This window comes from Scomber scombrus, chromosome 8 (genome assembly GCF_963691925.1).
Source record: "Scomber scombrus chromosome 8, fScoSco1.1, whole genome shotgun sequence".
Classification (NCBI taxonomy): domain Eukaryota; kingdom Metazoa; phylum Chordata; class Actinopteri; order Scombriformes; family Scombridae; genus Scomber; species Scomber scombrus.
In genome coordinates, this window is record NC_084977.1 from 15,804,334 (window position 1) to 15,876,162 (window position 71,829).

The following is a 71,829-nucleotide window of genomic DNA, read 5'->3' on the forward strand; positions in this document are numbered from 1 at the left end:
AATCTGCACAGAAGAGAAGATTAGGGGAATTCCACAAGGAGATGGGATTGGGTTTGGGGACATAAAACCTTTGCACCATCTTGTTATGTGATTTATCTCTCAATCTCAGCCCACACAGTTCACATTTAATGCAACAGGCTCTACATGGCAACAGCATGTAACATATTGATTTTAAATCTGCCTGTGAGTGTTTTCAGATGGATGTGAACTGCACAGAACTGCATTTAAACCCCCAAACAACATAGAACATAATTTAAATAGGTCAGGTTTCTAATTAGCAGTTGCCTCTTTCTATCAAATTGCATTTCATTATGCTGTGGTAAAAACACAGAAGAATAGGACTGATTTATCAACACTTTATCTGTCCATTGAGTGTGGAATAATTAACATGATATTTTGTACTGAAATTATGCCCTATTGTTTGGTTAATAACATTCGTTCACAGCTATCACAGTTTTTAAATCTTTCTGGCAGCAAAATCAACATCAGACCATGCAAATAATTAATATTATATCTAAAATGTTTTGTAAATGTTTTTGTTGTGATCGTTTAGCAATTCCACATCAAAAACTGCTCTTGTTTAAGCCATACATTTTAATGCAGTCTTTTTTCATTGCATACTGTGTTACTCATGCTGTTTGATATATACCCTTATCTTTTTTGTGAAGAACTTCAAAGCCTAAAAATAAGAATTTATACTGTTAATTTTGACCAGTTCTTTCTGGTTCTTGAGTAAGTTTGTTTGGCCCATGAAATACTGAATATGTGTTTTTGGCCAGAGAACTTTATGCTCAGCGATCAAAAAGTTTTTAAGATTTATTATGTTTGCTCAGGGGCATCAATATCCTAACATCAGCACAGCAGAATCAATTTCATCTTATCTAATTCAAATCTATGAAACATTAAACCCAGAGCTCATCCAGCAATCCAAGAGCAGAGGTGCCTCTGTATAATCAATATCCATGTCCAACTTATATGCTTTGAGGCAAAAACTCTCAATTACAGACTGAAACTCTAAAGCATTTGATCTGTACTGACCAAGGAACGAACATAAAATGAATACCTGGTGGTGTGAAACTAGTGTTACATACAACTACAGAGCACCACTGCTCTGCACAACCAGCATCCCCAGCATCAGCAGCTTGACTCACCATGGTACTGCTGCTCTGTGCTGCCGTTTCTAAGCGAGGAAAGGTGCCCGCTGTAGGATGGGTGTGACGAAGGCTCCTGCTGCTTCCCTGGCTCTGCTAGGCCATCTATGTCCACTTTATGGGGTCCTGGGGCCCCAGCAGGGCTGAGCATGGAGTCCTGGTCTTTACTGAAGCCTAGAATGACATCAATGCTGTGGACGCGGCCCCCCGCAGTGACGCCCCCACCTTTCCCCATTTCGTGGAAGTTGCTGGGTGAGAGGCAGCTGTCGTCCACCATGCTCATGGTATCAAGTGATAAATGCATTCGAGCGTCTGGGCACACACCCGGTCCTGTGATCAGGGGAAAGATGTTTAAGTGAAGGACTTAAAGTAAAATAGGAGGTCAGAGATCACCTGGTTAGCTTAGACACCTCTCCAACCATCCTCAGTCCATCTAAACCTGCTTATACTGTGCAGAGTTGAATGGATTTCTAGAGTCTATCCCATAGAGATTCCCTTACATTGATAGACTTTAATGTAGTTCCTCATAATTTAAAGAATCCCACACTGGCGCACCCTTATCTATATGTTTAACTTTAACTTTTTGTGAATGGACATTGCATATAGCCATAAAAGCATTGTTTAGGAATATGAATGAATTGTTATTTGATTCAGAAGTTGAAACCCAGAATGATAACTGTGTGTACATCTGTCTTTACAGAATAAAAAAGTATACACGTTATAAAAACTGTATGAGGTCTATATTGTGATTCTAATGATAACATTGCTCTTTTTTTTGTTTCCTACAAAGCAAACCATACACAGGTTGTATAATCTTGATAAAACTTAAAGTTAAACATGTTGATAAAAAGCAAATAAAGTTCCTCTGTTGGAAAATATACTCAAAAAACAGGGAAAGAGATTCCAGATGAAAACATACCTTTCGACATAATCTGGCACATTTACATGCTGTTCCCAAATGAATAAAATCTAAATTAAGTAAGTAAAGTACATTTTTTGGACCCAAAATCCAAATGAAAGAATTCTGTGCAATATTGATTTTGCATACATTCACTTATTGGTCATATTTTGCTATGTTAAGAAAAACAAATATACATATCTACAATTTTAATTTTAATGACAGATATGACAAAAGTAAAATGAGATAGCAGCAGATCCTACCTCTTGGAAGTAAATCTGTTGAACTGTTGAAGTTGCTGATGCCAGTGTTCCACCTGTTCCTCTCAGCAGCTCACTCTCCAACTTCGCTCTTCCCAGATTCGCTATGTGCACTGTTTGCAGCCACTCAGCCGGCTTTGCCTACCTTGCATTTCTCTAAAAAAAAAAAGTCTCTATTTGTTTACAGTCCTGACAGAAACATTCCCAATAAAGTGTGCATAAATAAAACCATCCAAAGCAAACACGCTCAATGACGGAGTTCAGACGCCATGCACTCTAGCACAGAGAGCAGAGTGGAAGAGGAGAGAAGCAGAGAGGGAGAGGTGGGGGGTGTTTGAGGTGAAACGAGGGGATTAGGAGAGGGTTATTAATTGGAATCCTTCCCCTTTAAGAGTGATTGGCAATTGTTTTCTAGTCAAGTAATTGTATTAAATGTCAATTCCATTCGCTGCCACAGGAGGAGGCCCAGGCTAATGAAGCCTGGACAAGACTTTCTTTCATAAATTCATTGTTTTAAAGACAAAAGACCCGCTGAAAGTTTTCACTAAGCACATCCAGCCCCCATTATGTGGAACTTCATGAAAGAAGGAAACTTTGAACATACAATATGAGGTCAAATTTAATGCAGCAACAGACTATCTTCTAAAAACAAGTTGATGGTGATATAAGAACTGATTCATAAGGACACTAATATAACACCAAAACAATTGGGTATTATTTCATTTAAAATAATTAAAAGCTTTGTTATGCAAGATCCTCTCTTTTCTCGTATTTTTTGTAAATTGTAAGCATTCTGTGACTGTTTTGGTTTAACTCTTACCTAAATCTGACATGCTGCCACATAAATAATTGTTTTTACATCAACCTAATCACTGTTATTCAATATGTTAGCAAATTAATTTAAAATGCATCCTTTAAAACATCTGACTTGATCATTTGAAAAATATAACATTTATCTTGAATTGTATGTCATTTTAATTCTGTTTCAGATACATTTCAGGTAAACTATAATGACTCCTGGACAAATAAATAATGAATTGTTTAAGGAACTGGAGAATGTCAATAAAACCTATTTTCTTATTCTCTGTTTACTTCCTCTGTTTCTCTTTTCATGTTATATGAATGTGAATGATTTTTTTATAACAGTTAAATCTAAGTGATGTTTTTTTAACCTCTTGATATAATTAAACATCTTATGTTGTGCGTACAGTGGGTGAAAGTCTGTTCTGTGAGATATATTATGCATTTGGTTCCTTTTGAATAGTTTAAATCGATGTTATGTGTTAGTTCAATCAATCACGCTCTAGTCAAGAAACATTTTCTTGGGTTTCAAAACATTTTGGAAGCCTTCTGTTTTTGTCAGATGAGACTTTTCAGTCAGTACTGACTTCATTGCTTAAATTAGTTAATAGGATGAAGCATTATTTTCAGTGAAGAATACTCACTGACAAAACCATATTTCCATGAGAAGCCTAACATACTAATGTCAGGTTAGTGAAACTAGTGCAATAAAACTCACATAGTAAAGTTTTTTTTTCAAGGCTTTTAATTGGAGAAATCTTACTTTGCATTTAAAGCTACTGATTTTGACAGTGAGGTGACACAGTGCTGTGATGACAGAAGTAAATAGACTGCTGCAGGTTATGATGCTTGAAGAAAAGTTAACTTAAGGTTAATTCATGAATAAAACAGTCATAAATTGTAATCACAGTGTCAGTTTTTTACATAGTTGTTTTGATTTTGTGTGTGTGTGTGTGTGTGTGTGTGTGTGTGTGTGTGTGTGTGTGTGTGTGTGTGTGTGTGTGTGCGTGTGCGTGTGCGTGTGCGTGTGCGTGTGTGCTGGAGCACAAAGTGTCCCCTGGCAGCTTTGAAGTAGTGGAGACCTTAGGGTTCAAAGTTGACCCCAGCTTAGTGTAAGAGAAATCAGCCACGACTCTAAAGACGCTAAAGAGATTTCCTGTGACCTCAAATATATCTAAAGATAAAGTTAGAGAAAGAATTATTTAAAAACAGACAACTAATATACAACCGGGAAAATGTACATGTGAGAAAAAAACAAAACAGACCCTGCTGAAAGGAGTACAAAAATGTATAATAATATAATAATATATAATAATATAAATGTAAAAAGATAAATGTCTAAATAAATAAATTCTATTTTTGTTTTGCAGGTCAAGCAGTTCTTTCTTTGTTTGTATATCTCATCCATCATTTTTATGGTCTGTACCTGTCTGCCAGTTTCAATTAACTTCATCACTGCTTGGAGGTCTGAGCTTAACACACCAAGACCTAAGCACACTGTTGCAAGAATACCAACAAATTAAACTCAATCACTCCATTTGTACTAATTCAATACCAAAACACCAAATAACATAGATATTGTTAGAAAAACAATCATTTTGAATTGTGAAGTACAATCACACCAGGTGCCAGTGCCACACGGATTCGAAATGTCAATGTTAGGACACTAAGAGTAAGTCTATGATAGTATTTAAGGCAGTGGGATGTATTTATTGGGCATCTGGAACTATCCGAACAATATCTGGGGAGCAGTAGTCAGAAAGTCAGAGTCTCCTCTGGCATATAAAAATTCTGTGATAAAAATCACTAAATATAAGATAAGATTTTTTTACATTAAATAACCATAAACAACTTTAATTAATATTTAACCTGATGAAAGGCCAGTAAAAAAACGAAATAAAAAAGAAACATCCTAAAAACAACAGTGTCTGTTTAGGCAGAAAATAAATGGTTTTTCATTGATCTCCTGAGACATATTTACTTTCACCCAGGTACTGAAGCTGTGGCTGAATGCATTAACAGACTGACTGTAAAGTATAAAGGTTTGTCCAGTTGACAACTCACTCGTGTTAATCAAACAGTGGAAGACTGATAGGCCCATAATTTAAAGCTTGATAAAATTACTGAAATAGTGATGATTAATATTAGTAATAATGTGTTAACTAAATATGCGTTAATTAATAAAAGTAGATCTATTATTATCTACTTTTCAGAGCAGAAAACCAGTTTGACTAAGGCACAATAACATAATTTTGCCTCATCAGCCTTTCATTTCCATTAGAGTCACCAAACTGCTGGCAAAATAATTCTCTCTGCAAACAAGCTTATGAGGTAATGATTAGGTGCTCATTTATCCCATCATGATTTTACTAATGTATTTTTGTCCTTCACTGTTTCTCTGTTACCATAATTGAGCATAAATTGGTTAAGAGGGAGCAGTGTAGTTTTCAAGCTGCTTAGTTTTATCAGATGACAATGTAAGTCCCCCTGATCCTATTAGGTAAAAGCAGCTAACCTGTAAATGCGCAGTGTCAGCTTACTGAAGGAGGTGGTGTGATGGGAGGGGGTTTGACAGGGAAGGCAAATGCATGTGATTTCCTAGATCTCTTTCATGCAAATGTGTGTGTGTGTGTGCGCACACACACACACACACACACACACACACACACACACACACACACACACACACACACACACACACACACACACACACACACACACACACACACACACACACACACACAGAGTTGTGTTTCCATCACTTCAGAGGATATTACATTGACTCACATTCATTAGGAGACCATAACCACCACATGCCTATCCCAAACCCCAAATACGTATGTTTTAATGTAGTAAGCCAATATCGTAACTTACGTTATTGGCCTAGTACAAATGTAATAACTGGAGCCAATAACGTAATACTATACTAATATCACCAAGATTGTATCAACTGTAGCGAGCTAGCTATTAAAGCCAGTGTTTTCTGTCTCTAACTGATTTGTAATCATTTTAAAATGAGATCCCCTGTTGTTGTCTTCAATCAGTATGTTTTCAATTTAAACATCACAATAGAAAAGGCTGTTAGATGAGCACTTCCAGAGGAGTTTAGCACACATGATGCTAGCTGAACATCCCCAAATTCAACAGAGTAGGACAGTCGCTAACATTAGCCTTTAACCTAATAGCATCCAGGGGTCAGCTCCCTCATAGTTGGGGTTTATTACTTTTTGTCAGTGGGGCTTTTTTTAAATGTCAAATGTAACTCCACAAATTATATTTGTCAATGATGTGCTCCTTTGATTTAGGAGTAATGTTGGGTACTAATGGCTCGCTAATTAGCTGGACTGGCAAACAACTGCAATTGTGGGTTGTGTTACAGCAGACAAAACATTGTTTAATCTAATCGTTACATTTTTGTTTTATGTTTTGTGTTTTGGCCTTAAAAAAGACTCCACCCTCCAAACTCTTTAGATGAAGAGTATTATTTGTACTTCATGTGGCCAAATCCAGACCTACACAGGTGTTTTATTGAGCCTGATTGGACTTAAGACAGTGCCTGACTGATATTCTCCTCACACTGTAATTTGGTGATCTCACATAATTCCCAACATATCTCCACCCAACTTCAACCTAATTTTACACAAAATAAGTGAAAACAAAGGATAGAAAAATCAAGTATGATTACATACATAAATATGACACAACTTCAACAAAAAAAGCATTATCCTCCTCAGGAATGGGGTAACTTAAAGAGGTACTCAAGTGATTCAGTATTGTACTTCTGTAAAGTTAGAAGACTTGTCACAGAAAAATTCATCAAAATTGGTCAAATTTATCTTGACTTTTAGTATGAGTTAGCCCCTAAAACACTGGATCCTACACTTCCCCAACTTGCAACTTGACAAAATGGCAAACATTCACGTCTCTCAGATCCCATGTCCCAAGATTGTAACTGGATGAAGCAGCAGAATTGGCTGCAAAGTACACTAGACACACAAGGTTAATTTGATTCACCATCATGGTTCAGAAGTCATGCTTAAAGATGCACTTTGAAATTACAGTTAATTTAATGATACCTTTTAAAAGACCAGTGTGTAGGATTTAGTGAACGCTAGAGGTGAGGTTTCAGAGTACAACCAACTGAATGCCCTTTAGCCTCCCCTTCTAAGCATGTAGGAAAATGTATGCTAGTTGCAAAAAACTCAAAAGGCCCTCTCTAAAGCCAGTATTTGGCTTGTCCATTTTGGGCTTCTGTAGAAACATGGTGGTGCAATGCAGAGGGCTCAGTGGAAGAGAACCTGCTCCTTATTTCTTGTTTTAGAGTGATTATATGCTAACTAAAGCATACTATATTATATTCAATTTCTACCGAGTCAGTTCTGCTTAGAGCCACTAAATTCTACACACTGCACCTTTAAGATCGAAACCAAAGTGTCTTCCTTGCTTGTCTGTTCAGGTGAATGTCAGGACTTTGATATTAAGGAGTGTCAAGATGCTTTACTGAATTTTAAGCCAAAGAGACACAACAATCATAAGACCAGGCCAGGCATGTTACACTCAAAGTCACAGTCTGAATTCTTAAGGGGGTTTTGCAGACAGGAAATATATATCTATTAGTTATGAAAATACTTTTCATGTAGTTCTATGTATGTCCATTTGTACTGTAAAGTATGTTCTGTAGGTGAAACGATTTGGATTTAGCTGTTTTTCTCACTTCAGTTTCTATGTATTATCATTTATTTTATTACTATGCATTGGCATTTACAGTAAAAATGTATGCAATCATTTTAAAAACGTGACAAACTAAAACAATCCTTTAATTTAGTATGCATAATTCTTTTCCCTTTTTGATAAGCAAGTCAGTCAGTAAGTCAGTCAGTCATTGCCACGCAAGCATGTGAAATGTCAGGCAGCAGTTAGGTCCGTAAATATCTGGACACTGACACAAGTTTTGTTATTATACCTGTTTACTAAAACATATTCAACTTACAGCTATATGTTGAATATATGTTTAAAGTGCTGACTCTCAGCTTCAATTTGAGGGTATTCACATCCAAATTGGAGAAAGGGTTTAGGAATTACAGCTCTTTAATATGTACCACCCTTTTTTTAAGGGGCCCATAAATAATTGGACAACTGATTTATAAGCTATTTCATGGACAGGTGTGGACAATTCCTTTGTCATTTCATCATCAATTAAACAGGTAACAATGTCTGGAGTTGATTCCAGGTGTGGTCTTTGCATTTGGAAGCTGTTCTCTGAACCTACAACATGCAATTAAGAAAACTCTCAATGCACGTGAAACAGGCCATCCTTAGGCAGCAAAAACAACAAAAATTATGTCAGAGAGATCTCAAGAACATTAGGAGTGTCCAAATCAACAGTCTGGTACATTCTGAGGGGGAAAAAATGCACTGGTGAACTCAGTAACACAAAAAGGTTTGGATGTCCACAGAAGACAGCAGTGCTGGATGATTGCAGGATCCTTTCCATGGTTAAGAAAAACCCCTTCACAACATCCAGCCAAGTGAAGAACACTTTCCGGAAGGTAGGCATTATCCAAGTCTACCATAAAGAGAAGACCTCACGAGAGCAAATACAGAGGGTTCACCTTAAGGCGCAAACCATTCATAAACCTCAAGAATAGAAAGGCCAGATTAGACTGAAAAACAGAAAAAAACCTATAAAAGCAGCACAGTTCAGGAACAGCATTATTTGGACAGATGTAACTCTGATCAACCTGTACCAGAATGATGGGAGGAATCATCTGTAAAACAAGGTGAAGGCATTGTGATGGCTGGGCATGCATGGCTTCTAATGGCAATAGGTCACTGGTGTTTATTGATGATGTGACAGCGGACAGAAGGACCCAGATGAATTCTGAGGTGTATAGGGGTATATTGTCTGTTCAGATTCACCCAAATTCAACAGGTCATTGGACCATGCTTCACAGTACAGATGGACAATGACCAAAAACATACTGTAGGTATGGCAACCCAGGAGTTTCTTAAAGCAAAGAAGTGGAATATTCTGCAATGGATGAGTGAATCACCTGATCTCAACTCCATCAAGCATGCATTTCACTTGCAGAATGCATTTCACTTATAAAAATAAGGAAGAGATCTACAAACAAACAACAACTGAAGACAGCTATCAGGTTATTTAGTATAGCACCTTTCACGGAAATAAATTCACAAATTGCTTCACAAGAATAAAAGTTAAAAAATAAGACCATAAAACATACAAACAATAAAAACATAAGTCACAAGATAAACTTAGCACACAAACAAAGACACAAAAGTGTGAAAGAAACACACAAAAGAAGAATCACTCATTTTAAAAGATGCTTTTTAGGAGCTTCATTAGACAACGCAGACCACATGTCTAAAGAGTTCCAAAGTGTTAGAGCCAATGCTGCAAAGATCACCTTTTGTTTCAGTCAAGAGTGAGAGACAGCCAGGAGGCCCTGGTCAGAAGGCCTGCTGGCGATATGGGGATGGATAAGGTCATAGTTGTACTCAAGTGCCCGTCCATGCAGGGCTCCATACGTTAAAACAAGAACATTAAAATTAATCCTACAACTAATGGAAATCCAATTTAAAGAACCATCTGACATGGATGTTTACATGCAGATAGATAGATAGATAGAAACTTGATTGATCCCCTTGGGGAAATTTAGGGTCCAGCAGCTTAATACACAAAGACATCAAAGAACAATATACAAAAAAATTAAATACAAAATACAATATACTAAAAACTAAATAAGAAAAACAGCAGGTCTGAGGTTGAGGCATTGAACTCTTTAAAGTTTTCATGGTCAAGATGAGGGGAAAGACTGACATTGGAGGGGGGTGTTGAGGTGTCACCAAAATCTTTAAAACTGTAGCAAATTCCATGTCTATGTGGTCTTGAAAAGTCTTTAAAGCACTGAATTCAGTTTTCTCAAAAAAGACCTTGAATAAATCTGTAAATTTCAGTCGAATGCAGTGATATTAGTTAATGTTAACTATAAAATGTTTTTAACAGACTGTGGGCTGCTGGGAGACATACACCTATAGACTAAAAGTGGAATGTTTTAAACAGTGAATTTTGCACATAAGAGGTTGTTTAATTACTTCACTCAGCACGATCACACCTCTAGATAGCACTGTCACTACTGCTAGCTACAGTAGCTGGGAAGATCATTATCTCATAATGGGCATTTTTAGCAAAAACCTCTATTAACTACAGCTGCATTGATTGGCCGATGAATTGATTAGTCAATTAGCATATGATCAATTGCCCATTATTTTGATTAATTTTACTCATTTTTAAGAAAACATACTTAAATTCTATTTATTAAAAAAAAAAAAAAAGTTATCTATGATAGAAAACGGAATATTTTGAGTTATGGACCGATCAGGACAAAACAAGACATTTAAATACAGCAATAAACATTATTCACCATCTTCTGATATTTTATAGACCAACTGAATAATTGATTTGAATGAGAAAGTGTGTCCAAACCGTGGTGGTAATGTAAGATGGTAAAGTGGTAGGTAACATCTAGGATGTGCTGACTTTCACCTTTAATTTGATGGTCCATATCAGATGAATAGTGTGGGACTTTCATCCTTTTCTATACATGGCTTCCAGTTTTTTTAATGACCAAACATAATTGGCTGATTGGCTGCTGAACTGTTTCTTCAGCAGGTATGTCTAATTTCCTTGTTACTTCATGCAGAAAAGGTCTGGAGTTGATTCTTGTGATATTTGAGGGTCTGTTGTTCTTGCTCAACCTATAAAGTCATTATGAGGCCAGACAATCTGTATAAATGTATGAAATGCACACACTGAATTTAAGCTGTGTCAACAGAGGCAGGAGGTGAGAACATATTGTGTGACAGAGCACCACTGCAGTGGAGGGTGACAGAAAAGTAACTGGTATACAAGTATTGACAGCTATTAATACTTTCCAGAATATAATTCTGCATGCTTGCAAGATCCCTCAAGTGAAGACGACACCAGTATTACTATAGACAAATCATAAGTGGATTCAAACCCTTAAAGGTCAACACTTATCCTTACGTCTGCCAAAACCTGCCTTTATCACAGCAGACATTTTGACACACCCTGGTATGAAGTTTAACTAATGACATTATTATATTAATAATGATAATAATTACACTTGTCATTCTCCTACTATGAAAAGTAAAAATGCTGTTGAAAAAGGTCTATCGTCTTTCCTCTCTTAAGGAATAGCCAGCTTGTTGTCTGCCAAACCACGCCAAAGCTTTAGCGGATAAGTATTAGTCGAAAGCATACTTTAGAAGGCAGTAAACCTTCTGGGAAAAACGTCTTGAGAGCTCAACTGTTAACATATGGGTACAAGGATAAAGGCTTTGTCTTTATATCCTTGCATCTGTGCAACATAAACATCTCCTGATATATTCAGGGGGGGAAAAAATCCTTCACTCAATAAAGACAGCAAATCTTTTATTATAATTTTTTACATTTCTGTAAATCCTTGTGCATAAAATTGCTGCTCATCCCATTAGAGAGCTTATGGAAAACACAGAGCAGATTGAACAAATCGTGGAGGACCCTCGATCACACTGTAAAATAAGACGAGAGAATCAGGCCTCAATTTGGGGTCCGTCTCTGGGGAGAGAGACAAATACGGGGCTTACTGCGACTTAAATCTAATGACATCTTCAATTTGGTCCTCTATCGTGACAACAATCCAAAAAAAGAGGCTTCATTTTAATATGAGTTTTGAAGTGAAAATATTTTAATATTATCAAACAGATTACTATTTTATTACATTTCTATTAAAAAAAGCACCTGATAATCACACAATACAAACATGTGATCTATGTACTGTAATAAATAACATACATGTCTGTGTGTCTAAAATAAACATCTGCAGCCTGAAATCTTTTATATCCCAAGATTAATAAAGTCATTCTGTACCTGCAAAAAGCAAAAGATCCCATGAGGACAGTGGATAACACAAAGTCGCTCATTTAATCTCAAAATCCTAACATAGACGGTAGTAGTAAGTAGTAGTAGTAAATAATTTCACATAGATTTAATCTCATGAAATTAAAATTTGAATGAATTGAATCAAAGTCCACTTCAAGCATGATGACCAGAAAAGTGTTGCGGGCAAAGGCCAAGTTTTCTTTTTTAGATGAAGAACTGTTATAGATTCCTCATCTAATGTGTGACAAACTAGCAACCGGTCCACGGTGCACCCCACCTCTCACAGACCTCAGCCCCCTGCAACTCTGCATGGCTCTCCAAGCATAGTGACAACAAGCTTCACAAGTAGGGGCTTTACATTCTCATGTGGGTTTGTTTGAAATGTGTTTTAAAACATTTTTCAATACAACCATAAATCACTCACTGGCTTTAAATGATGAGGAGAGTCACCATCGGCTGGTTTAGAGGACTCCTGCTGGAAGTGTTAAGTTTATCCCTCTTGTGTGGTGCTGAGTGCTTTAATGCCAACACAGAAGGGGCAACAATATGTAGATAAACTGTCTAAGCGCACACACTCTTTCAGTTTCAGCTTCTACTATCTATCGGCTGTGTTTACTCATCTCTTGCATCTCTTGTTCAAGTTTCTCCCTCAGTTTGTGGAAAGTGGGCCTTTTGCGTGGCTCCTGTTCCCAGCAAATCCTCATCAGAGAGTAAACGCCTGCTGGACAGTCCTCTGGAGCCTCCATGCGATACCCTCCCTCCACTCTCTCCTTCACCTCCTGAAGAGACTACAACAAAGCAGGGATGAGGAGGGAGGCACAATCAACAAGAATGAAGAGGGAGAAGTGGAAAGGGTAGAGACATGAGTTTGTAGTACAAGTTGATAAATTGAGCAAATTGATAGGAGTAAAAAAAGGTAGATCCAAAAAGCATCAAAAAGATGCAAAGACATAACTAATACAGCTTGCTTATGAATATTCTGTACAATAGGTGGGGCTGTCACTCTTTTCCTTTATATATAATGTATTGTTTTTTGCTCACATGAATGTTTGCCTGATTTTGGTACACTGACAAATTAATCAAATGAATTTTTAGCTGAACTGAAATGTAGGACTATGCAAAATTAGTGAGTAAATATTTGAAATGATGTAGAAGAAAACTTCCTTTTTAAATGTTTTAATTGAAATTTAGAGTCTGACTTCAAACTATAGTAAATCCTACTTAAGGGTCAGTTTCAGTGTAATGTTTCACAGACACTGAGGAAACACGGCCCATATGGGATTTACATGAGCCTTCCTGCTGTCCTCACTGGCCATGAGATTACCTGAGAGAGACTAGTGTGACAAACAGGGCTGCGTTTAAGTAGCCTAGTCTCCTCCATTAACGTGTTTACATACGCCGGTCTTCATCTGACGTCAGGCCCTGCTACTTTGGCCTATTACCCCACCTACCCTACTGCATCTACCTGCTACGTAACTGATAAAATCCTCTGTCTACCCACACAGTCTGTTTATAAAACAGATTAGTTAACTGATCGAAAACAAAACGATTATTTCAACAACTCTGTTGTCCTGTAACAATGTGTAACTAGAGTAGAGCGGTCATTAGATCACGGCTAAATCTCTGTCTTCAGTGACGCATGATATCAATGACCCCAAGTAGTTTCCTGCTTAGATGCAGTAAGTCAATTCAGAGATGACGGAGTGGTGACGAAGGTGTGACGAAAGTGAGCACTTGGCCTGACGCACCTGCTATGTGACATAGATGGGAATCCTGACATGACATAGTAACAATTACATAAGTCAAATACTGTTTCCTGTCTGTTTGGGCCGGGTGAATGAACTCAAAAGGAAGGTAATGATGATTAATCTGTGGTCATATCCTGCAGATTTGATAATAAGGTGTCTTACCTGAACAACGGGTTGCTTTTGTAATAGAGGGAAATATGGATGAGGTGGAGATAATCTAGCAGAGGGCTAATTTATCTGATTCATTTAAAACAGCTCTTTCCTATAACTGGAGTGTCAGTAATGCTTGGTTCATCTCTGAACCAGGCATTACTGACACTGAAACAGGTAATTCCTGGTTCATCTGGTTAATCTCTGAACCAGGCATTACCATACATGCTGACCCATATACACACACTGACAGACACAAATACACACATAAACACAATAGTGACATAAAAATAGATTAATGTAATAAATGGACTGGTGCTACATACCATTTTAGGGTAGGGTTGACGGCCATAAGAGAAAATCTCCCATAGAAGAACACCGTAACTCCAAACATCTGACTTTGTGGAGAATTTCTGCATGTGAACAAATGTTTGTACATGTATTAAAAAAATGCACAATAAGAGCAAAATAAAGAGCAAAATGGAAAGACAAAGACATTTATGTTGGCATTAGATACCGCCTAACTAGAAAAACAAAAGCTCTTCTAATTAATGGATTATTACAGATCTAAAAGGCATTAATAAATGATTAAATTAACCATGAACAGATCCATTATTAAAACTTAAACCTTTTTTTTTACCAAAAGAGACAGACTGATGAGTCGTTGCTTCCTCTCTTCTTTTGGGTAATTGTCAGTGTTAAATGAAAATCTGAGTAAAACCCTGAGAATTGTGCAGCATTTCTTTTGTTGTGCTACTTTACACTGCAAATGTTTGTATGGTTGTGTTTTGTAAATGCATGCAACATGATTAGATAATTAGGATTCAGTAATTACTAAATAAGATAACTGGTTTTAACAAAGAAGGGGAAGCAATCAATAAAATAAGCTACAGGTGAGCAGCAAATGTTATTATCTTGAAACACTTATTATTAAGCTTTATTAGCCAATCAAAACGCAGTGTAGTGAGTTATAACCATACAGAAAGTGACGTGGAAAACCAACCTCTTTCTTCAGAGCTTCGGGAGCAGTCCATTTGATTGGCAGTTTTACGCTATCTGACACCTTCAGATCCTTGGTCAGGCCAAAGTCACTGACCTTGGCTACGCTGTCGTCAGAGACAAGGACGTTACGAGCTGCCAAGTCTCTATGAACCAGCTTCTTAGACTCCAGGTACTCCATCCCCTCACACACATCACTGTGAACACACACAAGTCTTGTTTTTATTTTGTACAGTCCACTGTTGATCACACACAAACTCTTTCTTTCTTGCTCTATTCTGTACACACATCTATTGCACATCTGTCCGTCCTGGCAGAAGGATCCCTTCTCTGTTGCTCTTCCTTTTTCCCCCGTTAAAGGTTTTAAGGGAGTTTTCCTTATTTAAATTGAGTGTCTAACAATAGAGGATGTTGTATTGTTGTACAGACTGTAAAGTCCTCTGAGGCAAATCTGTGATTTGTGGTATTGAACTATACAAATAAAATTGACTTGACTTGATGCGTGCACAGACAGACAGACAGACAGACAGACAGACAGACAGACAGACAGACAGACAGACAGACAGACAGACAGACAGACAGACAGACAGACAGACAGACAGACAGACAGACAGACAGACAGACAGACAGATAGACAGAGACAGTCACTGGTCTCTGATTTTTCAACTTACAGTGCAAAGCGTAGCAGCTGGACAGAGTTTACAACTGAGCGCCCTCTTGTCCTGAGAAAGTTAACAAGGTTACCCTGCAACACACACGAAAGATAAACTATTTAAATGAAGTGCTCAACATAATAATTAGTTAATATGGGCACACATGAGGGCGAGCCACCACAGTTAACAATTATTTAATTAACACAGAAAATCAGGAAACATGTCTGTAGGTGTTTGGATTCTTTGGACTTGATTACTCAGAGTTTAAGTCAAACTAACCTGGTAAACTAATGACTGTAATTGTTTTCTCACTAGCTGCTGGTGATATATCTGCAGAAAAAAACTATTCTGCAGCACATTTAACTACAGATGTTGAGTCTAGTTTTTTAGATACAAAGTGGCTCCCTTGCTGTTGTTAAGGAGAAACTACAAAGAGTTGTTTTCCCACCAAGGACTAATTATTTTCATTAAAACAAGGTGAATATGTGTGGTTTTCTTTTCTGACTCATTGGGCCTGATTTACTAAGATCCCAAATAAAGGGTACTAAATTGCATGTACAATTGCACGTTTAGTTTGCGTGCGTTTTAGCGGGTGTTCTACTAAGAATAACTGTGTAAATGAAAACAGGTGCAACAGGTGCAGACAGCAGTATTTAAATGAGGGTTTTGCGTGTCTTAATAGAGAGTTTGGACGAGCAGAAAGCCCACAAGCACAAAATGAAATTTGATCAGGTTCTAGTGGAAGAGGTTAACAAATATATTGAATTATAACAAAAACAAATATTACCAGAAAAACCGAAATATGGGAGAGTATTTCTGACAAAGTCAATGTTGTTAGTAAAACCTAAAATATTCCACTCCAAAAATATTAACACTGGTGGAAAAAGTCTGCCCTGTAGGTATTCTGTCATTGTGTCTCGTTCTCCTCCTCTCCACAGTAACAGAAGTCATCTGTGCTCAGCCAGTTGACTCGTTTTTACACATGCAAACCTTTAGTAAATCAGGCCCATTGTGTAATGTAACAAGTCTTGTATTTTTTAAAACCAATTTATTTTGCTATTTATTGTACTACCTGTTCTTAGTATAAAATCATGTTTTACATTTGAAATTGTGGACCACAGAAAAATGACTGTATGTAGCTGTACCTTCGTCATGAGCTCTGTAACGATGTGAAGCCCTTTGTGAAGGATGACGCCCAACAATCGCACTAGGTTTTTATGTTGGAGCTTCCTGAACAAAGTGAATCCACATGAAACTAAATCAGGACCACCAGCAGAAAATAAATACTGACAAGTTACAGAGATACACTTGCATTTACACTGATATGATCACATTGACTTGTTTTTTCATTGAGCTTCCTCAAATGGTTAAACGCTTTCAAAGATAAATGGGGAAACATTCAAAACGAAAAACATCTTCAGACTCACGTCATTACAGTGGTTTCCTGCAGGAAAGCCTGGGCTGTGACATCACATTTGATGGTCTTTACTGCCACCCTCTGGCCCATATAGTCCCCTTTATAAACAGCTGAGAATCACACACACAGAAGTCACCCATCAGACTACATTCAATAACTAAGACACCACTTTTTTTGGGGTTCATACTGTAAGTTTGAAATTTTGTGAGGGTACAAAGAGGCTGATAAAAACAAGTAAAGTAGACTAAATAAACGGAAAGCTCACCGCCAAACTCCCCCTCTCCAATATTTTCTCCCAGTGTGAGCTTCGTGATGTCCAGCAGCCATCCCGCTGTAGAGGAGAGAGACATGAACACTGTGCATAACTTTTAACATCTTACATGTTTTTATGATCATTACTGTCAATATTTTATAGAGTAGAAATAACAGTCAAAGATTCATTTAAATTGATTACACAAAGAAGCTCTGATCTTGTAATGTTTTTTTCAGTCCTGCTGAATAAATCTAGACATCAAACTTACATTTAGAGAGCTCCAACTCAGCTGACTTGGCTCCATGTTTTTGTTTGGGCTTCAGAAGAGTTGTAGCAATGGAGCCTTTGTTCTCTGAGTAGAACTGCAAAGATGGAAACAATGACAACTGTTCACCGTGCAAACAAACATATTTATAGTAGATCATATTTCATCTTTGGTATCTATAATTTATTCTGTTTCAATACTTCTTTTGTTTCTGAATGCTTGTTTATTCCACAGATACTGTGTGATCTTACCTGCACTTTTACACAGATACTGCAGCTCGTGCCCTACAAAAACAGCCCCGTGGTCTTGGTAAGCCCTTTGAAGATTGTGGTCTGCACTGTGACTTGTCTACAAAACAGTGAGGGTATAATGCAAACTCCTCCACACGAAATATGGTGGAATTGCGTCATCTAAATTATAAACTCATCTAAATTGACATCAATGCATGGCTGAGGAGACATGATTCAGCCCAAATCTGCATCTGGAGCATCACATCCTCCCACAGTTTCCTCACAGGAGTAAGTCAGCTGGTCTGACTCATGTCTGAAGCCGTCTGCGGTTCTCTGATAAGATGGTGTGGAGCCTTCAGTGCAGTCTCACACAGACACAAGCCGGATACAGATAAACCTTGAAGGGGCTGCTCTTCAACAGTTTTCTTGGGGTGATATTTATATTTTTACACTAATGTCATTTACACTGGTGGGTTTTCAGGCTTACACATACTTGTGCATATGGCAATGGCTCTCAACTCAAACTTTTGACACCTTGTCACAGGTACAGTAGTGGCCTCAGTGTAGACATGAGAGTGATTTCTCTCTACTTCTATTGTTCTATTTTAAGGATTCTTAGAGGCCCAAGAGGTAAAATAATCCAATATTTTGTGACCCCTCTGGCTGATCATGTCCTGGAAACCATTTGTTTTGCAGATTGCATGGAAGAAGCAGCTGAACTGATAACTAATGAATGATTTCTGAACAGCAGCTGAGTGTGCTGAGTTTGTCTTTCACAAAAAAAAGATCCTCAGAGTTTTATGCACATCGGAGCTACATACATTTATATTCACAATTCAAACCGATCAAATAACACAACAGTGCCCAGTCTTTTTTCTCTTACCTCTATCATGTCAATAAGGTTGTAGAAATGCTCTGCGTTATCGATGGTCAACTTATTGTCCTGATAAATCACTCGGTAATGGACGACCTGTCCGGAAACACTGACGCACAGGACGTAGTCGCCAGGGTGGCGGACAGACTCTCGCACCAGGAACAGGCCATCCTCGGGCGGCTGCAGCTTACTCACCGCCTCCGGGCCGGAGATGTTACCATGAAACCAGCTAGTTAAAGATAGCAAGAGGTGATGATCACTCATACTGATACACACTGATCTAGGAATTGACAAGATCGAGGGCTAAGCCAATAACATCCAGAGCAAGGGACTATTTTTATTTATTTATTTATTTTTGTAATGTTGTTTTTTGATGTTTCACATGGTCAGAATTTAATTTTACTGCATTTTATGACTACTGCCAACATTAGAAGTAGTAGTAATTTATGTTGGTCCTCATTATTTCTAAATAGAGGGCACATCAATACATTAATTATGTATAAAAAAATACATAATTAATATAATATATAAACTCCGAAATACCTCCCCTATTCTAATTTTGTAACAGTTAGGAAGTTTATGTTTAACCATTGACACAACAATAAAGGAAGTGAGGCAATCTCTGTTTGCACGTCCGTCATGAGTCCACACAGTGTGATCACAAGATGTGTTTTTATTGAACCTCAGCTTAAATTAGAAACAAGCTTTTCTCTATTTCACAGCCACGCCCCATATGTCTACCCTATATAAGCCCACATCGTCACCCAGTCGAGGTTTCCTGTCAACAGCTATATGAAGTGTAAAGTTCAACAGAAGAGAAGACATACGGCATAAGGCTGAGGCCTGGATCCACACGCAGAGCCTCTCTTTCACGCACATTAGTGGAGTTGACAAGTCCCTCCTCTCCTGTGGTGTTGTGCCTTGCCTTGAAGTATCCTTTCCTCTAAAAAAAAAAAAAGAAGAAAAAAAAAAAGAGAGAATTCAAAGTCTGATTGTATCAAATGGTATCAAATAGTGTTGCTCCAGGTGACATTCCCAGTTCGTATAAATCTCGACAATACCGTGCTCGTATCAACAACAGTGAGGATGTCTCCTTTGTGGTAAACCAGTTCTCCAGGTTTGGCTTTCCTGTGGTCCCCCTTGGCCACACACTGTGTCCCAGCAGCCCAGCTCATCTGTAGAAGCAGAGAAATAATAAATAAGAGGGACGTCAACCCCTTAAAAGGATAAGTTCACAGTTTTGAAACAACAGCCAAGTGCTCATATGAACACTGAAACAGGTTTTGCTTGCTGTAATCATTCCTCCTGTGAATACTGAGCATTAAAAGATCTCTTTCAAATTATAAGTGATGGGAGACAAAATCCAGTCCTCATTTTGAGTAAAAATACATTTAAAATTGTATAAGCCTCATATAGGCTTCAGATCAACTGAGTTAGTCATGTCAAGTTAATATTTACCACATTTAGTATTTTTAGCATCAGATTTCCTCTTTGCGTGTCCCTGTTGAGCTGCAGTGGAAGTATAGTGACAAAAAGAGGAACTGCGGCTCTAAAACGACAGCCACGTTGAAAGGTGTTGACTTGATTTGACTAATTTGGACGGCTGAAGTTTCACATTAGCTTTAGATTAACTTTTAAATTAATTTTTACACCCCCAACCCTCCTGACAGTTGTTTTAAGAGACTTTAAAAATAGGGAACCTGTCGTTTAACATCTCGGTGCCTGTCTGAAATGATGAAGTCAGCCTTTTGAATAAGACATGTAGTTACTTGATCATGTGTTGGTCTTTATTTAGAAAGATTCACTGACAAACTTTCACATCTCACTCAGTTTTATCCTTTTTTTTTTTTTTTAAATCTACAACACTGGGCGAAGATTTATTAAATGTACTGTATGATTTCTGCTTAAGCGCCCAAATTTCCATGGCAACATAAGGATGTTAGTATCTAAATATAGGGTTACAGGCACAAAAAAAGGTGAGACATCCTGTAACAAGGGTTATGGTACACATTTAACCCGTGACTTCACTTTTTAAACTGCAAATACATGTAATAAATGTAAAAAATAACTTTTAACAGAGTGAGTTGGTCAAATTGATCCAACTTCAGTTTTTAATCACAGATAATTCTTAAAAATGTGTTATATTATTAAGAGAAGAGTAGCCCATCTATTCGAGATATATTTCTCAGAGAACTAAGGGGGCTTGTTTAAGCTTTGGACATTTACTTATATTAAATAAAAACACATTTATTTGCAGATCAAAGCCACTGTAGTCTGTCCAGTACTCACCGCAGTCAGGGCAGGAAGTCACCTGCCAAGAGAAAAAATGTCTGAGCGACTAGAGAGCATAAAATACCACACTGAATACTGAAGAGAGGACCTGAAGAGTAGCTATTGTCAATTAAACTACTAATGGAGATTTTAAAGTAGTATTATAAAGAACAAATAAGACGTTAGCGAGTAAGAGGATAGGGGCAGCTCCTGTTGCATGAATTAAAAGTAAAAACCAAAGGATGAACAGCATGACCACATGAATGTTTCAGTACCTCTGGCTCTGTTGACCCTTTTTCTTCAGGACTGCTGCTGCTGGCTCAGTAATATGGAGGAAAACACAAACATAACATGAAATCCTCAGAAGAAGTCGCCCACGTTTGTCTCATCCAGTGGTGACATCAATTTTCTGGTAAATTGCGTCTTTTTAACAACTCAGCAGACGCGAAGCTGGAGATTTACACAATGTACTCTTGCAGCGGCTGCGTTGTGACAGCTGATGTGTCTGTCAGAGCACTTCCTCAATATTTATTCAATGCTGTTCACGTCTAACAAGATGACGTAAAAAGTTCTTCCTACGTTTTCTTTACTATGTTTAACTGATTAAATACACAGATATACAAAAAACACACAATCCAGGCAACAAAATGGCTTAAAAGTGTTTTAATATCTCCCCCTTAATTTTAGGCAACACTACAAAGACATTCAAATAATAGGACAGCAACGTTCACACTTTTTCCTTAACAATACAAAATAGATTGCAACATCCTTCAGAAATAAAATAAGCAATACCTATATGATGCTCTTGGTAAATTAAATCTAACTAAAACTGCACAGTAAATCTCTTACATTTCACTTTTAAGCCAAAGAGTTGTGCAATTGTCCCTTCCCTGTCCTACATCTGTGTGAAGTAAGATCATTACCTGACAAAACAACTCATAAATGTTCCCCTTTGTCTTCTGTAATACACAACATGATGCAGGCACAGGAAGAAATTCAAAGGACTAGTAACCACTTGATCATTACAGTAGATATTCAGTCTTACATGGTTTTTTTTCTGACTAAAGCTTCTCTCTTCTGCTAACCATACTCTGGAAGAAAAAAGATTACTAGGCATATTTAAATGATAAAATTATGGCTGCATACAGTAATTGTCATTTCTTAAGTGCTTCATTCCCTCAGCATGCTACAGACTGTGCAATGTATGACGTCTCTCATCAAAGTCCACCTCCCTCTCCACACGAAGCCTCATGCGGGTCTCCCGCCAAGTAGAGCTTCTGTGTCTTTGTGAATTTCTGACAAAAGTTCATGACGTATTCAAGGGGAAGTTATTTTGCGTAGCCTTGTTTTGAGGGTGTGACGCAGGGCCTTTGGTTGAATTTTAAAACTCTTTTGCTATGGCTTCCTCTGATTTTCAAAACAGATTAGAGAGAAATGTCAACACGGCTTTAAGAAAGACTCGAGGGGGAGCAGAAAGGACATGAAGAGATCAGGAGGGACCTGTATGGGTTCACTCAACAGCATCACACTATTTTATAACTAATGTGTCGTTTTAGGCACAATGAACATCACAGTACAGTCAGTCTTCTCTGATCTCTCTCAAATTCTCAACAACTTAAACCTTTACCTTCTTAACAAAGATCAGTCAGTGTACAAATGTCATGCACCTACATTAGCTCCGCGAGTCGAATGGTAGAACTGAACTGGCCTGAAAAGCAGCAGGGTTCAGTCTCTTCTTCAAAAAGAAAATAAAGCGCAAGGTGCTGATGTTTAAGCTGTACTGGAGGCTTTCATATCAGAGTACCTCTAATTCATAAACAATACAACTGTGGGCGACGGTGGCGGTTTAACTATTGTGAATAAACATGGAGGGGTGGTCAGTAGTTAGTGTGCAATTATACTGAAATGGAATGATGTCATCAGTAACTTTGATGATTTTTTTTACTGAGCCAATTTACTTTGCACACTTTAAAAATACACTACATCTGCAGGAAATCACTACATGGGAGAAGGATTTGCAGTACAGATTCAAACGTCAGTCTCCTCCTCAACACGTTATTCCTCTTAATCCAAGGGTAGACATGTAACATGTAAAGTCAGTTATATTCATATGTGTATAGCTGCGTGTTAAGATTGTTTCCGAGATAAGAAAAGTTTAAAGTTGTGACATTCTACCAGTCTCTAAACTAGCAAACGCCACCCTCTGCTCTGAAGGCAGAGGTCAAGCGCTCGCTTCCTCCTCCTTCTTGTCTTTTTTGCCCTCCCCCTCCCCTTCGCCTGTTTCACTGACATCCCGTCGCCGCTTGCGGTTGCGAGAGCTGGCCTTGGATGCAGGCAGAGACTCCATGCCTAGAACCTTGTGGATCTGGCGGAAAGCAAGCAGCCGTAAAGCATGCTGTAAAAAAAGAAAAGAGGAGAAATGCAAGTTTGTAGAGTTTTAAACAACTTCTAAAACTGTTGATGTGCATTGAGATGCTTAATAGACACTTCGTGTGAGGTTTGGCAACGTACCTGCGCACTGGCAGTGATGTCCTCTCTGGCTTGAAGCATCATGCTTTCTAAAGCGTCTGTCGGCTCTTTCTCACAGGGGTCCAGCAAACCTGGTCCATCTGATTCAGGGGAGGGGAAAAGAAGATAAAAAATATTAATGGTACAGAAGAAATCAGAAATAAAGAATAATCAAAGTGTGCCATTCATCAACTGGAGAGATTTTCTGATCTCTTCTTTTTCGTATATGTCGTTAACATACGTATATCTGTCGGACCTGGCAGCAAGATGCCAGTAGATATGCACTCCAGCACCCTGCGCATGGCCTCCCCTGGGCTGAGTGGGCCTGTGGCGCTGCTGATGACCTTCTCCACTAGCAGCTCCATCGCCTGGAGAAAGAAACACAATGAAATGTTTGTTTATTGATACACCTCTTCCTGTCATTGTGCCATCTCTTGTGTGAAACACATTAGTCACTAACCCAGCCAGGCATCTTCCCCCAGGTGGGCACCCGCTGACATAAATCTCTCAGCACCCGAATGATGATCACACAGGACTGCAACCCGTTGGCACGAGCCTTTAGAAAGAAAAAAACAAGACAAAGAAAAATAATTAAATAAATAACTAGATATGCTGATCAATACTGGCTACACTGAACTTCTGACAACACCACTATAAATATAACTGGTGACCATAAAATGTAAGTTTGATTCTCATCTAAATCATAAATTATTATTAGATATTAGAAACAAATAACGAATAATAGTAATGACTAAATTTCATTTAGCTGTACCCACAATATCAGGGCCCTGCCACAGCTAAATGGAAAGCAGTCATTATTAAGGTTATTAGTCACATCAGTGTTTGACAAGTCCAAGTTTTCATCTGAACTTTGATGAAGAATTCTTACAGAGCAGACAGTTTGACATGTCATAGCAGGAAAAAGCATGCGTGTGACTAATAAAAACAACCACTACTAAGAGCCAAAATAAGTCCAAATTGTGAAAAATGTGTATTCTTGTCAACAAAACAATAACAAATTCTGAAACAATAAGCAAAAATGAAGGCATTGTGGTTCACTACTATAAATGGTGATGAAGTGCTTGTGATGCATTTACCTGAAACCATTTGGCGTGACGGAGAGCAGCCAGGTATTCCAAACATTTCTTCTTATTCAGAAGGTCAGGAGGATCCTTCTCAGCCACACCTGATGGAGATAATATGTATGGGCTCAAGGCTTACAGTTAAACTAATGCAAGACCCAGATAATAGTAATTCACAACCTGTTATTGTTCATGTACGGTCGCTGCACCAGGGACGAAATTACAAAAACGCTGAAAACATTTATCTGAGGTGACCAGACATTTCCTTAAATCCTTAAAGACTGTTTTGTTTCAGTTTGTTTGGTACAAAAAAATAATGGGAAGATACAAAGCAAACAATTTGATCATCAAATAGGGAAGACTTGAGGGTTTAGGTGTTTTACAAATATTTTCTGAGTAGAAAAAATAGCAAAAAGTAGTAAAAACCCCCCACTAATGTGTTCTTTTTAGTGGAGGACGACAGGTACATGCAAACAAAGAAGGAAATCCAATGTTTTCAGAGAGAAGACGGATGGATTTTTATTTAATGTTTGACTAACTTTTTTTTAAAAATTTTATAAATCTGTTGCCCACCCTGTTAATCTTCTAATTAATTTGGATCTCATTATCATCAGACAGGACACCTTTATCTAGAAAGACATTTTGACTCATCAAACACAGGCCTAACTAATGACATTAATAATGTCTCCGTTCCATTCAGGAGCGGCAGTGCCAGGGCGATGCTGGCTCATTAAGCCACTTTAAATGGCCTGGAGCAATTGTTAATGTTATTAATTACACCCATGCTCGTCCTGCTTTAACAAGTCCAAATGTCTGCTACAGGAAAGGTGTATTAAAGGCCGATGTCATGGAGTCAATACAGCTTTCAGTTGCTCTGGAAATAGTCATGAATCTGCATCTTTATTCTTAAAAAAAAATCTTGAACCTACACTGAATGTCAAGTTCAGTTTTCTTTACTGCCAATTGCACCATTTGTGTGGAAAAGTTGAGATTATTATTATTATTATAAATAGGTAACATCATTTTTTGAAACGGTTTCAACTTCACTCAACTCAAGCTGAGAGTTTTGGATTTCCTCTTTATTGCATGTGATCCCGATGATCACATGCACGAGTGCCCGACTGTCACAGACACATTAGATCTCCTTGGAAATGGGTTTTTTGAAATTGACAATGTGTTTTGCTTTCTTTTCATACCAATTGTTTTTAGTCTGCACTACTTTGCTTAGATAATAATGGCTTCAATTACTCCTCTACAACAGACCTTTTTCACTGCAGACGTTTTGACTTGTCATAGCAGGAAAAGCCCAGTTGAAAATGATAACATTATCAATGGCTTAGTTCCTCTCAAGGAAGTTATACTGGTGTAACTTCACCAGTCTCGTTACTTTGGAAAAAACTATTCAGACATCATTAATGCATCTGTGCTTCTCTTGCTTTGGGACATCAAAACGTCTGCGGTGAAAAAGGTTAATCAGGAGGTTAAAGGAAACTTCTCTAGCACATAAAGGCACGAGAGCAAAGATACTTCTTTCACTTCATGCCTCCATTTTTAACAGTTACAACAACATCAAAAATCAAACCAATTTAAGATAAGTCAAATCTATTAAACACAATATGACAGAGCCAATGATTAACTTAATTATTAGTGCTAAAATGGGAGAATACAGAGTTATGTCTGTTTAAAAAAAAAAAAAGCATGCTTGTGTCGGAGTTGAATTCATGAAATAGTAAAATGTATGTGGACAGAATTTAAGGACAAATTTAAAGACACATTTACAAGACTGGTCACCTAAAAACGTTTGTCTACAACATTCAATGTGGTTACTGATGATTGCGATGAAGAAATATTTCACAAGGCCAGCCGTGGTGCTTTCCACACTTCCATGTTCACTAGAACTGTAGCAACAACAGATGACATTAGCTTTCTCACAGGGAAATACAAAACAATAAAAAAAAAAACCTTTTGAAGTCTACACCACCATACCACTTAGAATCACGACCCATATTTATCACGCCTCTTAGAGTTTTGATTTAGCAGCAGCTGAGCCCCTCTGATGAAAGCCAAGAGGGTTTTTTCTTACTCTGAAAAGCTTAATAAACATGTGTGACGTGGCATCTTTTCATTTTACCGTTCTTAGTGGTATGTGTACAAGTGTGGCCTTCAGGATTAGCCATTAGCTTGTCTAGGTCTGCTGATACAGAATTAGGGGCACTGATCAACAAACCCAAACAAAAGTTAAAAACAAAACAAAACAACAAAAGACAGCGGCCACAGAAAACATTTCTAACATGTTTTCCAAATGGGATAAAACACATTACAATGCTGACAGTTGTTGGAGCAGGTGGAGGAGTGTTTGCAACACAATGATCTTGAAAATTACTGTTGAATAGGGGGAGGTAATGACAATGGATTTACTAATGCCATCTGATTATTTTTTAAACAGGGATCATTGTGAGGCCATAAAATGACACTCCAACACCTTGTCATCGATAATGCCGCAATATGATGCAGGGATGAGAGAAAAAGGAATGAGAAGTCACTGGACCTCAAAATCCTCTTCACGGTATCATCGCCAAAATGCAACAAGAAGCAAAACTTTTAGATTTATTTTTAAGATTTATTTGTTGGACAGTATCTCCGTTTGATGTATTTTCATCCCTGGGCATTATCTGGACAGTGATCATTGCTTTTCTCTTATAGTTTCCCAAAGGTTTTATATCTGAGCGTGTGTTCACAGGATAAACACACACCCTAGTGGCACAGAAAGGTCGGAGAGCCCGGCTTTAGATTCCCATGTTGTGGAAAAGAAATAAAGAAATTCGGGGAGGGGGGGGCGAGTCTATTGTAACTGCAAAAAATGGGGGAAATGAAAAGAGTGGGACAAATGAATGTGAGAGTTAATTTTATTTTAGGAGTTAAAGAAAATAAAAACACTTGAATGTGGGCTTGGTTAAAGTCCCACCTCTCGTTCAGTAATTTAAGAGCTTTTCAGCCTAAAATTTAGGCTGCTATCAGGTGGAAGGGTGGAGCAGGGGGGTATATAAGTGTATTACACACAGCGCTAACATTTGGTTTGTCTGGTACTGAAAGCTTTTGGCTTCTCTAACCTTTCTCAGCCGCTTTTCCTCCTGCCTGCTTGTCCTTCTCAGCAGCAGGGTCCTCCCTCATCAGCGGCGAGGTGAGAGAAATGGTCACCTGCATTTTGGGCTCCTTGCTTGATAATATCACGATGTTCGCCTCCTCGGGGTGAGCCTGCACCTCATACTGATCTTCAGAAAATGTCTGCCGGTTAAAAGGACACTTGGGATTACTCACTACAGAGGAGGAGGGGTGTCGGGGCAAAGAGTAGCCTCATATGGCAATGTTACAGGGTATTACTGTAATGTTTTTAACCTTAAGTTGTGCAATTTTTTCCTATTGAGATTAAAGTTCCCTTTTTTAAACAGGATTAGAGACAGGAACAAAAATATCTCTCAACAATTAGTCATCAGCAATATCTTTGTAATAATAATAATAATAATAATAATAATGATAATAATAATATTTAGGAAAGGAAATCGGGCAGCTTAAGAAGAAAAGCCCCATCTCACTCTGTAGGATTCAGGTGTCATAACCAGGCAGTGAATCTAAAGATCAGTGAAAAGCACCTTTAAGACACTTGTTACAGCTAGAGCAGGAGGGAGGAAGAGTGAGCAATTACAAAACACTACAGCCTTCAAGTTGTCATAATTGCTGTATTTGGTAGCAATCCTGTCTTTTGGGCCTTAAATGGAAATGCCAGGAAATGTAATAATTCACACAGGATTTTCTCTTTAGCGTGAGGGCATTTCAGTCAATTGTGAATATGGAAAAATCTCTCCCAAAGCCAGAATCCACAAGGTGCTCCTTAAGATGTAATGTCAACAAGATACACAGCCTAGATGTGCTGTAACAACAATGAATGGAAAACAGACTGAATGGAGTAATATGAATTACCTTTACAGAGAGGTAGTGGTATCAATACAAGCAAACACACGAAAGAGCCAACTCTACACCTAGATGTTTCTAATCATTCACAGATGTGTTTCTGGCTGTGGGAGACAGTTGACAATGTTCACTAATGAAAGATGAACTCCTCTGCAATATGAGAAAAACCCATCTGGGATGAAGGGAGTCTTTGCTGTTGAAGTTTTCCAGGTTTTTGTATCTTGTATCTAAAAATGTTGGTGTACTGACATCATTTCATCATGACATTTTCAAAAATGTTGGTTGTTCTCCTGCTCTACAACAAAAAGACAAAGTAAAACCCTTTTGGTTCCCATTCTACTTGCATAACATTTAGATCTTTCAGTCACTCCGGATGCAGCTCTTAAGACAAGTCATAAGGCAGTGCGTTTTACCTGACAATTTCCTCTTTTTCAAAATCTGCTGTCTATTTACTTCACATTTAGAAAAATACTACAAAACCAGCAAGAAAACCTTTTTCCTGCCATTTTTTTGTCAGATTTGTCTCTACAGTTCTTCTATGATCCCATAACCACATATAACATTTAAGGTAAAACCTAAATTATAAGAATATTAATACTGTGATTCCAAATTTAGCACAATCCTTCCCTTCCTCAATCTCCTGCACAGCATGGGGAAGTCTTTCTTTTCAGTTTGCTTTTCAGTAAGGTTTTCTTACCTCCAGTTCCTTGGGCAGCTGCTTAGCGATGTTTTTCAGTAAAGTGATGGTGGGTTTCTTAGCGGTCAGCAGGATGAGTTCAACATTTCTGTCCCCACGAAGCAGCAGACCTTTGGCCAGGATGCCCACCCTCATCACGCCTTTTAGCACCCGTCCTGAGCTCTCAGTACTGTTGAGAGGGAAAAAGGTCAAGATAGACTTTAAGAGCAGGTTGTACACACGTAATATAAATTCTGAATAATCCTAATATTAAGCTTATACAGAATAGGTGTAAATCTCTATTAGATACACATATATATGTATATATAAATATATGTCTGTTGGATCAGACACATGCTTAACTTAAAGTAGCCAACTAAAGTGGTTTGCAGCAACTTCATAGATCTTAAACAGAGTCATAATAAATATTTTTTTAGTCAATGGCTGCTGTATTTGCCAGATCACAGACACTTACTTATACTTATGCAATAAAAGTGCTTTTAGGCTTCAACTTTTTGCCAAATATGTCACCAAAAAAAAAAAAAAAAATCTGCAAAAATCCACGATTTACCCTTTTTCGTCTCCACTTTCAGTAGCAGCAGTAGTGGTAATTTCTGGTGTTTCCTTCTCCAGCAGGGAGTCTGACACCAATTTTAGGGCTCTCTCAGAGTGGGAGACAATCCTCTGAACAGCCTGCAGCTCCTCCTCCACTGGGTAAATGGTGGAGTGTTTAGCCATGATGTGACGGTCGTCTGGGGAGTCGGGCCGACGCACACACGTCTGAAGGAAAAGGGTGAGTAAAATAATTCATCACACTACACAACTGAGGGTAATGGCAATTAAATAAAAGGTTCTACAGTAGATTTGAAGCGTTTTTTATTATTTGAAGTCAAAGCAATTGCAAAGCTCACCAGTAGAGGGGGTACAGGCATACCCGGGCGGCTCATCAGCGGTGGGGGAGCCATCCTGCGCCTCTGTTCTCCCCAGTACATCTGTTCCTCCTCCATCCTTCTCCAGTACATATCCTCCTCATATCGCCTGCAGGAGAGGGGGACGGATGGGTCACTAGAGCAGAAAAAGTAACTTATTCTACAGGGGAATGTCATGGTTGCAAATAAGAGTAAACAGTGCTCCATAAAAACATTTTAAAAAACAAAAACTGTATAGTGATATATCTCCTCTTCTAACAAAAACAATGGTTTTCATGCTCAAAACTTCACTTGTAATTCAATGTTAACAAATTATAGTATTTTATTATGAACACAAGAAAGATCATATGAGTGGCCAGCGTCACAGAGTCAACACAATGGGAAGCATGTATAAAAATAATGCAATGAAATTCCCTTTTCTCCATTTCTACATGCGTCTTACATATCTACGTGCGTCAGCTGACCAACTAGTACTTCCCCTTTACTGGCATTACCTGGATAAATGTATATTCCTCATCTTTTCCTTTTCTGTCTGTTCTGTTATAACAACTTACAAACTTAGTGTCAAGAGTACATAAATTTAGATCTCTGACTAAGAGTTTTTGACTGAATCCAAATGTCTTCCTTCAAGACGTAGTATGAGAGGGCCACAACAGGAATAAAATGCACTATTAGGCGTGACTTAAGACCTCACATCTCAAAAGTATTTTTCTGAACAGTTGTTAACTGTAATGATATTGGCAAATCATGGAAGATAAACTTCCCAATATTAGTAAACTTACAAGAACAAATGTCTTCAAAAGTAGAAATTGTGTGTAGATTGTTAATGATCACTTTCTGTTGCCACTCGCAAACTTTTTAAAAACATAAGTCTGCAAGCAGAGTGAAGTCTGGACATTTGGATTCAGGCTTAATATTTTTGGCCGGAAGTCCTACCTCATTTCCATATGCCAGCGCTGCTCATCATCTCTCTGTCTCTTCAGCACAGCCTTCTGCTTCTGCTTCTTCAGCTTGCTCTCCTGCAGCTTCCTGGCCCGATTACTGGGCTTGATCTCCACAGGAAGCTCAGGGTTCACTTTCTTCTACAAAGCGAGCGAGCGAAAGAAGGATAGAAGAAAACGTAAGGGGAATGCAGCTGGAGAGTGACCAACACTTACACATATAGAATAAAAAATAATTAATAATTGCAAACATTCTGAAGAATACAACCTTTTAAAGACAATAATTATTTTGTTTATTTTGTGCGTCAATACAGGTGATTACACAATACTGTCACTGTCGACATATTTAAAATGCAGCTTCCGGGGGATTAGTTTACGTCTGGGTTAAAGGCTGTAAATCTGTCGGACTAGTCTATCCATCGTACCAAACACCTTGAAAGGTGAAATTACCCTTTTTTTGGAAGGGAGAAGAGTTCGAACAATTTTCCCATTGTGTCAGCGTTACAGTGTGGATAGAGACACTTTGGAAAACACTGCTGAGTATAGATTCATGTTTGAGAAGCCTCATTTATCCAGAATACCAAAAACATTGAAAGCCTTTTTCTCAACTTCACAGATGAAGGTTATTCATTATGCTTCTGTGGCTGTGATAACTGACTATGAATAACCAGTCAGAAAAGAATCAAGCTCAGTGATGCTCAAACTTTCTTACCTTGTACTGCAGTCTGTGCCTTCTTCCCTTCAGGTGCATGTCTTTAGCGTTTGGGTCGTTGAAGCTGCATTCACACAATTTACAGTGGAATCGAATCACTTTTCCGTCATCGTTACGGACCTGAAAGATAGATTGTTTAGGTGAATATACAATTGCGCTAGATAACCAATGATAATTTTATAGTGTAGATATCAAAAGATTTCATGGTACAATATTTAAATAATGAAGTACATTATACTGTTATTAGAATTGTAAATAAATATAATTGTCCACAACTGAAGTTTAACAAAAACATTTGTTTTGTTTCTGAAGCCAAAACTGATATTTGGAAGCACAAATTCTTGATCGAAAATATTAATATTATATTATTTTTTTCTATAGGGAAAGCTGCACAAATTATATATTTAATAAAAAATATAGTTATACAAATGTTTTTAAAATAACCTCAAATACTTTTTACTTTACAATGTACAGCTACTATTTAAAAAATGTAATTACTAATCAACGTAATACTTGAATGTAACTATGACATACCAGTAGTGGCCAGTATTACTCCTCAGATATACTGCACTGGGATACATATATGAATAATATCAGGATCATTTTTATTTCAATTTCCTGCTTACTTCCTCTACGTAGTCATGTCCGACTGGCTGAATGTCTCCCAGGCCCCCAGCTCTGTCGTCCTCATCGTCACTCTGAGAGTCCATCTTTTGAATGGACGATGGCATGGGCTCTTCCACCTTTGCTGCTACCACCACTGGTGCTGCTACTACTGGAGTGCTGGCTGGCTTATTGGCTGTGAGGCAGGCAAGATGTCACAGTTTAAAGCACTAATAATGATATAACAAATAAATTATATAACCCAATACCATATACCCCTATGTTTGGAAAAATATTTGTGTTACATTTAAGTTGATTCGTTTAATCAAAGAGTTCTACTTCAAATGCTGAAAAATTGTTCAATGTATGTTCTCATTTTCAGGTTTAAAAATTGCACAAATTCCAGATTTTGAAGTGTGAGTTTCTTTTAGAAACTTGTGAATTTGATTTAAACCTTTAAATTGTGGGTGTGTGGGAGATGAGAAGTGGGTAGGACAACTAAAACATTGGATCAGGATTAAATATTAAATGGCTTCAAGTCGACACACTTACAAATGACAGTTATTTTGGAAGGGGCTGGTTTCTTGACTGGTGCTGTTGTTTTAGCCGTGGCGTTTACAGCCAACTGTTTGGGTGTAGCAGCTGGAGTTGAAGTGGTTGAGATTGTGGCAGGAGCCGAGGTGGAGGCTGGAGGTTTCCCAGCTGTCAAGGTTGTGATAACCGGAGCAGAATTCACCAACACTGGCTCAGTCGAAGGTATAGGTTTGCCCAGCTTGGTGTGAAGTTTCACCACCTTTCCAAGGTTGACAAAAAGAGACAGAGAGAGACCATTTAAGGCGGCTGATACTTAATCCCATTCCAAATCCCTGGGGAAGGTTTTGTTCTAAGACTTGGCAGCTCGGAGGGAACATCACATGAGTACACCACAGTCGTGTCCAATAATGAAAGCTTGTTGTGTCTCAAAGACAAAAGCATCCCAGCTGTGCTAACCTTCTGGTGTTTGGCCCCACGGATATGGGCGGCGTAGGCGTCCACTCCAGTGCAGGAGACGTCACAAAGCTCACAGCGTAACTGGGTCTGGATCCCTCTGGGCCCGTTGCTGGCCCCAGTCTGTCCCCCAGACTTCAGGGCTGCCTCCTTCTTCTTATGCTTCTGGCCCTCTAGGTGCTCCCGGTATGTCTGATTCAGTAAAACATAACAGATAGTCAAATAGTGGCATGAAAACATATATTACATAAAGAAAAAAGTCACATTTGTATTCACTAAATAAACTCAATATTACAATTAAACTACATGTCTTCATTATATACAGTATGTTCTCTGGTCTCACATCTTAACAATATAATGTCTTTGTTTTTCACAGCGAGCCAGACAGAAACCTTTATATTTAAAGCTTCTTATGAACATAATCTTGTATTTATAGACTCGTACCTGTGGGCCTGCACAGCTGATCTTGCAAATTTCACAGTAATGGAGCTGGGGTTGTTTGGGAGGCCCTTTAGGCTTCTGCAGCTTGTTCTGGTGAAACGTGGGCTTCTTATAGGCATTTCCAGTCGAGGCTGTCACCATGTTGCTGCCCGAGTTGCTCCAGGATGAGCTCGTGAGCTGCTTGGGGGGTGGCTGGATGGGGGGCTGGGGCTGTTGGGGCTGCTGGGGCGGAGGCTGTGGCTGGGAGAGGGTCTGCTGTGCCGGCTGGTAATAGGAGGGGGTGGATGTGGAAGTGTAGCCGGTTGAATCATAACTAGAGTAGCTAAGGCCTGAATATGATAGAGCAGGAGGAGAGAGTCAGAGCAAAGAAAAGCACGATGTGGGTCAAACATTAACAGCTACCAGTCACACTGGCAGTAAGCGAGATGCATTTTAATTTCACCAGGGGCTGCATCCGGGCCAAAAAAAGACCACAAAGACCAAGATGATTGCAGCCACCTTTGACAAGTGTCAAAAATGTTAGAAACAATCCTAACTTCAAAAATGATTGTATACACCTGACCCAGCCGCTCACTATCAGCTCAGGCTTTTGTTCTCTATCAAAGACACCCTTTGTCTTTATTCTCATCCAATTAGACATCTACTACACAAAGTGGGTACTTCACAATGTCAAGAAACAACCTGCCCCAAATACGCAGTGGTTCACTAAGGCTGGATACTACAAAGCGGGAATATATCAGCTCTTGTGTTTTTACTTCAACTGAATTGAATAACTTGCATTTTATTTTAACATAATTAGCAATGTCACAAGATACAATAGACACACCTTTTCTGAAGATTGTTTTCATTGCACATCATTTTAATATAATAATCCTGGACTTTCAGTCAGTCATTGCACCTTTAATTTAGCAGTAATGATCAATATCTTCATTATAGCAAAGGATCACATGACAACTTTTATGTGAAGAGGGTCGTTTAAAAGGTGATAAACTCGCAGGTCAATCAATCTTTGGTTAATCATCAATGATGATGATTGATGGTTAATCATCAATGATGATTAACCAAGTGATGATTTGTTGGAATCAACCAGGCTGAATTGAATTATATCCAAGAACAGATTTTTGAGTTGGAGTATTTTTGTTAATTTGTTGCTCTTTAGACACTTTTGGCTTTTAGAGGATTATAAAAAATGTTGCTGAAATTTTCGAATATTATATTAAGGTGATAATGTGTCAGTGTTGTGTTTTTAGCTTGTTACTGCTGCCTACAAGTGGCCGAATCTGGTATTGCAAGTTTAATTTCAAATGTTTTTTAAGTTTTTTTTTCTATGTATAAATATAAAGTAGAATATATTAATTTTACTTTGTACAGTAAGCATCTTCGGTACAATCCCATCTCTCATCTTACCTGAATAGGACGTAGCTGCAACAGAGGAGCTGAACGAGTTGCCGAGGGTGTAGGATGAGATGGGTGTGGGAGGCTGCTGGACACTGGTGGATACTGGGTAGATGTTGTAGGTGGTGGACACAGAACTGGAGGGGGCCAGTGGTTTCAGGGCTGTTACCTGCCTCTGGGGTGGAGGAGGCTGGCTGTAGACAGTGGTGGGGGCCGGACTGTAAGCACTCTTCACTCCTACTGAAACAGGAAGGAGTGAGGGGGAGTGAGGAGCAAAGAAGAGGGAGGAGAGGTGGAAAAGAAGGTCAGCAGCTGAGAGCAAAAAGAGATCTGCCACGTCCATCACGTCCTCTGGGACAGCCTGTCAGAGCTTTTGGCAAGGCGGGCAGGATCCTCCTTTCACTGGCAAATGAGCACCAGACACGTTTTATGTTATATCATATAAGCAAATAATACAAACATCATAATGACAGATGAGCGACTATTCCCCCAACAAGCTAAGTGAGATGTGTTCATCTGAGTTCTACACTGTAAATTAGACCTGAGACACCAGTTATATGAAAGTCAACATTGTTGTGAAAATTGTGCTCAGGTATTTGATGAATAAAACTAACTCTGCGTTCTCTGGTATACCAGAGAATAAAACACACAGAGTCTTGCATACAGTTTGCTTTGAGCTCTACACCAAAACATTCGATTTATACCACAGCAAAGAAAACAACAAGGTCTTTACGTATTCAGCTCCCCTCGTTGTCTAGTCACCAGTTTTCCCAACATACACTGACACGAAGATTAAACACGCAAGATTCATCCTTATATTTAAACATTCAAAGGTTAACAGTGAGTCAGCACTTAGATGCATTTTAAGTAAATTTCCACCACAGTATTCAAAATTACAAAATCAAAAGTATCATGTACTCTCACGCTGCGACCAATTATTGTTAATCATATTGAAATGATCAGAAAACTAAACCATGATATCTTAATTTGAGATTCTTGTTGAGTAGAGCCTTAATAATGCTGGATCTCGGAGGCCAGTAACGATTCTGATATTTGAGAGTTTTAAAAAAAACGGAGTCCAGCACACATCTTTGATACAAACCCTTTAAATTTGGTTATTAACGACATTTTCCAGTTGAAAAATGCAATGTACACATCATGTATCTGTACTGCAGTTTGACCATCCAGCCCTTAAATATATATATATATATATATATATATATATATATATATATATATATATATATATATATATATATATTTATTTATTTATTTTTTTTAACAAACAAACAAACCCTGGACTCAATTTGAGAATAAAAGTAAACTGACTCACCAGTCTGGTAGTAATTCTCTGTGGGAGTCCTCTGAGCTGGGGCTATACTGGTCTGGTAGTACTGTTTATTGTCGTAGGTAGTCACGGTAGCGGGACGTCCATAGCTGTAGTTGTCCTGCTGGAGTTTACAAGACAGCGTTCACTCCAATGTGAATGCAGCATCTTAAACTACAGCACAGCTTAACAATTATTTTTGTTACATCAATGAAAAAATGCACAGATATCATAAAATGACATTAAAGCCACAACGTGTAAATTTGTGTGACTAAATTATCTTTAAAATTATTCTGATGGCTTTAATTTGTGGACAAACGTACACTGTCCACCGTTTGAAGGCACTAAAGCTTCTTTTTTTTTTTTCTTTTTTTAAATCTACACACACACTGGCTTTAAATAATACTGTTAAAATTACACAACATCCAAAATAATCACATCATGCAGTGAGACACTGGAGAGCAGAAATCATAAGGGAAGCAAAAAGAGACTGACCGTGTCCGAGTATACCTGGTACGTCTGTGGGGTGGTGGTGGGCTGCGGGGGAGCCGGGGGGTCTGGCTGTCTGTAAGCATAGTCTGGAGGGGCCTGGTGGCTCTGATAGGTGGGGTACGGTGCAGAGACTACAGGCCGGGCGGCCTGGACTGGAGCTGGAGAGTAGGATGCGGTCACTGCATGTGCCACCGCTGGAGCCTGCTGGACGCTGTAACTGGCTGTAGAGGGATGGGAGTAGGCCTGGGGAGGCTGGGTACTGAAGGGGAGGAGACAGTTCAACATATATAAAAAGTCAAATATTGGTGGACATTTTTCGCAATCACAGTAAAAACTTTTAGCAGAGACGTTTAAATTAAACTAAAGTGAATTGTGAACTGGATTCACTACAGGACACATCCTGCCTGGTCTAACCACTCATTGGCTCAATATATTTTACGTCCTTGTTTAATGAACACAGATACAACACTCTGTATTCATGTAAATTAATCCCAAGTGAGTTTTACACAACAGCATCTCGGCCTGATGCCTAAAACAGAACAGCAGCATTGTGTTACAGTGTAGGCTACGTTGAAAAAATGCAGGCATGGTCAATTTGTCAGTTTTATTCATTCATCTTTATAACTAACATTTTACTGCACTTCATATGATAGAAACAACTGTCACTTGTATTCACTTTCATGTCAGTGTGATAAGACTTGTTTCAAATGTACAATTAGGCCAGCACTCTAAATGAAACACGTCAATATCATGCCGGATCAAGATGATTTTATTGTGGAAGCTCAAATAATATATGACTCACTGAGCAGACCTGCACTGACCTATCGTTAATCTCTTCTTTTCATCAAAACACTGCAAAGACAAATCTACAGAAGCCAAATTGTGGTAATGATTCGGGATGCAAAGAGCAGTTACTGCCAACGGCATCTGTAACTGATGACATCAGCATCTTTATTAAGCTTTCACTGACATGATGGACAAGAGTGTCAGAGGGCTAAAATTAAATGACGACTTAAGGTCATAAAGAACTCATGAGGTAAATGTGCTATAAGAGCGATCCTAAAAGAAATGTATCTTATAAATGAATGCTGGACAGTGTGCAAACTGGTTTTTCCAAGATTGACTAGAATATTATTTATTTATTACTTTGTTGGTTTATTGAACAGGGACAGTGCATATTAATAAACATTGCTATAAATGCACCAGAGTTAGCCAAGAGGTTATTTTTCATCTGTAGTCCCTGGACAGATGTTACAGAGTCTCCCTAATAACAGAATATGAGATTGACATGATGAAGTTATTGAGGTCATTTATGAGCAAGCAGAACAATAATATATCTTAGTAGTTCCTCTACATGTTTGTATTGTCATTGTCTCGTACTGTGGACAAGCCTAAAAATACTGATGAGGCACAAACTGCCAAACATCTAATATTTAGATTATGTAAGTGCTACGTACTTTGTGATGACTCATATCTAAACATTTAGGTCAGACAAAGTTTCAGATATTTCACCAATATGAATAAAATGTATCAATAAATTTAGCTCAACACTCAGCTGTTGACCTACTTTCGCAGTCTGGCCCTTTCCTGCCGCCAAAGCTCAGACATCAGAAAGTTTTACATGTTACATATTTTACATGTTGGACACGGGATACCTCTGCTTTCATCACGCTTAAACGCACACTGTTTCCCAAAGGAGAGGAAACTATAATACTCTCTCATTGCTGATGGAAGTAGTACCACAACTACTATAAATACTACAGACATTGCTACCCTATCTCACAATCTGTCAGCATCACATGGAGGCAAAAACATTACATCTAGACTCAACCTGCTGAGCTGTAGACGTTTGACTCAATCTATAAGTAGGACTGGACCTTTATGAAGGTCTTCAGTTAATTAAAATCAGGGGAAGTTCAGATAATCAAGCACAGACTTGTACAAATATTGGGCACATCTAACTAAAACTAATGCAGTCTAATCTGTCCTTGGTAGTCTTTGTAGGATACACTGAAAGCTGTAACTAATATTTAACTAATCTACACTAGTTGATATTAAGGGCGTTTAGAGCTGCAGTGATAAGTTAATAAACCAAAATAAAAATTAAAGAGCAAGTATTTCGATAGTCAATTAATCATTTCAGTAATTTTTTAGTTAGTCCGAGCCTCTCCAATGTGAGCAATTGCAACTTTCCTTGACTTTATATTATTGTACATTAAAATATCTTTTGGTTTTTGACGGACAAAGCAAGAGATTTGAAGATGTTACCTCAGACTCAGGGAAACTAATTAGGGGGTTTGAGTCTCTTTTTTAAATGTAAAAGACTAAATTATTAATCTAGATAACATCTCTATCAGCACTAATGGGGCTGACTGAATATGTTAAAACTTCACTCAGTGTAATGCAGTAAAACTCAACAGCACCACATAAACAGCCTCTAAAATAACCTAAATTTGAAACAACACTTCTCTACAACAGTTTAATCAAGAACTGAACATTTAACCTGCATAAAAGCAGCATAAACTGCTGATAACCAGGACCACTAATAATCTGGTTACTGAGTGTGTGTGAAGAAGTGCTGTAGTGCAGGGAAACACCTCACTTCTGTCAGGTTTGATTTGTTAAACAAATACAAATACTTGGAATTTAGACTGGACAACAGACTACCATTCAAGATTCATCCTCAACATTAGACTCAGATTAAAAATCAAACTAGGCTTTTAGTGTAGAATTAAAGGTCGTCTGTCTTCTTCCAACCGTGAGACTATTGTGCAGTCAACCTTCCCGTCTGTCCTTGATTATGGAGATATCCTGTATTGTCATGCTGCCCCATCAACACTTCAGCAGTTAAACCCTGTGTGTCACAGCGCATTACGCTTTATCACTAATGACAAATTTCATGCTCATCCTTATTTTCTGTACCACAGCGTTGGTTGGACTTACTTACAGTCCAGAAGAAATAACTATTGCATGTTACTTAGATATAAAGCTCTACTGTTGCAGCTCCCAAACTGCCTCACATCTCTTTTATCATTTAAACCCACTAACTTTACCTCAGATCTCGCTCATGCTGGAAGAACTGATTTCAGGTACAATGAACCTTTTAGAGAAAGCTAATGGCTAATTTTCACTTTAGCTTTTAATTAACTTTTCTATCAATCAAAACAGCACTTCTTTTAATAGTTATATATTTACTTGATTTTATATATTGTTTGTATTCTATTTTTAAGCCTCTTTTACTATGTATTATTTTTATTCTTATATTCAATCTTATGTTTCATTCATGTTTTTATTTCTTTCCTTTCTGCTCTTGTTTTTAACACTGCTTTATGCTCCTTTTATGTGAAGCTCTTGATGTATGCAATTTCTTTTTGTTGCAAAATACTTTGAGCTGCATTTATTGTATGAAAGGCACTATACAAATAAAGTTATTATTATTATTATTATTATTATTGTTATTGTTTATTATTTAAATGGCATATACTGCTAACAGTCCTTACATTACTCTTGAAGATTTTAAAGCTTTATTATCTGATGCTTTTTATGACTCTTGTACCTGTTTTAATTAATTTATCTTGTTTATAATGTAGTTGTGTTGTTTGAGTCTGCTGATTGTGTTCCTGTCTTATGAATGTATATTGTTCTCTGGTCTCTCTTCGAAGAGATCTTAATCTAAACAGACTTCCTGGCTAAATGCTAGATAAAATAAATAAATTAATAAACCCAAAAGCATCACAAGAAATCTTCACAGCTGAATGACCGCCGCAGTGAATGTGCAAATGTGAATGAATTAAGTTTGATCACCTGTCAAAGAGACTAATTAATGATTTACCTGTCAGACCAACTTGCCTAACAACCATTCATACCAACCAAGGGTTTGGCTTCGTTTTCTACCTCTTCACACAAGCATCTATGTAATTCTTCCTGTGTGTCAGCATGTTATTATTGATCATTAATCAACAATACATGAGCCGTGTGTCAGATGTTAAACCAGAGTTAGCTCTTCTTAATCCCGACCGCTGCCAACATTCCACCGTCACAGATGAAGTCAGCTCGGTTAACCGGCTGCCAAAGACTAACCACAATATGTATTTGATAGTAAAGTGCATAAGCAGTGTTGAACCATCAGTGGAGGATGACTTTCCTTCACTGGGGTTCACCTGAAGTCCAGCAGCGTGTCGGGGAGCGTCGGCCTAACCTGAGCTAACTAGCGGGTCGAGCTAGCTGGTGTCTCCGCCGCCACGCAGCCAAACCCCGCCGGTGACAAACACCGACCACCTCCTCATGGGACCTAGTGGTGAAGCTGACATCAACCTGCATCAATTTGAATTACCTGTATTGCGGACCGGCACCATGTGTGAAGCCGAAATAATTGCTTGCAGCCATCTTGGCATCCCCGGTACAGTACAACGCTGACAGACTGCAGAGAGATCCTGAAACTGTGTGTCAAGATAGTTCACCCCCTCTGCCGGTGGGACCACCGGGCTACTACACCGGAACTGCGCAGCGTAATAAGGTATCTACACACTCTGCGAGCACGCGATTAATGAACATACAGCGACACAATATTTACCTAAGTCATTATTTTAGTCAATTAATTAGTCTATCTTCACCATAAATTGGTTTTCTCTATCTGTATTACGCATGCGCGGGTTAGGGTTAGGTTTCTATTGCTGGCAAACAAAGTGATATGAGTTACAGGAACACTAGAAAGAAGTTTAGTATCAAATGAAAAAGATAAAGAAAGAAATGGGATTGAAGGGATAAATAATTATTGTTATGATTTTGGTTGCAATTCATTCATTAAATTAAAATGCAAGGTTACACAGAGAATGAAGTAGTCTCTCTAATCACCTCAACAGCACCGGAATATTATGAGGTTTAGGTCCTTGAAACAATTGTCTCTTATCCGAAGAAAGAACCAAATGGATATGGAGAAAATTGCCTCATTTGTTAAAGAGGAAATAATAATAATAATAATAATAATAATAATAATAATAATAATAATAATAATAATAATAATAATAATAATAATTCTTATCAATTAAGTGCTTTACAGAAGAAATAAAACCAAGCTAAGCAAATAAAAGTTAGACAACGAGGAGTACAGAGCACAGAGGTTAAGACAGAGGCTAGAGGCTAGAAATGCCTACAAGTGGTCAATAGCAAAGCTGGTAACATATATTACCACTTTGTTTCTCATGGATCTCATTCCCAATTACAAGTAAATGTGGCGCTTAATACTCCGTCAGACCCCAGGCGGTTCATTAATTAATTAATTAATTAATTAAGTTTTGCTCAATTATTTAGGTATTTCTGCTATTTGTCTTGAATTGGCTTATTAAAAGAACATAAATATTGTTGTGATCAACATTAGCCTGCATGAAAACATAAAATCCGTGAATAGATGTTGTCTGCTCCCAGGTGAAGGCGGAAGTCAGCTGCGGTGAGTCATCTTGCTTCTTTGGCTTCACCTCCTGCGGTGTCTGCTGCTGTGCTGACTGTCGCTTGTGTCTGTCACGCTTGCACCGGTGATAACAACATAGTTTAAAGTCAAGACATCTACCAGGTAGTGAGTCAGTAGTCCAAAAATGTTTCAACAGTGCATCACATTCAGGTCCTCTATCAGGGTGATTTTAAACCACCTGGAGATCTTCCACATAGCTAAATGACCTTGGATTTAAAAGGCATCACTTAAGGTGCAGCACAAAATTGAAGACAAAGGGGAAACAGATGTTTTACATCTGTAGAGGGATAGTGATTTAATGTATATATAATTATTCTTGATGCTTGTAGGATTAGTACCACCAGAGGCAAAACAAAAACCAAACAAAAACAAATGATCGAACAAGGCTTACTAGGTTAGAGTAAGCAGCAGGGAAAGTGGACAGGGGTGATATGATTGGTTGGGTGCAAGTGAAGTAAGAGACTGAATAATTAATGTGTGTGGAGGGGAGTTGAGAGTTGGGCTATAGTGGGTATGAAAGAGACAGAGAGGGAGGGGAGAAGCTATGGATGGAGAGAGAGATGCTGTTGCCAGGGAACAGCAGCCACATAGAGGACCACTGAACACAACAGTGGGATTATCTAATGGAGTAAAGGGACACAGAGACTGGCGCTCATTTTCCCCCCAAGTTGCTGTAGAAATAAATAAGCTTCCATGGAGGGATTTGGATACAGACGGAAATCAAAGAGGGGTTTGAATTGATATTTGGGGGTGGGAAAAGATACTCTCTAAAGGTACTTGGAGCCACAAGCGGAGAAAAAAAAGGAGATAAAGAAAGAGAGATCATGATGCCAGAGCAGATGCATTCTCATTAAAGAAATTTTGTGTCTCGGTGGTGTGCACGTCGGAGCTGAGAGGCAGCCTGTCAGCTCGCTCTTCACAGCCAGTCTTCCCACAACAAAGGTGGACAGAGGCGGAGGAGAGGAGGGGGAGTCCAGCACAGAGGTGCCCCCTGTCTTCAGACACCTGCTGCTGGCTAGTGGCTGACATCGAGGACACTGTATGACTGTGTCTGTGCACGAGCATGTGTTTATGCATGTGAATTAGTCAAAGAGAGAGACAGAGGAGAAATTGCAGCGTGGCCCATGCATTTCTGTTGGTGTGAAGGATCAGGACTTTCTCCGCTCGAGTCTTTACGTCTGTAACAGAGGAGGAGGGAGGACACACGAGCACGGGCCAGCAAGGGGTTTTTAGGGGATCTTGCACGTCTCATGTGAGTATAGTCACTGACACAACGCCCTTCACTTTCTACACCTTGCACTGACATCACATGAAATCCATTTGCTCCATGTGGGATGACCTAGAAAAGCTTTGGAGCCATCTTATTCAGTGATCTTAATGTGCTGCACATTTGGTTGTGAATCACTGTGTAGAAATTAAATTGTAATTTAAGGGACATGGTCTTTCTAAATAGGTAGGATACATACAGTCTTTTTTTTAACATTTAGTCATATTTTATTGTCTTATGTTTATAGTCTGAAGTCAGGTCAGTTTTTCCATTCAGCGTTTTGTAGAAATTTTAAATGGTTATTGTGATGTTTTTGCTTGGAATGGCATTAAAATATCATATGTTTTTCCAGTTGTTCGAGTGTTTTACTTGCAAAACCGGCAGCACGCAACATTCGCTATGACTCTATTCTTTTTGGGTGTTCTCACATTTGGTTATAGATAGTTTTGAACCCCTACAAACAAGAATGTGGTGGATTTGTCTTCATTGTGAAATCATTTTTGCCTTATTCCTCTCGTGTAATGCACGACCTGTGAAAATGAATGATTTCCTCAGTGTGAGACATGGCTGCCTTCCAGTTAACACTCAGCCATGAGTGTCACTGCCAAAACCACTAAAACCACTTCACTTCTCCTAGTAATTATCTCCCTGCAAACCATTTGCATTATTTACATTATTACATTTTTATCATTCTTATACATCGCTGGCAAGAATTTAATTTCTTGGATGCCCTCTCACAGTATTTTTATTGCACTTTAGTCACCAAACATGCTCTGAACTGCATTAATGCCACCCAAACAAGCACTTTTGCATGCTTTCCCCCAGAGTCCGTGTGTCCAGTCCTCTGTCACTCAGCAGAAGCTGCAGGCACTGTGGATTTTATACATGAGTGGAGAACAACAAAGAGAACAGGACTTTTGGTCCAATTAAACATCCACTGTGCTACTCTCATGCACCACATCAACCAAAACAGACCTGTGCTGTTGTAAATGATGTGTCCCTACTGTGCTGTGATAATGGATCTGGCTTTCAGAGATGCAGAGAAGTGAAGTACACCCTAATGCCACCCTTGATCATGCAGTCAGTCTGTGGTCACTGCTAACTGTATGCAGCATTCATCATTTCCTGAATTATTTTTGAACTCCTGAGCACAAATGGAGACTATCAGATGTGATGCTTCACCAGCTGCACCGTAAAGATGCATTGTGAATGGAGTTACAAAAAAGTAGCAGTCACATCAGTGAAGAAAGGATTAGGGAACAGTGATGGAGGATTAAGTCTGCATGTTGTCCTCCACTGTGGCCTCTTGAATTCCACCCAGGAGGAGATTCGTACGTAATATTTAACTTTGAGGAGAGCTGAACTCAGAGAATGGGCTCTGTCCGAGTCAGTCACATGCCTCTCACATGTGCTCCTCTGGGCAGGGGGATAAAAACCATGTGACTAACAGTGGTTTCAGCCCCTAAATTGTAATGATAGAGACTAAATTATTTAGATTTAATCCCCCCTCCACAATCCTAGCTTTTCCCGTTGCCATTTAAATCAAACGTGCGGTCATGCATATGACTGTCTAGTCAGTACACTCATTTTAATTGACAGTTTTCATGTGTTATTGTGCTCATGATTAAATAGTTCTCTTCACACTTGCAGGCCCCCTGCTCTCCCTTCTGAGGGATGGGCACAACAGAGGCAACTCTGCGAATGGAGAACATGGAAGTGAAAGACGAATGGCAGGATGAAGACTTTCCCAGGTTGGACCCTTTTACTTTCTACTGATAATCATCCATTCATCTGTCCTGTTGTTTTCATATCAAATATGATCAATTGGTTGATACTTTGCTAATAATATGAGGAATGAGCTAACAAGCTGTCATAGAATCTCTCAGTTTTACTTTTACTCTACATACAAGCTTTGCTATGTATGATTATTTGCAGTTTTGTAATAATGATACTTGTTTGTTTTATATAGATTATTTATCTTTATGAACCTTTACCTTGTTTCTGTTCTGTTTGTTCTGCTGTTTTAGCAACAGTGGAGCTAATGGTTCACGATTTTAAGGAAACTGTGACACTTTGGCTTCATATTCATAATAAGTGGCACTAAAATAAGTCGGCTGATCAATGACTTGACTACCACAGTAGAAGAAACAGAAACAAAGAGGTAGATCAAGAAAAGACAGACAGTGATAGTTGGATTTAGAAAGTGTGGGACTTTGATACTGTGAAAGCTTGATGGACATAAAAACAGAGGTCAGCGTAGGCTCCCTTCTCCTCCTCTTCCTTCCCCCTCCTCTTCCCTGCTCACTCCTCCCTCCTCCCTCCACTGTCAGATGGGGAGGCAGGAAGCCAGGGAGCAGGTGCAGCTCTCTTTGTAAATGGTCTCAGGCTACGTCATGTGACGCAACGGCAGCCACTGATCAACAACACATCATCGCCAGGAAAATGGTGGCACGTTTTGGTTAAAGAGAGAAAGAGAAGGAGGAAAAGCCAGCAGTAGCAGCAAAGGCATCATTAAGGCAGCCTCTGAGAGATGCTCTGTACTGAACTGTCTGTTATCGACTGAGAAGACAGGGAATGAGTTAGCTTACTGAATTTAAAGGTGTGTGAAGTCAAAAAGCTCATTTGACAAAGCAGCCCCTCCAGAAGGTAAGCATCATCGGTTCATCCTGATATTGACGTTTGAGCTGTCGCAGCTGAAAGGGAGAACGTAGCCATAGACAGGAGACTATTCTGCTTTTGTTAAAAGGAAGTCCCTTTCCACATAAATCTGACATCATGTTTATTGAAAGGGCTTCTTTTCCGACAATAAAGGCATTGGACTATTAATCACTCTGGGCGTCCCCAGGGAATAGTGTTGGATCATTCGTCGGTGCCCATTTCTCTGGGCTAAAGCCGGTGTTGTTGGCTCAGGAGGAACACACACTGTCACACACTGTCCTCCTGCAGATGGGACAACGAAGCACGCTCGCTTTCCCGGGAATGCTGCATGTGGAGATATGCTAAAATCCTCTCTGCTGAACAACACTGTGCTGCAGCCCTCTGCAGCTCTTTCTTACTAACCATAGTTCTGCAATTTTGCTTTCAGTGCCTTGGTTGTACTGGGTGTTGTTGCTGATATGCAAAAAAAACCCTAATGTGAATAGTTTCGCTTACCACACAAACATATGCAGTGCAGGATTTCAACCTGTCTGCTCCTCCTTCTGTGCATGGTGTCAACAGTAAATAACATGCAGCATAAAGTGAAAATCTGTATCAAGAGACACAGAGGAGGTTTACTGGCCTCAATATCGCTTCTCTCTCGTTCTCTGTCCTCCATTCCTTCCCTTTTCTTCTTTATCTCTCCTCCTATCCCTCATAGCTTTGCCTCACACCCTGCCTGGCAGGCCTGTTATCTTCATGACTCCCCAGGGAGAAGTTAATTACCGTCTCTACTTTTCCTCTTTTTTAGTGCTTGGCCAGATTAGTGACAACACCCACGCTTCGAATGGTCCACTGAACACCACACTAATTACAATCTTACATTTTATTGTGAGATTAAAATTCAGGATTTACTTACTAGCAAAGTGTTAAAGTTGCTTTTATTCAAGAGGCTGAGTCATGTCTTAGTGCCAATCCTGAATTTCTACATGTCACATTTTACACTCAACAAGCACTGTACTGGTTGCTTATGTGTGTGTCTGTTTTCTCCCAGACCACTACCAGAGTACGGAGACATGGATCCCTCCTGTGGTCTCACAGATGACAGAGTCTGTAAGTAATACCGGAGAATGGAAGATCTCTGATTGGTCACTGACCCTTGCTATATGTCTTCAGTTACATTTACTGATCCGCTTTTCTTCTCCTCTCCTGGTCTTGGTGTAGCCCCTCCCAACTCCCTGAACGTGAGCCCACCTGCAGGAGGTGGAGGTGTGTCTTCAGCCCGCCGTAAACGTCGTACGTTGGTTGCCCCGGAGATGAACCTGTCTCTTGATCATAGTGAGGGGTCTTTGCTGTCAGATGACTTCCTAGATACACCTGATGACCTGGACATAAACATTGATGACATTGACACACCAGATGAGACAGACTCACTGGAGTTCATCACCAATGGCAATGAACTGGAGTGGGAAGGTGAGGGTCGCACATGCACCACCTGATGACTGTCTACTGTTTAACATTGACTCTGACCTCCAGCCTCCAAAATGAACCTTGTTAAACAACATTAATATTATAACTTCATCTTACTTAAAGCCACTTTTTAGCTTAATCAGAAAGAGAGAAAAGAAATTTTAGCTAGAACCTTAAAATCTTAAATCACAATCTTAATTAATGTTAACGTTAATCCTTAACGTTAATGAAGAAGTAGGTATGTATGGATATTATGATCATTTTGCGATTATGATTATGATTTAAGTCTAAAATTAACCCAAATGCTTAACCTAAAATGTTTTTTGAAGAACCAATCAGAGCAACTTCACTCAAAATAACACACACACACACACACACACACACACACACACACACACACACACACACACACACACACACACACACACACACACACACACACACACACACACACAGAAACACATATTGGTATTTATCTTTCTGTAGTATAAAATTCAGCTCTATGTCTGTCCAGATGATACACCGGTGGCCACAGCTAAAGCAGGCCCTGGTGGTGGTTCAGGAGAAGCAGGCGAGGATGGGAATGCCAGCAATGGACGTCTCTGGAGGACGGTGATTATTGGCGAACAGGAACACCGTATTGACATGCAGGTCATCAGACCCTACCTGCGGGTCATCACACACGGAGGTCAGTGAAAGAAAAGGGCAGAAATAAATTGCATAACTCATTGAAAACTTTGAAAATGTGCTGTAATGTTAAATGTACAAAACCTGTGGGTAAAGAACTAAAACTCTCCCTTCAGGTTATTATGGCGAAGGCCTGAACGCCATCATCGTGTTCTCTGCATGCTACCTGCCTGACAGCAGCTGTCCAGATTACCACTACATTATGGAAAACCTCTTCCTGTGAGTCTGCTTTGGCTGACTGCTTTTTATTTTTCTGTACAGGGGTTTTAACCTTTCTTCCTACCATTCTATTACTCTGTGTTTCTAATAAAAAACAAACACTCCTCCCCGCTCCTTCAGGTATGTGGTGAGCAGTCTTGAGATGCTCGTGGCTGAAGACTACCTGATCATCTACATGAATGGGGCCACTCCTCGGAGTAAGATGCCCGGGATCAGCTGGCTCAAGAAATGTTACCAGATGATCGACAGAAGGTGGGTAACACCGATTTATATCCTCTGTATTAAAATGTTCAGTTACATAAGAAAATAACATTTCTAAACTGAAATATAACAAAGCATACCCTGTTGTTAATAGCTACTGATCTCCATCAACATACAGACAACACTCATACTCCCCGAAAGGGAGAGAAATGGAAGTTGTCACTTGCTGGCAGTCCGTAAAGTGAAGATGAGTCACAGGCTGCATTTACAGTTAGACTATTTCAAGAAAATCTGTCAGGGCAACGTTTGAAAAACAGTGTTACATGTTTAATATCCTGTGTTACTTCACAGCTATATATCCATTTTAACAGAAGCTTTGAAACTGCCAAACACTGAGTCTCACTCTGCTCAAAAATGTTTTTTTTGTGTTTTGTGAACTTCAGTTGGGTGTTTGAGCTTTACTGTGCAGAATGTTGTACGTGCAGAGTTTGACACTAGAAGACTGTTTTCACATTCATCTGCTGAAAGTGGAAAGTTTCTCTGTGCTAACTAAATATCTGAGTTTAAGGTGTGTACCTACAAGTGACATTTGTGACATTGCAAGGACAATTATACTGACAAATTGACTTTTTCAGTGAAGTAGGAGACATCTTGTGTCAAGTAGTTAAATGTTTGAAATAAAAAAAATGATGTTCATAGACTCTGGATTTTTAATGAGATAGAACGAGTTGATGTAAGGATTTAACAAGATAAATGAACTTTTTTGTGGAAAAACTGTATTAGGCGCATTATTATTTAGAGTAGAGTATTTCATACATCTTAAAACATGTCTGGAGGGCAACTTTAATTTTTGACTTTTTTATTTTTGTTGTGATTGCAGATTGAGGAAGAACTTGAAGTCTCTGGTCATTGCTCATCCCACGTGGTTCATACGAACTGTCCTGGCTATATCCAGGCCGTTCATCAGGTAAGACTCACACGAAACAACAACTGAACAATCATGTTTCAAAATGAGAAATCAAACCTGATTCACAGACCTCAAAATCCATTTTTAGTACTAAAATGGTTTCAAAAATGAATGGGAGACCATGCTTATAAGTTATCACTTCTGTATTTAGAGGTACATTTTTTGCCTTCGATATTTTCAATGAAAATTGTTGCATAGCCTATTTAAGGATACAATAATAGCATTAGTTCTGCTGTTTATTAATTCCAAAGAGCATATGTGCCTTTCATGCTAATAACTCTATGTAGTACATCTTAAAAGAAAACAGTAAAATGTAATTGAGCAGATGTTTATCAAATAATGAACACTGAATTTTTCTTTTCCAAGATTGAAACAGAATATTTTGTAACTGTAACATCAATGATGCATCACCTTGAACTGCAGCTGTGTTGTCATCCTGTTGTCCTCTGCAGTGTGAAATTCATGAATAAGCTCCAGTACGTCCACAGCCTGGATGAACTGGCAGAGATTGTCCCCATGGAGCACGTCCATGTCCCTGAGTGTGTGGTGCAGTAAGTGTCTTTGACCACTAGATGGAGAAAAAGGGCCGCAGCAGTGACTCTTAAACTTTCCTCCCTCTTAATGATTACTTACAGTATATATTATACATTACTCAAGCTTATATAAATCTATTAGAGAGCAAGTCTAATGTGCTTTGATTTTAATGCATTTAATATAAGATTAGCACTCTAGTTCTGGAAAATTACTTAGATGGCAGGATTTACTGTGTGCAGTGAGAAATTAACAGTGTTACTTATTTTCAGATTTGACGAGGAGAGGATTAAAGCACGGAGGGAAAGGTAAAATCCATTGTCATTGTCTTTTTTTATCTAAATATGATTACATACATTTTGCTCCTACAGAAATGAAGCGTGGGTAAAGCAGTCTGAATTAATTGGCTGCACAAGAGTGCCTTTAAACTCAGTGTGTGTTGTGTGTGTGTGTGTGTGTGTGTGTGTGTGTGTGTGTGTGTGTGTGTGTGTGTGTGTGTGTGTGTGTGTGTGTGTGTGTGTGTGTGTGTGTGTGTGTAGGATGGAACAGGAGCAGTCAGTGTCACAGGAACCAGTTAAAAAATCTGAGAGGTACTGGTCCTCACTGGATTTTAAAATCATATTCTCACATTGCACATTTGACTAGTTTTGACATTCTTCAGTTTAATGAGCATCAACATGGTTTTCTTCAGTTCTCAGTGCGTCTTTTTGCTTAATTCCAGGCCAAAGTCAATGTTTGCAGATCATGGATTTTGAGGACAGCGCTTTCCTGGTGAAGGTAATAAAAATCACTGTTGTATTTCTTGTATTAAGCACAAGGTGGCTCCACTAGACCACGCACTGCATTTCAACATAGATGTCTAAATTGTGACCATTACATATTCCAGCATAATGCAATTGATATATTTCAGTATAAAGATTAGAACATGTCAAGAGAACAAGACAAGTCCTTAACTGTATTAGACCACATTCATGATATACATTTTTTAAGTAATCATAAGGTATTTATCCATTTGGAAAAAGAGTAATTGTGTGAATCAGAAATACTCACACAGAGTGTTCAACCGTACCTCAGTTTCTAGCTGAGTAAAAGACCAGCAGGGGCATATAGGGGCGTATAGTCAAATGTATAAGAAATTCATTTGGTCAATAAATAATAAGAAGAAAATCTATGCAGCACCGAAAAATTTAATTTGAGTATAAATGTATTTGAGAAATTAAATATAAGGTAGGTGTATGAATATATAATTTTTCTTACAATAACTGGATGATTATGTGCCTCTTTTGTAAATAGGGCAATTTGATTTCAGAGTCGTCACATGTGCATGAACACAACAGCCTGTGGAGTTGTTTCGATACTCAGTTGATATGGAGTGTGTGTCATAGGGCGGAGGTGCAGGCAGGTGGGATGTGGATGCGCAAGTGTAAGTTGGTGCATGTAGGGAGTGTAGCTGCTGTCTTTTTTTCACTTCATTTAGATTCAGGTTGTCTGTGATGTTGTTGGGGGGGGGGGGGGGGGGGTGACTGTCTGTAGTTGGTAATCTTTTTTTCTGACTTTTTAACACTAATTCTCTCTTCTTGCATGAACTTGTTTTTGAGCTTCTTTTCTTCTTTTCAGTGTTCTCCTGTTGCCTGATATACAAATAATAATACAAAGTCATGTCCTTTATAATTCAAGTTATACCCTAAGACTGATTTTTTGTCACTGTATTTCCCTTCACTACCTTCATTTTCACCTTTTGTCATCATCTTGTTCCACACAACTCTTTTATCTGCTTATTCTAGCTGCTTTGTGATGTTTCACTTAATGATTCTGAAACTCAGGACTTCATGTTGTTATTCCTGCATCCTCCAATCAAATGAAAATATCTTGTGCATCATTTCACACACATTTGCCCAAACTTCAGCCTTACTCTCATTATTTTTGTAAACTTTGAGATCTCTGCTGGAATTTCTGTCGGTGTAAAGCGTTTGTTTGCACACCAGGAGGTTACATACTATATCTCATAGAAACACAATATAAGGACTGACAATTTTAATACAGTTTAAATGTCTCCATAAAAACTGATATAAAGTATCATGATGGTGTAAATCTCCCCCATGTGGTCCTGAACAAAGGCTGTAAATCATGAATGTCTGCAGAATAAGCAGCATCCATAAGTAAGTCACAACCACATCCAGCTTTCAGAGTATTAATGAGAGTCATACAGTATGAGCCTTTTCACACCACCTGGCTCAAGGATATATACAGTAGTGTGCTGTAACTGTCTGGCTGTCTGACATATCCACTTGGGTAAAGGTCATAACACTAAAATACAATTGTAAAATAGAGTTCATTTAAAACAGTAGGTGTTGTACAGGAGGGGTTCTTTACAAAAGACAAGGGTTAAAATACAGCGAACTAACACCATATGATAAAATATCCTGACATCATTTATTTAAGCTGTTTTTGAAATGGTCTTGTTACACCATCATCATCCACAAACATGTTCTTCTTTTTATGCAGCACGTGACATGTGGAGCATGAAACCTTTGATTTACACCCCTGAGAGGCAGAGGTCCAACAAGTCTATATATGCTTCTTCGTTTTATCAACATCCTGCTTGCTGATGATTTGTGCCATCATTCATGATCAAGATGGCAAATGCTCTGTCTCATATTCCCCCCTCGTTGGGAACCCCACCTCTCCCTTTTTCCCCCAGAGGGGTTTATATCGCAACTTGAAAATGAAAATGTCTGTTGGGCTCTACTAGTTTGGGAGAACTGTTAAATCATAGAAACAGTTGTTCAGTTTGTTGATTTATTAATTTGTTTTGTGGCTCATATTGAAATGTTACATCATTATGATGCTCATGGGGACATTGGATGAACATCAAGTTTAAAAATGAGGCACAAAAGTAACTGAAAAATTAAAAACAGACAACATGTTTCTGCATTCAGTTGAAAATTACAGGCTGTTCTGTGGGTGATAAATTGTTAATCCAATATCCAGACTGTTTTTCTGAGATCCTGAAAAGAATAATAATTGACCCTAAAGATGAGAGTGATTTCTGTGGTAAAAGATTAAAGACTCGACAGTGCCAGAGATGTGTAACAACACCTTCATTGAATTGGTCAATAATGTGTATCAGATGTAAATAACAATGGTTTTCCAACACATCAGTTGCCTTTATATTCTATTTTTTGCCTCATAACTGCTGTATCATAAGGCCTTTTCAAGGTCTCTCTTTTGCTGTACTGACTTTTGAAAATGTCCAAATGTACTAACATTCAATGACGTAAGGATCATTTGATTGTTCGTTCATACTGTTTACTCTGTGCCCCCCATAGGTACCTTAACTTGTTTTATGTTGTGCCTCGGTCTTCTTGTGTGTAAAATGCAGGGACATGATTACTATTTGCATTCTGTGGCCTGAAAAAACCCCAAATGAGGAAATCTATAAGAATCATATGTAAAATGTTTGTAAATGTGCATGCAGGTAATACTTGTCTATTTTGTGTGACATGGTTATGGACACGTACAGATTTCATTCAACACTAAACTAATATGCTTTACATTTAGTACATAATCTTCAGAGTATATATTGTTCATACCACATACTGTAAGGCATACAAATATTGTTCTAACCCAGCATTTAAAACGTGTGAAATCTGTATCAAAGTGGCCATGATCAAGACAAAATACACAAATATTATTTATATATTTGCATTTTAAGGTTTGAATTAGCCAATTTCTATTATTCTTATGGATTTTTTTCATATGGGAACATGAAAACATGATAATATTGAGTACGTTTCTAAGAGGAGAGACAGAACTTATTTCAGATTAGTCATAAGTCAAATTAGCTTACAGTAGGTGGAGTTTAAGTTTGTGACATCCTCTTACTTTTCTGTCCGTCTGTTTCTGATGAACAGTTTGGACACTTTCATATTTAACTAAAGTTAAACTTTTCGTAAACATCTTGATGCATTATGGATCAGGTTTTCTCTCATGTCTTCCTTTTGTATAATAGTCACTCAACGTATGGTAGCTGATGCGCAAAGGAGTAAGAATTTTTATTTTTGTAAAGAACTGCATAATTGTATTGCCTGTATTCTGTTGGTATCGTTTTGCACTATTGCATTTGGTTTGAATGATTTCAGCATAGAATGTGATTGATTTATGTTTAGGACACATTTTAGGCTCCTCCTAAAAATTATTTTTGTGTTGTTGTTGAGTCAGTTGTGTGTATGACAGTAGGGCATGGACATGCTTCTTTGTTGCAGAAAATAAGACTCGTGAAATTTCTGAAGTGCCATTGCAATTCTTTTTTTCTCTTTTGCCTTTATAGTGCAGGAATGTCTAAGGAAAGTTTCAACTTTTCAATTCTTTTCAGTCCTGTTAGGCTGTTTTCACACCAATTAACCAAACCTAAGCGATCCCATCAAATATTTATCAAGCTTGATGGAAAAGTCCCAGCTCAGTAACCGCAGTTTGTCATCCTGTTTGAGGTTTGTTGGCTGTACCGAGTGCCTCTTTTTGAACCAAATGATTAAAAGAAATTCAGACAAGGTGAAGGAATGTGAAGCATAGTCTTTCAATTCTCACTTATTGGGGCATATAATGTAGGTTCTGCAGACTAATTGCTGATGTGACCTTTCCAAAATGAAGACTTTCATTTGGACTGTAAAAGCACAATATATTATCAAAAAGCATTGGCTTACCATTTGTCTGCTGTAAAATGTTTGCTCAGATTATGATGGGAAACATGATTTATTATTCATTCTTCTGGTGTCTTTAGATTGCCATGATTGTGTCTGCTTTGTAAATACGACTTAATAAATTGTTCCTCCCAAAAATCTGTTGTGTTTGTGGTTTTCATGTGTCCTGTATTCGCACAGTTATTTCAAGTTTGACATGGAAGAACTTACAAACTTACAAGACAAGACATTTGTCCAGTGTGGGCCTCAGAATACTGAGTACTTTGGAACTGTGTGTTTTAAACATAGTTTTGAAAAGTGAATCCCATATAAAAGTTCCCTCAAACCTGCAGTCTCTTTAATGGCCAGCAGGAGGCGAATCCACTGGCTCCTGCGAGAAGTCCAATTGTATGGAAGTCTATGAGAAAACTTCTACTTCTCACTTGATTTATTACCTCAGTAATACTCAGTAAAACTGTTTCCTAATGGGTTTGTGGTCTCAATCGCTAGTTTCGAGTCTTCTTGAACACAGCATGATGTTCATTTTGTAAATTATGGTCCCACTTAAAGTAATTTAAGTTGGACGATAAAGCAGGGTATGCTTTAGAGGATGGCTCTGTTGTGACTGATAAATGGCTACCACAGCCAAAGTAAGTTCTTTGCTACAGCTACTGGTTAGGTAATGTATACATGGCGTAACCTCAGATTTACAACTTTAGTGTATTTTCAGTTCATGAAAATTAACTAACATTTTGGTCACATGAAACTCTAAGGAGTCAGCTGTTCAGTCTTTCTGGTAAGTACATTTTGTTTTAATGGTTTCATCTTTTTCACACTAGAGAAAATGAGCATTAGCATTGTCAGAGTTAAACATAGACTGTTAATGCACCATTCACCTAGCAGCTAAGGTCAGGGTCAGCTCCACTCTCTCGTCCAAATATGGTCACTTCTCATCTGTTATGGCTCCAAAAATCGCAGATGGTGACGGTCAGAATGCAAACTCTAGGCTTCAAAACCTGAGTCACAGTGGCTACTGTCATTATTTTTATACAGTCTATGGCTATAAAGTGCTAAAGTGCTGTATAAATACAGTTATTATTATTATTATTATTATTATTATTATTATGATGCACAGAAAGAAAAAGACATGACTCTTGTGGGGCAGATGCATCTGAAAAACCATCAAATCTATGTAATATTGAAAGGCTGTCACTAAAATGTTGTAGCTGTGAGCCTCGGCCAGCCTGTGTTGTGATTGTTTTAAATCTGAGGAGCACACAATTGTCACAGATTTCTTATGCCTGTTAACCTTTGTTGACCAACATTTTCAGTTTTTTTTCAGTATCTAAAAAGTACATTTAAGCATGTGATGTGCGTGTGTGTGTGTGTGTGTGTGTGTGTGTGTGTGTGTGTGTGTGTGTGTGTGTGTGTGTGTGTGTGTGTGTGTGTGTGTGTGTGTGTGTGTGTGCCTGTTGCTCCTACAGAAATGAAGCGTGGGTAAAGCACTTAGCCAGAATTAACTGGCTGCACAAGAGTACCTTTAGACTCTCAGCCCGAGTGCACACAATAACTGTGTGTGTGTGTGTGTGTGTGTGTGTGTGTGTGTGTGTGTGTGTGTGTGTGTGTGTGTGTGTTTGTGTGTACATATAGCTACAGTAAATATTATTACTGTACAATAATATACAGCAGTGACATTTCCGCATTGAATTGCAATACTTGCTCAATCTGAACCATTCCAATTGTGCTTTGTGACAAGTCCAAATGTCAGTTATAAAAAAGGTTGTGCTTCATTTGGGAACAACATAAAGAAACAAGTGCTTTGATCTTAGCAAAGCTATCAAGAAAATATTCAGACACCAAAACAAGTCAAATACAAGGTACATAGACTTTTGACAAGGAAGACGCTGCTCTTCAAGCAGTCAGTCAAATCCAAAATATGATAAAGACACTCAAGGTAATGTGTATTTTGTGTGTAAAAACTAAGCTTATTCATTTTCAGTATTTGCTGACATTGTTAGAAAGGTGATAATTCTACTTTATTTTTATCAGTGAAGTTACAAGTGATTGAAGATATCCCAAGAGACACCTTACGTGTGGTGAAGCCTTTTCAGAGTTACATCACCACTTCAAGAGACACCCTACATGCCTGAACTTGGCTAGGTGACACCTTTGGCTCTTAACGTCACAGAGCATGGATAAGGTTGGATAAGGCTACCAAGAAATGTGTCAGTCTTTTCTTGGATGAAGGCAGTCCTGTGACAGAAGATCATCATGAGTCACCCTTCACACCCTTCTCCCTTACTGAAAGAGAGACCCTGACTGCTGACTCCTGACCCTCGACAGCTGTGACAGGATTCACCTTGCACACAGTCACAAAAATAGAAACATGTTCGTCACACACACAGTCAGGGAAAGAGAGTCTGAGAAAAGTGACTTGCAGTATATAAAGCAAAATGTATATATTGTTCACTTCAACCCTAACCTCAATCATGGATATCACCTCAAATGGAACATTTTTGGAAAAAATAAAACACGAGGCATCGCTCTGACTCCCACGTGACATGATATGACGTATGACATCTGATATGACATCCCAATTAAACCGATGTCACAGTGATGTAACACGCCTGACAGGCCAAACACATGAAAGCCAATTTACAGCAGGATGTGAGTATACACTTGTAAATGATATGCTTATGAACATAAATGTATGAAGGAATCCTGACTGTTGTGTAGGGATGACTTTAATGTAAACTTGTTAAAGCCAACATTGCTGTCATTGTAATGAAGCCACTAAAACTCAAACAATATGAAAGTGATACGTTTCATTTAACCCACTGTTCAAGTATCATAGTTTAATGTGTGATCATAAAATGATCATATATGTGTACATTAGAGTGATTTATGAAAATAAATATGTGTAATTGTAAGAATGTGTCAAAAGTCAGTGAAATCTGTGATTACACTTTACTGTAAATGAGAAAGGGTTATGTGTAAATGACTGAATAAATTTGAGCCTTTCCATCTTCTTTACATTAAATTATAGTTTGTGCTCCTCAAACAACAAAACCTTGCCACTTAAATAAAAGAAGCACAATAATTTACTTATGTGTGTAAACTGATTTTAACTATTATATTTTACAAATACTTATTGACAGTATTGCATTGACTAAGACAATATTTGACATTTCCAGTTAAGATATTTTTTCTGTAACTTAAACTTAAAGACATGTTTGAGTACTAAGAAACATTTATGATTATTACTGCTGGCTGTTAGATCTTTTGTATTCTTTATTTGCTCTGTGTTACCTCTTTAAGTGTGTTCCTGTTGCACTGCTGCACACCATCTGTATTTTCAAATTTTGTCACCCTATTTTTTTTACATTCTCTATATTTTCTACATTGTATAACAGACTATAGAGAATGTATATTCTTTATTCTTTTTTTCATTACAAAAAACAACAACAAAGAATAGAGAATGTAAAGAATATAGTGTGAATTGGTACAGGCATTGAACAACTAGTAGTGAGTATATACAGTACACACATATAAACCTTAATTTTACATTCTTCTACAGCCTTAATACCTGTTGCATGTATACCTTTTTCTTTTCACCAATCCTGGCCTAATTCTTGTGTTTAGTCTATGACCTACTCAGGTATCTACTTAAGGCAAGACAGGTCAGTTATTTCAGAGTTAATGTTGAACAACCCCAGGGACAGATACAGATGTTCAACAGAGTCTCTCCTGCTCCAAAAATATGTGGATGTAGTTCATATGGATTGTTTGATATCCTGTGTAGTGGTCGAAGAAGAACTCGGATCCATTACTTCAGTAAAAGTGCCAATATAGCAATGTATTGGTCCATTATAAATAAAATGCATGAAAATCCCATTTAAGTAAAAGTGCATAAGAATTAGCAGTTAAATGTAATGAAAGTAAAAGTACTTGTTTCTTCCATCTGATATTATTATATATGACATCATTTGATTAGGCTATTATAATTGATTATAATACTGAAGCACCAGTGTGTAAACAGCATGTTACTGTGGTAGCGGCTGGAGATCTAGGTAGTTTTCAACTACTTTATATACATTTAGCTAGTTTGGTCCAACGGCTCCCAATTTAAGGGTCGGGCTCCTCCAAAAAGATCACTAGTTAATCTGAGGGGTCGTAAAATGTTTAGTGGATCATAGTAGATTATAGTGGATCATTTGAATATTTTATTGAAATTAAATCATGTGTGAAGTTTAGAGGGAAAAATTGTACTTAAGTGCAGGGTTTGAGTAAATGTATTTAGTCACTTTCAACCACTGACCCAGTGTCCAGAAAAGACAAGGAAACGTTTAGCATGTTCAATTGAAACTGAGCAACATGAAATCCAGAATGGTCCAGATTGTTAATCTAAAACAGTCTCTGGTCTTCCTCTTCAGGAGTGGTTATAGTTTTCTTTTCTTTAAAAAAAAAAAGTTTTTTCCTCTTGCCATATAGAATAGAATATAATGTCTTTACTGACATTGTACAAAGCACAACGAAATTGAGATGCATTCCATAAAAGGCATGTGGCATGTGGTGACTATTGTCTTTCCTTACAAGCGATGCTACGGTCAAAGAGTCAGTTTACAGGTAAACACCGCCTCATGACAAGATGCAGCTGTTATTTTACTGTATCAGAGACTCCATCAATGCTAGTTATCTGCGCTGCAGATGATCAGACGTGGTAGTGATATGTACATTGGGTGTGATTGGCTGGTTGCAGAGTTCTGCGGGAGCTGATTGGCTGCTGTGAGTAGGCACGTACCGAGCAGGACATGGAAATACAGCACGCGCACGTCACACTCTGTGCCTGCGTAGTGACGCAAGACAACGGCCGTTGTATATAAACGGAGGCGCCTCAGTTTCTCAGTCAATGAAGAAGTAGAAAGAAACATCACCGAGCACATCTTTACATTTACAACCTTTTTAAGGGTTTTATTTGTTGGATTTTTAACCTCGCCTTTGGCAAAAAGTACTCTTTGAGTATTTCTTCAGGCGACGTTAAGCAGAACAGCCGACAACAGAAGAAAAGATGAAATACATTATAGGAATTGGCGGGTAAGTGTTTTATTTATTTAAACCGCTTGTTCTTTGCTAGCTTTCTATACATATGTCAAAACCTCTATATATCTAAAATCACATAGCATTTAATGAGTGAAATCAACAGAAAGTTGAGTTAAATAGTTGGTATGAGACCCACACTATCTCTTGTTTATGTTGTTGTTTGTGGATGTATCTTCATTCAAACAAGTGTTGAGATAAAGTTGTTAGATTTTGTTTAAGGTTTGTTCCTGGTTGTTACTTAGCATCTTTCTGACCACATGCTTTATCAGCAACCCACCAGAAAGCGGTAATATTATGGCCGGACTGTTAAACCGGTTTAAAGCCATGTCCGGTGTGGCGGGACATTTGAAAATTCACCGCCAGACTGACTGACCGCCAGACTGACTGACACGGTCGAAAAGTGGAGGGAGAGTTAACATCAGGATTGACCCAAACCAGAAACTGTTTAGACTTATTAAACCACTAGTGTATTACTTTTAAAATGAGGCGATGCCAGTATTACACTTTATTTTCAGCTGATTTATGAACATAAACATACACAGGAACAACGTGTAATACCTGGCGCCATTTGTTTACTAAAACGGTCCAGCTTTTAATGACACCATATTTTATTCCTTTTTAAAAAAAAAAAATTATTAGCATGTGGTTGTCTTTTTCGTCACATATATTAAATACACGTACTTCATATTAAAGGTAAACAAAGGGCGCCACACAACTTCTGGCGGATAATGTGTACATCTGCTTTATTTAAAATCAAAATAACTTAGTTTGAAACTATATTCTTAGCTGGAAAACACATTAATTTTGTGCATTGTGTGACTTTAATCCTTTCTGTTTACAGAGTCACTAATGGTGGGAAAACCACCCTGACTAATAAGTTGATCAAGACGTTGCCCAATTGCTGTGTTGTGCACCAAGATGACTTTTTCAAGGTGAGTTTTAGCGAGTTAAAAAGTGAATCAGTTTTATTTGTTATTGTTGTTTTCCCTCCTTTTTCCTCACATGAACACTGCATGAGCAATTGCATGTAAGCATAGTTGTGGGTGCTGCCACTAGTTACTTCCCACCCCCTCACTTTGTTCTCCACTGTAGACATGGAAATTGCCTTTGTCTGTGCAGAGTAGTTTCTTTATGTGCTTAACTCTTCCATTCCTGCATTTCCCTCCAATGCCTCTAGTGATTGTCCTTTTGTTCAGATTCCTGCTATACCTATTTAATGCACCATGATTAAATGAAATTCGTAAACAATCAAGTTTTCTAATACGGCCAGATACATCAGTTTGCTAATTTTTCTCCACTGGAACATTTCATTATTTAATTAGCACTTTACTTTGTTGCTTGCATTATTTTGTGCTTTTCCTTCGTGGTGCATGTTGTGTGTGTGTTTCACTCTGGCATGTGAGTGGGATCTACAAGTGATCAGATCGCTGTATGGTTGCAGCAATGTTTTATTGGTGACTGTTATTTCAGAAACCCGATCAGATAGAAGTCGGGGAGGACGGCTTTAGACAATGGGATGGTAAGACTTCACTTGAGACTGCCAGATTGACTCATTGTATACCTGATATACATTCCTGACTCTTCAATCTAATACACCACATCAAGATTACATATAGTTTTTCACATGCACACAGTTTTATTAACATTAAATGGATAATAACTTCCAGTAATCTGGAAAATCCACAACAAAAACAAGTTTTTACATTCTTGGTTTGTGTCCACTCTAATCCTCTATTTCCATCATTTTCCTTTTCTATCAATCTTGCTCTGCAGTGATCACAGCTATGGATATGGAGGCCATGACCAACACGATAAAAGGCTGGATGGAGAACCCAGTGAAATTTGCCCGTTCACACGGCATCACTCTGTCTTCTGCCCCCGATGTGGCCAACCATGACGAGCAGATCCACATCCTGATTGTAGAGGGCTTCCTCCTCTACAACTACTCGTAAGCTGACTTTATTTATAGGGTGACAATCTGAAGAATCTGCTCTTATAGGTTTGCTTTCCAGTTTATTTGAACTGTGGACAGTTACTTATTATGTGGAAGATCACTTTGCCCTTTTCAAAATGGCTCCAGAAAGAATAAGTATGCTCACGTAATCCCCTTAAAACCATAGGACCTCCTGTTAGCACGTGAATGGGAACAGGCCATTTTGTTTCTTAGAAATTCATGAAAACAAAAATTGGATGGGCGTTGCTATTGAAGTGTCACATGACCATTTATCAAGTTTACCATTGGTCCATATTCATTGGACTACTGTAGGCACATTGGGGAGGTCCTGCTATTAGAGATAAGGCTTTCAGCAGAAAGAGGCTCTCTTAGTTGTCCTCAAAGCTGTCTGATGGGTACTTTGTGTGCTCAGGGCAACTGTCAAGCACATGGCAGCGATGTAGATAAGAGGGCTTGCATAACTGAACTCCTGTATTTTTGGTTGGGTTGAAGACTAAGTATCACTGTTGACCTTGTTCATCACATTTTGCGTTTCCCCTGTAGGGACCTCCTGGATGTGTTCGACAAGTCCTATTACATCTCTATACCCTACGAGGAGTGCAAGAGAAGGAGAAGGTGAGTGGACACAAACAGTACAGTCATTCGTTTGTCTGTTTTCATGTATATATCCTCAGACCCACCTTTTGTTGTCATAGTTTTTATCATGGCAGGTGTAAACTCTCAACCTGTTTTGTATAATTTTCAGTACGAGACAGTACACTGTCCCTGACCCTCCTGGCCTGTTCGATGGCCATGTTTGGCCGATGTACCTTAAGCACAGGAGAGAGATGGAGACCAGTGGCTTGCATATCGGTATGTTAATGCTGAGATGCTTTTTCCATTTGTTTCATGTAGGTGCATATTTGTCAGATCAGGGTCCAAGTTCATATTTGCTTGTATTTCCTTAATGAAATTCAGTGTAATCTGTTCTGTGGAATTTCTGACCATTATTTTAGTGGTTTGTTTGTTTTTATACATCTGATGAACTCATCAACTTTTTGTGTGTTGCAGAGTACCTGGATGGTTTGAAATCCAAAGAGGAGATCTACAACAAGGTGTATGAGGACATTCAGAACAACTTGCTCAATCGTTTATAGGTGAGAAAGAAATAAAACCCATTTTGGGGTTTTTACATGAGTTTAGAAATGTCTGTTTCTCCTCTCTCTCTCTCTCTCTCTCTCTCTCTCTCTCTCTCTCTCTCTCTCTCTCTCTCTCTCTCTCTCTCTCTCTCTCTCTCTCTCTCTCTCTCTCTCTCTCTCTCTCTCTCTCTCTCTCTACCCCCCCCCCTTTTTTGAAATGTTTTATTAAAATTTGTAGGAGTCCGCTTGGTACAAAGGTAAAATCATGTTAAAGTTCACAACACTGTCTAACAATACATGTTTCTGTTTTGTTTTTTGCAGCAGGAAGACTCCTCCCCATCCCTGTACAGAAATTGTAAATAGTCCCAAGGATTCTTTTTTTATGAAGTTTTTGTAATTTTATTCTCCCTTTTTTTGTAAATAGAACAAAGCAACTTTAAATTATAATTGTCTTTTTATCATCTTCAGATGATCAATATTTTGTTTTGGTCTTAAAGTGATTGTAGAACTGATTATTACTGTGTTAACGTTACATTAAACCAATGACTTTTGTCTGCCAATTGTTTTCTGCAAATAAATGCATTAGTTGCTGTTTGAGATACAGAACATCAAGTTTCTTTGTGATTTTTACATAATATGAATGTTGGGTTTTTTGATCTTTGTTTTACTAAGTTACATTCAACTGTGCCTGAACTAAGATACTAAACAACATATTGGTTTTATAATCTTAAATACTGATAACTATGACTTGCTATGTGTTGTGGCGTGAACCAATATAAACCACCATAGTTTGAACTCACTGCAGACAAAATATGTATCTATCCAAACATCATTAGCTTTGAGACATTTTAAATCAACTTTTCTTTCAGATGTACACTACATTTACTCAAACACTGCAATGAAATACAATTTTGAGGTACTTTACTTGACTTTCCATTTGATGCTACTTTATACTTCCACTCAACTACATTTCAGAAGGAAATATTGTACTTTATACTCCACTACATTTATTTGACAGCTTTAGTTACTTTTCAGATAAAAATGGACAAATGATAATATAACAAGCTTTTAAAATACAACACATTGTTAAAGATGGTGTGGTTTTGGCTGTTGATGTCTTACAAAAAGCAGTGTGTAGTCATGGTTACATTTCATATGTCTGAGTTGTGAACAGCTGCACTAAATAGTGATTTTCCATTTAAGTTTTTCATATGATGTCATTTCAATAAATGTTAATATTTCACCAAAGATTAGAGAAAAACAGATTTGTGTATCAGCAGAGGTGGAAAGAGTACTGAAATAAAAGTACCACTACTTTGATGAAATTTTACTTGAGTACAAGTAAAAGTACTGGTCTAAAAATATACTCAAGTAAATGTAAAAAGTAGCTTGTTAAAAATGTACCCAGAGTAAAAGTTACTAAGTTACTTTTTTAAGGGGGGGGCTGTAGTTCAAAAAGGACAAAGTGATGGCCCAGAAATCTCTTAACTAGTTGTTTGTTTTAATTAAAGGCAAAGGTATACATTTACAAATTCAACTTCAATGACAAAATGGATTAAGTCGACACGACATTTAAAACATTTATGGAGATATGTGTCATTTTAGTGAAGACCATCCCATAAAACATTTTCAAACAACACAACCATTAAATTGAAGGTGGCGTAAATTGTGGATTCTGTAAACCAGGGGCGATTTTAGACCCTTTTTAGGGATGCTCTAACGCCCCTAAATTTGATCTCAGTGCCCCTAAAAATAATTCTCTCATTTCCGACGCTGTCCTTTTCACGTGAACGCATCATGCTCAATCCCTGTACCTGCAGAGTGAGACAGCTACAGGGTGAGACAGATGACGGCACAACGTCTAATGGACATTTCCTTAGTGTGCGTCCATAAATATGTAAGTTTGTTGTGTTAGAGTTGATATGTCGCTATGAGAGCTAGCTGCCAGGTTGTCACAGGCTGCAGTAGTTTATGAATATTAAGTTATTGTATCATGCTGGTTAATGATGCTGTACGATCCCCTTTGCTCGATGCCCCTTTACATCTTTTTACCCAGTAACGGATGTGATTTAAAATGTAGCAAAGTACAATACTTCACACAAAACATACTTAAGTAAAAGTAAAATTACAGATTTTAAAACTACTCTAAAAAGTACAAGTAGGCTACACAAAAAACTACTCAATTACAGTAACGCGAGTAAATGTAATTCGTTACTTTCCACCTCTGTGTATCAGATTTATCTGGTGAAACTTTGGAGGGGCCTGACCCCTAGGTTGGGAAGCACTACACTAAATTGGGTTACAGTATACAAAGTAGTTGAAATTAGCTCCCCCTCCAGCAGAGTAACATGCTGCTTACACACTGATGCTTCAGTATTGATAATCCAAGGATGTCATATGTAATAATATATCAGTCAAAGGGACAAAACCACTGCTTATACTGCTGACACTTATATATTTTACTGCATAAGTAATAGTTGGGTTTTTGTTTTTTTCATGTACTTATAATGGAGCATTTTTACATTGCTATATTGGTACATTTACTTAAGTAAAGGATTTGAGTACTTCTTCCTCCACAACACAGGATATCAAACAATCCATACGAAGTACATCCATATATTTTCAGAGCAGGAAAGACTCTGTCAAACATCTATATGTGTTCCTGCGGTTTCAACATTATCTCTGAAATAACTGACCTGTCTTGCCTCACGTAGATGCCTGAGTAGGTCACAGACTAACCACAAGATTTAGGCCATTAGCGCTGGATTTACGGCACATGAGGGCCTAAGGCACGTGTTGATATCACCTATGTTTCCACGTGTAGAAATAGGCCACAATAATTTTTCATTTCCCCCGAGGGAATGCTGTATCCTACTGCAGAGCAGTCAGCGTGAACTTCAGCTTATCATACCACTGCTAAATACAGACCAAGGTCAGGTAGCTGCATGTATTTTGGTGATCCTAATTTCCAAAGTGGATTGAAAACCAACAGTTCTTTCATTAGTGGGCTTTCCTTTCCGGTATGTGGCTCGCTCCTCAATAAGCAGGCAGAAGATATTTGGGTCATTCTGAGTCGCAGATGAGAAAACGTGATGTTATTATTATTAATATATTATAGTCAGTTTTTAAAATGCTGTGAGGGACATCTGATGGTAACATTTTAAGTCCCTCAATTCAGCATTTATGAATCAGTAAACAAACAAAAAAGCATTTTAAACACTACAGTATAGTTAAAGTAGATATGAGTTTATTAATGTATAAACAGATTTTGAATTTTAAAAATGTAAAATATGTCTTCATAGGACAAATACTGTTCATTTTTTAAACTCAAAATGTATATATATCTGTTTAAGTCTGTTATCTAATAACGTTTTTGCTTTTGAATGTTTTATTACAGAAAGTGTATGAAAACTATGACCAAAATACATTCAGTCATTAAGGATAAACTTTATTGTCCCTTGCGGGAAATTTGTTGCAGACAGCAGTACTACAGGGGCTGCAAACACAGACACATAAAACACCATCAAAGAACGTGAACAGAAAATACAACAACAAAGGAAAGTGTACTCAGTCACTCTTGATCTACACAGTATTGCACTTGTCCCATGGATTGCACTCGACTCAGCTGAAGGGCAGTTTATCATCATTTTCACCAAGAAGGAGAGTTCAACAGAAAAGTGCTAAAGTGCCAAATGTAAGAAAAATATATATGTCGAGCAAAAAAAAATAAAAACAGTGCATATAAAGTAATAAAAGCAGAAAAAAATTAAATAAACAAAATCATGATAGGATACTTCTACAATAAAAGCAAAAACAGAGTTAAAAGTAATAAAATCTTGATAAGAATAATGAATACTATACAGATAAAAACCAGAGTGAAGGCTGGGATCATATTAAGACCAGTTTAAAATTAAGTGACTGATTTGTTAAGAAGAGAGATGGACATAGGGAGGAAGGAGAGTTTATAGCGATTTGTTTTATGCTTGTGTGCTCTAACGTCTCCCCGAAGTTAATAACTCATATTCAGTATGAAGGATGTGAGACGAGTCATTAAGAATTTTTTGTGCAACTGTTTTTATAGCGACTCTCTCAAAAACAGTCTGAAGAGACGAGTAGTTTTTTTGTCCGATCAACTTCATGGCAGACTTCACCAGTTTCTCAATCTTTGATTTGTTCTGGGTAGAAAGTGTTCCAAACCAGGCTGCAAGTCCGTATCTGATTATACTGTCAAAGAAAGCATTATAGAAACTCAACATCATTTTATGGCTGACAACAGTCTGAGCCTTCGGAGAAAGTGCAGTCTCTTGGACAGTTTAGAACATAAAAACTCAACATGCGCACCCCATTTCAGTGAATTGTCCATGACAACACCCAGATATATATATGAGTGAGTTTCTACCTCCCTGGGGTCAAAGATTTCTTTGGTTTTATTTGTGTTTAAAATGAGATGGTGCTTCTCACACCAGTCCTTAAAGGAAGCAATCTCATTAGAATAAACAGAAGAGCACTCACCGGCACTCAAGAGACTTAGAATGATAGTGTCATCAGAGAATTTGATGATAAAGTTATTAGGCTGGCTGCTTCTACATTCTTTTGTGTACAAAGTGAATAAAAGAGGAGAACTAACAGCTCCTTGGGGGATACCTCTGATCTGTTTATTAAAAGAGAATAAAACCATTTAATAATCCAGGGATTAACATGCAGGTTGATCAGTTTCTGCATAAGCAGATGGGGGCGAACTGTATCAAAGGCAGAACTAAAATCAGCAAATAAAATTTGTGTGTAAGCCTTGGGGTCTTCAAGGTGCTTACTGACTAAATGAGACATAGCATCTTCAGTACTGCGCCCCTTTCTGTAAGCGTACTGGAGAGGATCAAGGGATGGGGATAACCCAGGTTTAATCATGTGCACAATAACTTTTTCAAGGCATTTCATGACAGCACATGTTAGTGTTATTGGACGATAATCCTTGTTTTCTATGGGACAGGATATTTTCGGCACCGGAGTAATCTTCCAGAGTACAGGGACAGTGTGACAATTTAAGGAAAACTGAAAGATAGGACACCAAGCATCTGTTAATTCAGAAGAACAATGTTTCAACAGTATGGCGGGTGACCATCGGGACCCATAGATTTCTTGTTGCACACATTCCTAAAGATAGACTGTACCTCAGAAGGGTCAATTACCGCACAATTTGAGGAGGAGCAAACGACTCAATCACTTTGTCAATCACACATTGTGTTACTAGAGTTAAAATAAATGATTCCCCTTTTTGCTGCGGACTCCCAGAACCCCCTTAAGGATACCTGGGGGTCCCTGAACCCCACCTTGAGAACCACTGTCATAAACTATTAAGAGTATGGGCACATTTTCCTGTATGTGGGCAGCTAATCCTCATACAGTTCATCAGCCTCACACTCAAAAATGTTTCTGGTAAATCTCATTAAACCCACATTTCATCATCACCTATTACAGTAACAACCGGTTCTTTTAGCCCCTGATGACATCAGCTGTATGTGTGCGTAATCTATCATGTGTGTGTCTTGTGGAAGTGGAGTGACAAGGTGATTGTTGTGACGCTGTAACAGGTGGATGTGGATGAAACCACACTGGCCTGGACTCCCTGTGCTAAAAATGACAGCAGTGTGTGTGACGGGCGGCTGTGGAGGCACGCACTCAGGTGGATCTGTTCACCGATGACAAACATGAACAAGAAAAAACATGACATGAAAAATGATGTTTTCCAAGTCATTTACATTATACTCAAAAGGTTTACAACAACAGATGCAGGTCGACTAATTCAAGTTAAGACTAACAGAAACTGTGGCCACATCGAGCTGGTTTACAGTGAAAACAAATCCAGTCTAGACCTGACTTGGACAAACCTGACCTCATTACTTTACAGCCCAGGTGAACCATGTGACTGAAACAAACATCCATCAACAGTGTGGGCCCTCTGAAGTCAGTTATATATCAGGTAGACACGTTTACTTAAGTCACTTTAGAGGTTTAAAAAAAAAAAAAAAGATTTTCTCTGGCATAGACGCCTTTATTTGAAAGTAGAGAGACAGGAAATTATGGGAAAGAGAGGGGGGGTGTGACATGCAGAAAGGTCCACCGGCCGGGACTCGAACCGGATCCACTGCGTACATGGCATGCACTCTTAACCACTCGACCACCTGCGCGCCAGAAGTATTTTACATAGACTTAAATTAATATCCTGGGAACTTACCCTAACCATTGACGGGAAAAATCAGTATTTACCAACTGGGGGCACAGCTTTTGTTCCCAATTGCTCAAGATGTCCTCAATCAACTGGCCTTATGTCTGGTTTGTGTCCATGGAAATGCCTTAAGTCGGACCCACATGATTCTGGCCAAGAACAGAGCGTAACAGCGGCATGTTGTGACTAAATGCACGTCACGGTCAGATGAACCATCAAGGTTACACTCAACATGTTTTCATTGTTATGGCATATGCATTCACATAGAGTACATTGCTGTGTTAGTTTGTGTCTGTGTCTCTGAAGTGAAACCATTCTTAATTTTATCTCTTCAGTGCCTCTTTGTAATAGGACCCTGTGATGGATGGCAGTCTTCACATGGTTACAATAAAGTCAACATGTGAATCAGGTCAATCAGTGTTGCTCTGAAACATGACATAATGACTTGGATGACAAAAAAAAAAAAGATAGAAAAGTCAGCAAAATGTACAGCTTACTTTCAACCACATCCTTCCACAGATGGAGACATGGTGGAGGATCATTGTCAAGCTGTACAAGTTCAGAAATGAACCATCAATCTTTCAGTGTTACGTGTTAAATTTATGTTTTGGATTAATTAGTAAGTTTGACATTTGTTTTGGATTCACAAGGGTCTCCTAAATGTGCGTCATGGGACGTTGAGGTTTATTACCTACATGGAAAAATTGTCACTCGCTGTTATCACATCTAAACTGAATTTATTATCAACATGTTCACATTCAGACCCAGAGGTGGAATGTCACCAATGGGGATTAAGAGTTTACATACCAAATTTATGACACATTTGTGAAATATTATCACGGATGTTGGTAAAAGGATAACAGGACATGCATGAGGAGGATCCAAATGCAGAAAGCAGTGCAGGACAGGTTAAATGAGAAGAGTTTCATTAAATGAAAGTTGAAAAAACTGGTTAACAGGTCGGCAATGAAAAGATAGTCCAAGCAAGTCCAGGGGGCAAAACAAGCAAGTCATAACCACAGGTAGGTAAAGGCAGGGACAGGATAACTATTACACGTGGCTGGTAGACAAATATACAATAAAACAGCATTGATGATCTGGTAGGGAGCAGCTGGCAGGACTTATATTTAAGGTTCTGGGAATGCATTTCTGCATTGAAAGTGCATCTGAAGGGAATTTTTTAATAGCCAGTATGAAGAGGAGGAATTATTACAGTGAGGAAAATGTCTTTTAGTGCTCATTTGGGCACCTGACTGTTGTTTTAAGACAGACTTCAAAAACTGTGAACCTGTTCTTAAAGTACAGTACATGAGTCAGTGTGTTTTCAAGCACATTCAATTTTGATTATGAGAAACCTGGATAGTTAGATGGATAACTTGCAAGCCATTATACTGTGGCATGTAAACACCTCACCTAGATTTCGGATCATTTTTTGCCATATTTTCAGGTACATCATCTGCTCAAGTTTCATAGTAGTCAGTGAAGCACGTAATATGATGTAATTGATGTAATAATGGTCAACATACTTAAATAAAGGGACGTCTGATTTTGTCACTCTTTGTTTCGAGCACCAGAAATCTGGTGGAAATGTTAAATCCATCCCAGACAGCCAGAAACCAAAATGTGTTCATCCTCAAATGTTGAGGTAGTTCATTCAGTTCAAATGTGAGCAGCTGAGATGTTGAGAAATGAAGGCATGCCTGCACAAAGACAATCAGACACATGGATGCTGTGATATATTCAAGTTTTAGTTAAATGAAAAACCAGAATATTCGTGCACATGTAAACTGACTCAATGTATTTTATTACTTTTCACAACTGAACCTCTGCCAGGTGTTATTGATCAGTGTTGAGTGTCTTCCTCAAGATAACCTAAGATAGTTATTAGCTTACATATTCATTTATTTTTCCCACCAAATTTCTTGATTAATTTGGGAATTTTTCATAAACAGAGCTCTGGTAAAATCCCACTGCCTCGTTAACATCTAAAGCAATTTTGATGGAAACTAAAGCCGGTGTTCATTCATGGTATCAAGTCCCACACATGGGATGTTAGTGCCAGAGGAGGTGGCAGATTAAATCATGTGTGTCGACAAATTAGGAGACGGAGGTGTGGCACTGACTGAGAGATCTTAAGGTTTCACACAGTGTGAGACCAGCGGACATACTGGAGGAATGACACTCATCCAGTTGTAGCCTGCCTGAGCCAACTAGACCTGGCCAGCCTGGGCCCCGTGATCTCTCACTCTCTCTATCTCTCTCACACACACACACACACACACACACACACACACACACACACACACACACAC

General features: G+C 38.4%; 5 protein-coding genes across 8 annotated transcripts in view; 2 read left to right on the forward strand and 3 right to left on the reverse strand.

Annotated features, from left to right (window-relative positions):
- The window catches only part of rx1 (retinal homeobox gene 1), an 8,941-nt gene extending 7,486 nt beyond the window's left edge, over positions 1-1,455 (reverse strand). The window contains exon 1 of the mRNA XM_062424514.1: positions 1,152-1,455. Within this exon, the coding sequence (XP_062280498.1) occupies positions 1,152-1,455 (304 nt within the window). The remainder of the gene's footprint in view (positions 1-1,151) is intronic.
- A 10,401-nt stretch (positions 1,456-11,856) lies between these two features.
- matk (megakaryocyte-associated tyrosine kinase) lies at positions 11,857-20,995 on the reverse strand. The gene is made up of 12 exons (XM_062423828.1): positions 20,954-20,995; positions 19,726-19,839; positions 19,492-19,607; positions 18,674-18,893; positions 17,564-17,657; positions 17,308-17,373; positions 17,053-17,152; positions 16,771-16,855; positions 15,644-15,717; positions 14,977-15,169; positions 14,300-14,386; positions 11,857-12,863 (listed from the first exon to the last, which is right to left on the reverse strand). The coding sequence occupies exons 2-12, from the start codon at positions 19,837-19,839 to the stop codon at positions 12,675-12,677; spliced, it is 1,338 nt and encodes a 445-aa protein (XP_062279812.1). The 5' UTR covers positions 20,954-20,995; the 3' UTR covers positions 11,857-12,674.
- Positions 20,996-21,583: 588 nt separating this feature from the next.
- On the reverse strand, positions 21,584-41,415 carry zfr2 (zinc finger RNA binding protein 2). 4 transcript variants are annotated; one of them, XM_062424234.1, is made up of 19 exons: positions 41,331-41,415; positions 37,001-37,256; positions 36,512-36,626; positions 35,191-35,415; positions 33,787-34,112; positions 33,346-33,534; positions 32,908-33,148; positions 32,379-32,551; positions 31,753-31,872; positions 31,036-31,181; positions 30,082-30,208; positions 29,742-29,950; positions 29,192-29,360; positions 27,636-27,810; positions 24,541-24,629; positions 23,904-23,999; positions 23,685-23,811; positions 23,447-23,544; positions 21,584-23,330 (listed from the first exon to the last, which is right to left on the reverse strand). In XM_062424234.1, the coding sequence occupies exons 1-19, from the start codon at positions 41,381-41,383 to the stop codon at positions 23,157-23,159; spliced, it is 3,108 nt and encodes a 1,035-aa protein (XP_062280218.1). In that variant the 5' UTR covers positions 41,384-41,415; the 3' UTR covers positions 21,584-23,156. The 4 variants fall into 4 exon arrangements, with proteins under 4 accessions (XP_062280218.1, XP_062280216.1, XP_062280217.1 ...); XM_062424232.1 differs by having other exon boundaries at positions 30,082-30,235; positions 35,191-35,418; XM_062424233.1 differs by having other exon boundaries at positions 35,191-35,418; positions 36,512-36,629.
- A 3,990-nt stretch (positions 41,416-45,405) lies between these two features.
- On the forward strand, positions 45,406-53,115 carry atcaya (ATCAY kinesin light chain interacting caytaxin a). The gene is made up of 12 exons (XM_062424269.1): positions 45,406-45,482; positions 47,423-47,481; positions 47,593-47,841; positions 48,353-48,526; positions 48,642-48,744; positions 48,865-48,996; positions 49,826-49,912; positions 50,365-50,463; positions 50,716-50,751; positions 50,983-51,033; positions 51,165-51,220; positions 52,949-53,115. Exons 1-11 carry the CDS (start codon positions 45,406-45,408, stop codon positions 51,196-51,198), a joined length of 1,101 nt encoding a protein of 366 aa, XP_062280253.1. The 3' UTR covers positions 51,199-51,220; positions 52,949-53,115.
- Positions 53,116-60,049: 6,934 nt separating this feature from the next.
- Positions 60,050-63,894, forward strand: mibp (muscle-specific beta 1 integrin binding protein). Its single transcript, XM_062423854.1, has 8 exons — positions 60,050-60,216; positions 61,064-61,154; positions 61,693-61,741; positions 61,996-62,170; positions 62,720-62,791; positions 62,922-63,028; positions 63,227-63,312; positions 63,616-63,894. The coding sequence occupies exons 1-7, from the start codon at positions 60,191-60,193 to the stop codon at positions 63,310-63,312; spliced, it is 606 nt and encodes a 201-aa protein (XP_062279838.1). The 5' UTR covers positions 60,050-60,190; the 3' UTR covers positions 63,616-63,894.
- The last annotated feature ends 7,935 nt before the right edge of the window (positions 63,895-71,829 follow it).

Bases quoted from the DNA above. Each gene is read 5' to 3' on its own strand.
- matk (XM_062423828.1), bottom strand. From the start codon at position 19,839: ATGAGCTGGGCTGCTGGGACACAGTGTGTGGCCAAGGGGGACCACAGG. The intron at 19,608-19,725 runs GTATTGTCGAGA...TTTTTTTTTTAG, and splicing joins CTGTTGTTGATACGAGCACG to AGGAAAGGATACTTCAAGGC. The intron at 15,170-15,643 runs GTAAGTTGAAAA...GTGTGTTCACAG, and splicing joins CAGCTGCTACGCTTTGCACT to TGATGTGTGTGAGGGGATGG.
- zfr2 (XM_062424231.1), bottom strand. From the start codon at position 41,383: ATGGCTGCAAGCAATTATTTCGGCTTCACACATGGTGCCGGTCCGCAA. The intron at 36,630-37,000 runs GTCAGTCTCTTT...TGTAAACTCCAG, and splicing joins ACCAGGTATACTCGGACACG to CAGGACAACTACAGCTATGG. The intron at 23,331-23,446 runs GTACGTTGCCAA...CTTTTTTTACAG, and splicing joins ACATCACTGCCAGTGCGCAG to CATGCTTTACGGCTGCTTGC.
- atcaya (XM_062424269.1), top strand. From the start codon at position 45,406: ATGGGCACAACAGAGGCAACTCTGCGAATGGAGAACATGGAAGTGAAA. The intron at 47,842-48,352 runs GTGAGGGTCGCA...ATGTCTGTCCAG, and splicing joins CAATGAACTGGAGTGGGAAG to ATGATACACCGGTGGCCACA. The intron at 48,527-48,641 runs GTCAGTGAAAGA...CTCTCCCTTCAG, and splicing joins GCGGGTCATCACACACGGAG to GTTATTATGGCGAAGGCCTG.
- mibp (XM_062423854.1), top strand. From the start codon at position 60,191: ATGAAATACATTATAGGAATTGGCGG. The intron at 61,742-61,995 runs GTAAGACTTCAC...CTTGCTCTGCAG, and splicing joins CGGCTTTAGACAATGGGATG to TGATCACAGCTATGGATATG. The intron at 63,029-63,226 runs GTATGTTAATGC...TGTGTGTTGCAG, and splicing joins GACCAGTGGCTTGCATATCG to AGTACCTGGATGGTTTGAAA.